The sequence below is a fragment of the Mirounga angustirostris genome, unplaced genomic scaffold (assembly GCF_029215605.1).
Source record: "Mirounga angustirostris isolate CCGP_5_RB_7025 unplaced genomic scaffold, mMirAng1.0.hap1 SCAF_8, whole genome shotgun sequence".
NCBI lineage: Eukaryota > Metazoa > Chordata > Mammalia > Carnivora > Phocidae > Mirounga > Mirounga angustirostris.
Genome location: NW_026991716.1, coordinates 145,065,581 through 145,136,433, shown reverse-complemented (window position 1 = coordinate 145,136,433; position 70,853 = coordinate 145,065,581). Strand labels below are relative to the sequence as shown.

At 52.0% G+C, this 70,853-nt stretch overlaps 1 protein-coding gene across 2 annotated transcripts; it reads left to right on the top strand.

Moving 5' to 3' along the window:
* Window positions 1-40,123: 40,123 nt before the first annotated feature.
* Window positions 40,124-67,197, top strand: THBS2 (thrombospondin 2). 2 transcript variants are annotated; one of them, XM_045865906.3, is made up of 22 exons: window positions 40,124-40,572; window positions 43,198-43,270; window positions 44,702-45,258; window positions 46,443-46,527; window positions 49,200-49,396; window positions 51,006-51,146; window positions 51,699-51,795; window positions 52,784-52,954; window positions 53,179-53,355; window positions 54,050-54,223; window positions 54,578-54,705; window positions 54,776-54,928; window positions 55,346-55,564; window positions 57,442-57,549; window positions 58,155-58,314; window positions 58,984-59,102; window positions 59,678-59,912; window positions 61,000-61,227; window positions 61,640-61,911; window positions 62,445-62,542; window positions 63,820-63,959; window positions 65,188-67,197. In XM_045865906.3, exons 2-22 carry the CDS (start codon window positions 43,219-43,221, stop codon window positions 65,193-65,195), a joined length of 3,519 nt encoding a protein of 1,172 aa, XP_045721862.1. In that variant the 5' UTR covers window positions 40,124-40,572; window positions 43,198-43,218; the 3' UTR covers window positions 65,196-67,197. The 2 variants fall into 2 exon arrangements, with proteins under 2 accessions (XP_045721862.1, XP_045721861.1); XM_045865905.3 differs by having other exon boundaries at window positions 44,699-45,258.
* The last annotated feature ends 3,656 nt before the right edge of the window (window positions 67,198-70,853 follow it).

The following is a 70,853-nucleotide window of genomic DNA, read 5'->3' as shown; positions in this document are numbered from 1 at the left end:
CACAGATGTTAGATTGACCAGAAAGAGACTGTAAAACAGCTTTACAAACACGCTTGTGGATTTAGAGTAAAAGATGCAAATATGGAGGAAACAGAAGAGAACCAAGTGGAGAAATGTTGAAAAAAAGAACATTGAAAGGCTCAAGAGAAGATAGAACCCATAGAATAAAAGATCAGTGAAACTTAAAGGCGAGCCACTGGGAACTCAAAATTGCAGCTGCATGGAAGCTAAGACTCCAGTGGAATCCGAGCTGGCTTCCTGGTGGAGGAAGCATGGATAGAAGCCCGTGGAGGTTGAAGGGCTCCTTATTCTGTGTGTAAACCCACACCTGTCTCAGCCTGAAATCTGACTTAGGCATGCACGGAGTGGACCCAAATCAGCACTCAGAGAATTAAATTTTCATTTGAATCATTGCTCACAACAAGTGAGAGAGAACTTATGGGCTGAATTTAACCAGGTGGTTAGCTCCCTAAAACAAAACTAACCACAGTTTCAAGAAGATGAAGACATAACCAAAAGTCTACACAAGATAACATTCACAGTGTCCAGCATACAATAAAAATTTACTTAATATACAAAGAACAAGAAAATGAGACCCACTGTCAAGAGAAAAGACCATGAAAAGAAGCCAACCTCAAGATGATTCAAATGTTGGAACCAACAGCTATTGTAACTGTGCTCATTGAGATAAAAGGAAAAGAAAAAAAAAAAAACACTTGAAATGAATGGAAATACAGGAATTATCAACAGATAAATGGAACAATAATTAAATAACAGAAATAATTAAATATATATATATCAAATGGAAGTTTTGGAACTAAAGAATACAATGTGGAAAGAGTCACAGATGATCTTAATAACGGAACGAGACTCAGGGCCAGCCATGCACCCGCAAGCGCCCACACTGGGGTGCAGACCCGTCTGTGAGCATGCGCTCCGGCTGGCACACCAGCCCCTGGGCCTCGCGGCTCAGGTGCAACACGACAGCCAATGCCACAGACTGTCCCGCCATTGACCCCCCACTCTCTGTACAGTTTCCCAGGGGTCTGACACCAGAGGGCTTGGTGGGAGCTTGCAAATAGAGTGAGAGGCTGGCGGTGCCCAGTGATGGGAAGATGCACACGGCGCCATTACAGACTGGAGGATGAAGGCTCTCTGCAACAGATTTGTGTAATTTTAGCCTAAAAAACTGACAATCCATTACTCTTGCTTTGGCTCAGCAGCAGCACAGACTGAAGGAGGAGCTCGGTGGCACTGCCTGCAGCCATCGGTGTCTGTGTTCCAGATTCCCGTGGAAGCCTCCCTCAGCAGGCGCGGCAGGTCTCACCGTCCACACAGTGGACCTGTGATCTCGGGGTGTGCAGGGCTGATGCAAGCAGGATCCTAGATAAGCCCTGAGCCCTGCTTCCGGAAACGAAAACACATGCAAGCTGTACATTGGGAATAAGCTTTGTACCCTAATTCACATACATTTAGGGGATTTTAAAAATCAGTGTTTAGATGAACAGACCATCATTATTTTGCTATAAAATTCTAAATTTAACTCATAATAAAGATTGTTAGCCTATTCTAGATTACAAGTCGTGCTTTTGTTGCCCTCAGGACTTAGGGAACAAATGTGAAAGTCTTAAACTGCCAGATGAATATGGAAGAGATTATGTCAAAAACTTGATTTATATTCATGTTAAATATAACCATATTAAAACTTTAAACTTTTACAGAAGAAGATTTAACAAGATAAAGAGGTAGAACCACATTTAGACTTAAGTATGTTGGTTCCTAGCTGCTTCCCAGATCCACTGAGGTTGACCATGAGCTGCTTTGTGGACGGTTCGGGTACACCTGTCAGAGAATAGCAGGGACGTGGCTGTGGGTCCTGGGCACTTGGGTTACGGTGAGGCTCTCCCCTGATGCTGTGGGATGGATTTCATGGAGTGCATGACCGTGAATGCTGTGGGAGATTGTTAAGACTTCAGATTCTCAGTTTTTAAGTTTACATGTTTTGATGGGAATTATGGGCTGTCAGTGTCCCCTGCATTTGTGCAGGGCAAAAACAGATACAAAGATTTCTTAAACTAAAATAAGAATTGTTCAGTTTTGTTTTATGGGCCAACATATGGTGTATTTTGGGGAATGCTCCATGTGAGCTTATTGCATGGAGTATTCCATGAGTGTTAATTAGATCAAGTTGATCAATAGTTCTGGGCAGGCCAGCTCTAAGCTGGCTGGTGCTTTTGTAATTGATCAGGTGTGAAGAGGCGTCGATGCTTCCAGCCTAATAGGGCATTGCTTCTCCTTGCACTTGTGTCTGATTTACTCACGCATCTGGAGGCGTTCTTGTGCGCATACATGTTGGGGGTGCCGTGACTTCTTGGAAATTGACTCCTTTACCATGATTTAACGTCCTTCCTCATTCCCCCAAGTTTTCTTGTGAAGTTTGCTTTCTCTAAAATCAGTGTAGCCAATCCAACAGTCCATTGGTTAGTGTTTCCGTGGTGTATCTTTCTCCATCCTCCTATTTTTAATCTATGAAAGTTCTTACTTTTAAAGTGGATCTCTCATAGACTACATATCATTAGATTTTGTTTTATCATCAATTCTTAGAATTCCTCTTTTAACTGTTGTATTTAGACCGTTCACATTTAAAGTGATTGATGACTGGGGCGCCTGGGTGGCTCAGTTGGTTAAGCATCTGCCTTCAGCTCAGGTCATGATCCTGGGGTCCTGGGTTCGAGTACCGCATCAGGCTCCCCGCTCAGGGGAGAGTCTGCTTCTCTCTGACCCTCCCCCCTCTCGTGCTCTCTCTCTCTCAAATAAATAAGTAAAATCTTAAAAAAATTAAAGTGATTGATTACTAGCATAGTTGGATTAATATCTGCTATGTTTCTAGCTATCTCCTCTTTACTGTACTTGCTCTTTATTTCTATTTTTTTCTACTTTTCTGCCCTCTCTGGTTTTAATTGAGCATTTTATGATTTGATTTTATCTCCTATCTTAATATATTATTTATACTTCTTTTATTTTATCAATTTATTTATTTTAAAGATTTTATTTATTTGAGAGAGAGAGAATGAGAGAGAGCACATGAGAGGGGGGAGGGTCAGAGGGAGAAGCAGGCTCCCTGCCAAGCAGGGAGCCCGATGCGGGACTCGATCCAGGGACTCCAGGATCATGACCTGAGCCGAAGGCAGTCGCTTAACCAACTGAGCCACCCAGGCACCCTATACTTCTTTTATAAAATTTTTTATTTGATGTCTAGAGTTTGCAACATGAATTTTCATTGAATATAAATCTATGAATACCACTGGACCACTTCATGGGTGGTGTGGCCGTCTTGTAACAAAGTATTCCCAGCATCTCCCTGCGCCTGCGCCGTAATTGTGCTATTTATTTCATTCATTATCTATATGCTATCGATGCCTGACAGATTGTTGCTACGAATGTTACAACGTAAACACGTTATCTTTTAGATCACTTAAAAATAAGAAAAATAAAGGATCGCACATTACCTTCATTTACCCTCCTTCTCTGAGGGCACATCCATGAGCCTTCCTTTGGTTTTGGTTTCTCCAAGACATTTTCTATTGCTACTTTACTTTAGAAGGATAATTTTTCTGAACATGGAATTCTAGTTTGGTAGACTTTTTATATTTACACTTCTAATATTTCATTCTACTCTCTTCTTGCTTGTGTGGTTTCTGTGGAAAATTTAGTTATAATTTATACCCTTGTTCCTGTTTAGGTTAAGTTTTTTTTTTTTTTTACCCTCTGATTTATTTAAAGATTTTCTCTTGTCTTTCTATAGTTTAAATATGACTTGCCTTATGCCAAAGTGTGTGTGTATGTATGTGTGTGTATATGTATGTGTGTCTATGTGTGTGCATGTGCGTATGTGTGCATATGCATGTGTGTATACATGTGCATGTGCATATGTATGTGTGTATGTGTGTGCATGTGTGTATATGCATGTGTGTATGTGCATCTGTGTACATGTGCATAAGCATGTGCATATGTATGCATGCATGTGTGTATGTGTGTATGTGCATGTGTGTACGTGTGCATATGCATGTGTATATGTATGCGTGTATGTGCGTGTACGTGCATGTATATGCATGTGTGTATGCACATGTGTGTATACGCGTGCACATGCATGGGTATATGTATGTGTGCATGTGCATGTATATGCATGTGTATATGCATGCATGCATGTGTATGCATGTGTGTATACACGTGCACATGCATGTGTATATGTATGCGTGTATGTGTGCATATGCATGTGTGTGTATGTGCATGTGTGTATACATATGCATATGCATGTGTATATGTATGCATGTATGTATGTGTGTATGTGTGTGTGTGTCTTCAGTGTTTATCCTGTTGGGTATTATTCTGAGTTTCCTGGATCTGTGGTTTGTTTTCTGTTATTAAATTTCAAGAGTTTTTTTTTCCTTTGGGTAAATACCCAGTAATGCGATTACTATATCGTAGGGTAGGTACATGTTTAACTTCTTGAGGAACCTCCACACTGTTTTCCAGAGTGGCTGCACCAGCTTGCATTCCCACCAACAGTGCATGAGAATTCCCCTTTCTCCACCTCCTTGCTAACATTTGTTGTTTCCTGTGTTGTTGATTTTAGCCATTCTGACTGGTGTGAGGTGGTATCTCACTGTGGTTTTGATTTGCATTTCCCTGATAATTAGGGATTCTTGGCTGTAATGACTTCTGAGCTCCATTATTTCTCCTTCTGGTATTATAATGATGTGTTTGTTAAACATTTTAAAGTTGTCCTGCAATTCTTTTTATACACCGTTCTGTTTTTTTTTTTAATTATTTTCTCTGTTTGCATTTCAGTTGGGAAATTTCTGCTGACATACCTTCAAGTCACTGACCCATTCCTCAGCTGTGTCCTGTCCACTGATGGGCCCAGGGGGCTTTCTTTATTTCTGGTATGGCCAGTGTTTTTATTTATAGCAGTACCTTTTGATACATTCTTAGAGTCTCCATCCCTAAGCTTATATGAGCCATTTTTCTTGTATTTTGCATACTTTTATTTAAATTAGAGCCTTAGTGTATGGATCACCGTCATCCTACAGTCCTGGTCTGATAATCCCTAAACTCTAGGCGTATCTGCGTCTGGTTAGTGTGCTGATTATCTTCACGCTGTGCCGTTGCTGGTCTCTTAGCGCTGCTTGTCGTCTGCTGGCTGGTTGGGTTAGAGCGGGCATGACGATTTGTGCGGTGAGCCTTCGGTGGAAGTCGGCTAGGATGTGGGCTTGGCTGCGGCCGTGGTGCCAGGACCTCCCGTTCCTCCATGTCCTCGTGCTCATCTCTCTAAGACCTTCTCCTCAGCTAGAGTCTTCAGGCTGAAATCAACTGTCATATAGGGGCGCCCCACCTGCCCAGTACAGTGTGGGGAGGGGAAGCATTTTATTTTTTTGACTTTCCACATGTACTGGGCTCCTGCCCCTGGGCTCTTCCCTTCATACGAGTCTTGGCTTTTTCCTGCCTTAACTTAGCCAGGGGGCAGGAAGGGGCTGGAGTCTAGTACCGCCTGCCTCCAGGCGGGGCAGGGAAGTCCTTTTCCCTGGACTGCACACTTTTGTTGTGACGGTCTCTCTGTGCACATTGCAAAATCATTTATTTTCCCCTCCTTCTGCCACCACACAAGGGCTCTTTCTTGGCTCTTCATCACAAACAACTGGGGAATCTGGGAGGTAAAACCCATGAACGTGGGAGTCTTCCCGGAGACCATCTCCCAGGGGCTCTCACTTCAGGCCCGTCCACACTCCACTCCTGCAATGCAGTTCGTCCAAACCACCACTTAGGCGTTCCCACCAGCTTGCAGCCTGTGTCTCTGTAAGTCTGGATGCACCTGCATCTTCAGATTTCAGGGTGGAGGTGTTTCCTGTGACTTCCAGTCTCTGATGAATCTAAGCAAAGTTGCTGACTTTCTATTTTTTTCCAGAATTTTACTGTTGTGAGGAGGAGACAGTTATCTAAGCTCTCTGTGTGTCAGTCTGGAACTGGAATTCCTATTATTATGTGTTTCATTTTGGGGGTTCTCCACATCCTCTGATTTTTCCTGCCTTACTGAGGCCTACTCTTGTTTCATGGATGTAGTGCCTTCTCTGAAAATATCAATTATAATTTCTAATTACTTTAAAATCAACTGCTTTTCTAAGGCTAAAAGAATAAAAAGATAAGCCACACACTGGGACAACTTGTTTGTCAACCGCAGCTGATCAAAGACTTGTATCCAAATATAAATAGTACTATCAAAACTCACATTAAGAAAACAGCCCATTTAAAAATGGACAAAATATTTAACTGACCTTTCATCAAACAAGATAGATGATGGGCAACAAATAAACGTATGAAAAAGTGCCCCGCATCATTACATGTGAGGAATCCACAAATTGAAATCACGTGAGGCCCACCCACCTGTTAGAGTGTTTGTGATCTAGAGACGGGCCACAGTACCCATCAATCAAGCTCCTAAAGTTAAGGACAACTGAAAGGTCACGTACTGAACAATTAAACTTCTGGGAATTCTAGAGAAGGAGAAAGCAAGCTGTCGTGACAAGGAGCGAGTCAGTATCTGCCTGGGGCCCAGGTGGCGGGACATGTGGGAATCTTGGTGGTGTGGGCCTGTTCTGCGTCTTGATGGTGGTGGTGGTTTCGGCTCGCTCATTCGTCAGAACTTGTCGAACTGTACACTTGAGGTGTGTGCGGTACCCAGCGTGTAGATTAGACCTCAGTGTATCTTATTAGAAGAGACACCGAGTCTGGTTGCTGCGTTCGGTTCTGTGGGGTTGTGTTGGGGAGGTTGTGGGTTCAAGCAGCCGCCATGAAGAACGCGCTGGGATTCTGCAGGCAATGGATACACAAGTCGTGTGCTGAGCCCACGCAGTGTCTTCAAGGAGCGAACGGCTCATACGTTGGGGTGTTTCTGGGTGACTGTCAAACACATCTGTGTCAGACAAATATTTATAGGATGTTTGCAACAGTGGAACTAGTCTTTTTGTTCTCATGTAAGGAAACTCCACCTTGGGAATGGTGCTGACTCGAGTGCAGAAACTACTTAAAACATCAGAGATTCATGGGAGCAGAGAATACACTTTGTTCTGAGGTTCTGATTCAATGCACCTAATTCTAACTATTATTCTGCAATGAATGAATTAAAACCATCTGATTTAGTCATGTTTGCAAAATGCTCTTATTCGTAACTATTTTGAATGTTTTAATTGTGTCTTTTTATAATCGTTTGGTAATAACCCCTCCCCCTTTTACGTTCACATGTGGAGCTTGGATGTCGGGGGAGTAACGTAAATGACTTTTAGCGTCTACGAAGGTCGTGTGCGACGTCCGGAACTATCTCGTTAGCCTCTCCTCAGTGGGCTCCTGCCCCAGGAGGTTAGGGATGGTGTTAACGATTTGTTGTAGAGCGCAAGCCCATGAAATAGGAAACACGATGAAATGGAAGCTGCAGACAGGACCTTGCCTGGCGAGATGAAAGACACAGCATGAGGTGCCTAGCAGCGGGGCTCCAGGCCCTCTGCCAGTGGGGGTCACGGGGGCCCGGCCGGTTGCACAACCCACAGCATTCCCACCGCGGGGGCCCGCGGGGCCTGGGGGAGGCCGGGTCAAGCCCTCAGGTGGGGTGGCGCCGCAGACGTCCCAGCGTGCAGAGCCGGCCCCCGGAGGGGTCCCCACATGGCGGCACGCTGCCGGAGAACTTCCAGGTCCGCAAATGCGGGGGACGCGTGAATGAGCTCGCGGGGGCAGCTCCACTCCCGGCAGATGGTGCTTTCACAGCATGAAGGGGGGTCCCTGAAGGTCCAGCACATGAATCCCCTGATCCTGATGCTTTCCTTCAGGTTTCTGGGGCCAAATGGATGCGACGGTGATGCAAAGGTCAAGGAGACTTCATCCAGAGGATGTGGTGAGTCCACACCCCCACAGCAAACACAGCAGGGGCAGGAGAACGGTGAGCAATGAGCTCAAGTGGTCATGAGAGGAGATGGAAGAAGCTTGAGCTTTTGGACGACATGCTCAGCGTCAGGGAGGCCCAGGCTGGGAGGGGGGTGAAGCCCCAACAGAAGCACGGCCGTGAACCCAGAGGCAGAAATCGTGAATGCGGACGATGAGGGTGTGAGTGTCAGTCACAAACAAGGGACGTTAGTCATATTTTCATAATGACTGAAAACTGTACTGTTTTCGTGTTCTTTCACTACCTCGTCGAAACACCTGCCCTAACGTCCAAAGAAACGGCTCAGCCCTATGGCGCTACATTCGGTCTGAGCGGCCATCCCAATGCACCGAGGGCTGGCAGTTCCTGGGACAGCATTCCTGCCACCGTCAGAGACCACCAGCCCCAACTTACTACAGTTTAGGTGGTCCCCGTCTAAAAGCAGTGGTCACAGACCCGAATCGTGACGTAAGGAGGGCTCTAAGCGAGGCTGGCGAAGGCTGACATCACCCGAGACCCCACAGCGCTTCTCCAAGTGGGACTGTGAGGCTGCAGGGGGGCCGTGCGGCTGGGAAACAGGGTGAGGGGGCAGGGCGAGCTGCGCAGGATGCTGAGGGTGAAGGGGAAGCAAGGCAGCACTTAGGAGGTCCACGGACGAATAGCCCAGTCCTCAAGCCAGCCACGCAGGCGGACCATGTGCTTGCTGTGGCCTGTATCACTGGACCACAGTGGGGTGCTTACCCTGGTTGCTGGGAACAGGGAGACGCGTCCAGAGGAATTCCCTTCGAGCCGAGTCTTGAATGGGGCCCAGGTGAAGGAGCACGGTGGGGCGGCGGGAGCAGCATTCCAGACTGTAACGGCATCTGCAGGGACCAGACACGGAAGAGCTGGCAGATTCGCACTCGTGGTACCCGAAGATCCGGGCAGGCCTGCTGGCCGCAGTGGGCTGTGGAGGTTCGTACATGTTTCCTGAGAAATCCGAGACTCGTGTGTGGCCAGTGGACCAACAGCTGCCTCCCCTGAATGGGATCCGCTTGGGAATCACGAGAAACTTCTGGTATGAGTGTGGACAGGGATGGACTTGAAGGCAAGCAGGGGTCATGGAGGGTCAGGCCTGGGGTACCCCCCCCAGCTCGGGCGCTCCCGGCCTTCCACGGCGGCTGGCCTGCATGCGCATGAGGCTCTCCGTCCGCCCGGCACGGGGTTCACCCACAGGAGCGCGGGTTTGGCAGCCGGATGGACCTCATTTCAATCACGATGTTGGGCCTCCCTAGCTGCGGGCTTCGGCCAGGTTGGTGAAGCTCTTGGAACTTCAGTTTTCTTATCTACAAAATTTCTTATCTATAAAAATAATAACACTCAGCCCTTCAGATTGTGGTGCATAACTGGGAACTGTTAGCAATGCTAACCACTCCATTGGCACTTTGCCACCGTGTGCAGCTCTGAGGTGACCAGTCCCATCAGGGGCCTCAGGGGACAAGGGGGGGGATCGGGTTGGGACACACTCTGGAGGGTGACCACCCCCATCAGGGTGACTCAGGGGACAAGGACGCGGGATCGGGTTGGGATACACCCTGGAGGGTGACCAGCCCCGTCAGGTGACTCAGGGGACAAGGATGCGGGATCGGGTTGGGACACACTCTGGAGGGGGACCAGCCCCGTCAGGGGCCTCAGGGGACAAGGACATGGGATCAGGTTGGGACACACTCTGGAGGGGGACCAGCCCCGTCAGGGGCCTCAGGGGACAAGGAGGTGGGATCGGGTTGGGAGACACTCTGGAGGGGACCAGCCCCATCAGGTGACTCAGGGGACAAGGACGCGGGATCGGGTTGAGATACACCCTGGAGGGGGACCAGCCCCGTCAGGGGCCTCAGGGGACAAGGAGGTGGGATCGGGTTGGGAGACACTCTGGAGGGGGACCAGCCCTGTCAGGTGACTCAGGGGACAAGGAGGCGGGATCGGGTTGGAACACACCCTGGAGGGTGACCAGCCCCATCAGGGTGACTCAGGGGACAAGGACACGGGATCGGGTTGGCAGACACTCTGGAGTGTGACCATCCCCATCAGGGTGACTCAGGGGACAAGGACACGAGATCAGGTTGGGAGACACTCTGGAGGTGGACCAGCCCCGTTAGGTGACTCAGGGGACAAGGAGGCGGGATCGGGTTGGGACACACCCTGGAGGGTGATCAGCCCCGTCATGGTGACTCAGGGGACAAGGGCAGGGGATCAGGTTGGGACACACCCTGGAGGGTGACCAGCCCCGTCATGGTGACTCAGGGGACAAGGGCAGGGGATCAGGTTGGGACACACTCTGGAGGGGGACCAGTCCCGTCAGGGGCCTCAGGGGACAAGGAGGTGGGATCGGGATGGGAGACACTCTGGAGGGTGACCAGCCCCGTCAGGTGACTCAGGGGACAAGGAGGCGGGATCGGGTTATGACACACTCTGGAGGGTGAACAGCCCTGTCAGGTGACTCAGAGGACAAGGACATGGGATCGGGTTGGGACACACCCTGGAGGGTGACCAGCCCCATCAGGGTGACTCAGGGGACAAGGACACGGGATCGGGTTGGCAGACACTCTGGAGGGTGACCATCCCCATCAGGGTGACTCAGGGGACAAGGACACGAGATCAGGTTGGGAGACACTCTGGAGGGGGACCAGCCCCATCAGGTGACTCAGGGGACAAGGAGGCGGGATCGGGTTGGGACACACCCTGGAGGGGACCAGCCCCGTCATGGTGACTCAGGGGACAAGGACATGGGATCAGGTTGGGACACACTCTGGAGGGGACCAGCCCCGTCAGGTGACTCAGGGGACAAGGAGGCGGGATCGGGTTGGGACATACTCTGGAGGGGGACCCCAGCCCCGTCAGGTGATTCAGGGGACAAGGAGGCGGGATCGGGTTAGGACACACTCTGGAGGGTGACCAGCCCTGTCAGGTGACTCAGGGGACAAGGACACGGGATCAGGTTGGGAGACACCCTGGAGGGTGACCACCCCCATCAGGGTGACTCAGGGGACAAGGACACGGGATCGGGTTGGCAGACACTCTGGAGTGTGACCATCCCCATCAGGGTGACTCAGGGGACAAGGACACGAGATCAGGTTGGGAGACACTCTGGAGGGGGACCAGCCCCATCAGGTGACTCAGGGGACAAGGAGGCGGGATCGGGTTGGGACATACCCTAGAGGGTGACCAGCCCCGTCATGGTGACTCAGGGGACAAGGGCAGGGGATCGGATTGGGAGGCACCCTGGAGGGTGACCAGCCCAGTCAGGTGACTCAGGGGACAAGGACACGGGATCGGGTTGGGAGACACCCTAGAGGTAGGTGTATTGAAGAGAGAAGGAAATCCTTGCTGCCATCGCCTGTCCCCGGAGGTCCAAAGGGAGTTTGGGAGGAGATAGTCACGTGCTCTGTGTCTCAGGTGAATCCAAGGCACCAGGAAACATCTGGTTCAGACCATCAGCCTGCGACCGGAAATGCAGAACTCAGAGTGAGTTTGGGTCTGGATGTGTGAATCTGGAAGTATATAAGGGAGTGCTGAGGTCATGGGAATGGATGAGGTTATGCAGAAGGAACAGGGAGGAGAACAGGAAAAGAGTGAGGACAGAGGCTCAGGATCCACACGAGGGACTCGGGTGGGTGGAGAGGAACCCATGAGGGTCAGCAAGAGCAGAGGGGAGGCTGCCGGTCTCCCCTCTCCTCCACATCAAATGTGATGTGAATCAACTTGTGATTATTTTGGAATTCAGCAGAGTCTATTAGACTGCTTGTTAAAAACCCATCTTTATTTGGCCTGAAAATCCACTGACGATGTAGTTTTGCTCGTGCTTCTTGCTTTAGGTATTTGAGCAAAGAGTGGCGATGATGTGAACTGAGCATCCTAGCCTCCGAGTCGATCCGGTCAGCAGCATTGTCACTTGGCTGCATTTCCAGTTTACTAGCCTGTTCGCACTTACCTTTGCTCTTTTTCTTTTCTTTTTTCCCCGTGTAGCATGGCGGTTTGGGAATCTTGAGCAGGAGAAGCTGATGAAACATGGCACCCTCTCTGTCACAGGGTGGGTGAAATGGACAGTGGTGTCGGGAGGGAGAGGCCCATCGGGGCCGGGCGGTGAAGAGCCCACGGCGTGGCTGCTCGGACGATAGGGCGTGTGCGTCTCTGGTCCCGTGCAGACGGTGCTCTGCGGATGGTCTCGTCTTAGCGGGTCCCTGTGCTCACGTGCGCTGCCCAAGCGGGGTCCATGCGGGGTCCCGCCGAGCACGGCCTGCAGGCCACTGGAACCCCCCGTCCGAGCGTCTTCGCAGCGGCCAGCGGAGTGACCGGCGTGGCGGTATGTGCTGCGTGCGTGCAGAGGCAGGCCTCACGGGCGTGCCGGCCACCGCCGCCGCCCCCGAAATGGTGACCCTTCCCAACACAACACTTAACGGCTTGCATCTCATTCCTCTACGTTTCAAAATGATTTTAAAATGGTTTTTAAAGTTCCTTCTAGTCCTACCCAGAAATGACAGGCAGCTCACATCTCCTGTCCTCGCTCCTGTTCTTGGGTCTCACCGGCAGGCCCCTCGCTCTGGACCCGCTGGTGGGTTAGGGAGGCCGCTGAGGAGGGCGAACCGTGCAGCTCACCCCACGTCAGCTGTCGCCCTGGCTTTGCTCGCACAGTGCGTGACTCCTGCTGGCCCTGAAGATTTTCCCCCTCCTCTGCTCCCCATGGACTGAAGCCTGGCACCCCCTTTCTTGGTGTCACCACGGTGACCCTCCCTGAGGATCGTGCCCACAGCGCCAGCCTCGTGGACCAGACACCGGCTCAGGCTCAGGCTGAACACCCATACGTCCCTCAGAGCAGAACTGTTGAGCATCTCGTGCCGTCCCTCCCAGCTGGCCGGGGTGGGCGTGAAGGGACCTTTACAAACTGTGAACACAAGAAAGGATGATCACGCCTCTGTGGCATCATCTAAATTTAGTTTCCTCACTTTGAATACTTGTTTCAGGCTTTTTTATATTTTAAAAGAAGCCTAAAGTGCTTGCACGACAGGATTTCATTATATGTCTTCTCATTTGGACTCCTGATGATTCTCTTGTGGTCATTGGGAATCAAAGATTTATCTAGAATATCATCCCATTATCTCTATATCACATATTCTTTGTGCAGAAAAAACTGAATTGTAAGTGTGCCAATGGTTACCATTTTCTAGTTCTTTTTACTTTCGAGTAAAAATATTTTCCTCAAAAGTGAAATTACTTAACTTTCTTGGAGCATTCGATCTTTAAAAATCATCCTTTTACTCTTCTGTTTGAATCCAGGCACCAGTTGTCCCCACCTAAAAAAACAAAAAACAAAAAAAGGAAACCCTGCTTTGTCTCACTTTGCTCCTCAGTGTTATTCATTTAGAATGAAAATGATTTGAAATTGTGTTTCATTTGAGTAAAAACACATTTTTAGAGTATAAATCAAACATAAGATGAGAGAAAAGCATTTCTGTTAGGGATACATTTAAAAATCAAGTTGGCTCATTTAACATAGTTTCCTTTGTTATTTATTTATTTATTTATTTATTTATTTATTTATTTATTTATTTTATTAAAACAGTTTCTTTTTTTTTTTTTTTTAAAGATTTTATTTATTTATTTGAGACAGAATGAGAGACAGAGAGCACGAGAGGGAGGAGGGTCAGAGGGAGAAGCAGACTCCCCGCCGAGCAGGGAGCCCGACGCGGGACTCGATCCCGGGACATGGGGATCATGACCTGAGCCGAAGGCAGTCGCCCAACCAACTGAGCCACCCAGGCGCCCTCCTTTGTTATTTATTAATAGCACAGTGCTCTTTGTAAGTGCTTATATTTGACCCGATAAAAATTACCTCCATGTTAATGGTAAGAAATAAAAAAAATAAATAAATTTAGTTTCCTCATTTTTGTTTACCTATTGATACATTCAAGGTAGATATTAGTCATTTTTGAATGACTTGGGCACGGTACACATTGCAAGTGTTCGACGGACACGGACGAGTGGGTCTGTCTGCTCCCGCCGGCTCTGTCCCCGTGAACCTGCTGCTTCCTCTCCCCAGCACTGTCCACATGTGAACAGTTCAGCACATCAGCCTCGAAGAGCGTGGAGTGTGGACCACATCTGAGCCGGGTACCCGAGCCTGGCACGCTCTGGGCTCTGGAGGGGTGCACCGAGCATGAGGGCAAGGAGTGCAGCCCTGAGCGAGTGTCCTGCCAGTTCTGGGTCGTGTACCGAGAACGAGGCCAGTGACTCTCGTAACAGCGTCGGGTCGTAGCTGTGATCAGTAATGGTAACTTTCATCTTCCAGAATAAAATTACGTTTTTGTGTCACGTACATGAATATCAACTCACTACCTCGTTCCCTTTCAATGTCTTGCAGTATTATTTGTCAGTGATGCCTCAGTAAAGCTGATCCCATGCAGGCTTGTGTGGCGAAGCTTCCATCCGACCCGCCCACGGGACTGGCGACCCCGGAGGGTCAGGAGGTGATGACTCTCGTCCCGGAGAGTCGGTAGAATTGCAAACGGTTACCACCTAATCTGCACGTGCTTTCCTCGGCACATGAGCCACCGGGGGACGAGAATCTCACTCTCGGCTGAGGTTGAGCCCTGGACTGACTTGCTCCCTACGTTTTTCCACAAGGAACAGGCGCCCTCGCTGAGGGTCACCTGCGATCTGCCCTGAATGCGCTAACGGAGCACCACTGGGGCGCCAAACTCACGGCGCTTCTGCTCATGACAGGGGAGCCGTCAGGAGCGTTCCTTCTTTGCGGGGAGCCGACCGTCGGCTCCTGCAGGACGTGGCTCTGCTTTGCACAGGGTCCCCAGCATCCTGCCTCCTCTGGAACAAGAGTGACAGGCCTCGGGTCCCTGGTTTCTGGGGCCAGGACTCCCTCAGCCGCAGCCATGTGCCCAGTCGCTCTTCTAGTCCTGGGAGGGATGGGACGGAAGATTTTCGTTTTTCCTGCCAGCAACCCATCTCTCGGGGGCCTGGACTTCTCTCTCTCCACGTGTTGAGGACTCAGAGTGAGGCCCAGGCTGTTGGAGGGGGGCATTGCTTTGAATTCCATGAAACATCAATCTTTGCCACTTGATTTTTCTGAAAAGATGTGGAAAGTGGGGAGAACTCCCCGGTTCCTCCCCTTTTCTTCATGAGCGGCCGTCTCTTCAGCACATGCACCCGCCTTGCCCTTAAGAAAAATCAGTGAATCAGTCAAAGTTGATCTTGGCACGTGCTCACGTCCCTTATGCGACCACGGGTCCTTCTCATGGTCTGCATCCCCCATCGAGGCGGGGTCCCCGTCTCTGTGGAGAAAGCCCCAGACCGCTGTTACTCACTCTCTCCTCCTTCCTCAGGAATACGGTCCCTGAACAATTTTAGCGGATGCAGTCGGCTAACTAACGGCCTGAAGGTGTGCAGCCCCACCCCTAGAACCCGTCCTGCTACTTTACGTGTTGAGGAGATGTTGCAGGTGTGATGGAGTCAGGGTCTCCCGGGGGAGCGGGCCCTGGAAGGTCTGCGTGCCCCTGACACCATCCCAGTGTCCTTGCAGGGGTGGACGGGGGTGTGCGGCAGGGGAGAAGAGAAAGGGGTCTGGCCTCTGAAGGAGGCGCAGGCAGGGCCTGGCGCTGATGAGTCTGAGCGGTTGGGGAGGAGACCGATCTCCGTGCAGGGAAGCAGTGCTGATGCTGGCCGAGCGATGCCGACCGTAGACCTCCCCCCCGAGAGCCGCGGGCGTCCGTGTGCGTCGTGTCGGCCCCCGAGCCCGTGGTAATCCGTGGCAGCAAGAGGCTCACACCGTGGGCAGGTGCTGGGAGCGGAGCCCCCGTGTCCAGCAGCGGGTCCTTGGTAGCGCCCTGACCCGTGAGGCGCATGTGGACACACGGCGCCGACTTCGAGAAAGGGGCGTCCCACGGGCGACGGCCACACGGCCTCTGGGCACGCAGCCACCGCAGCCTGAGATGACCTGGGGATCGGGCCACGTGGTGAGCAGCAAGAGCAAGCCTGCGGACAGACCCAAAGGCCCACCCGCCCAGCTGCCGCCCAGTGTTCTGTGTAATAAACCGGACTGCCCCCGTGGTCTGTTCTGGCCGGCCGTCCACCTAACACAACCATCACCGTGTCTCAGTGTCACTGTGTCCCTGTCCGTCTTCCCCCGGGGCCCCTGATGATGTGTGATTTTATTTCTTTCTCACCGAAACCTTCACCGTCATATTGATCATACACTGGTAAATAGGAAGAACACAATCTAATTAGATTGATTTACAATAGGCTGTATTGACTAAGAGCCTTTCCATGGTTGACACTTGGAAAGAGACTTTCCGTAAACGTCCCTGCTCACAGGGAGAAGTGCAGCGTTGAGAGCTCAGTCACTGGTGACAGACGGCGGCCTCTTCCGTGAGCAGACTTGTTGGGCCGCCACGTCGGACGCCCGAAGGAAGCGCAACACCAGTTTCAACTACGCTCAGAAACGTGTAAAAGTCCCCTCTCCTGGAGGGGGTGCGTCTCGGGCTTTAGGGAGAGGACGGGAGAGAGGCACGGGCCGGCGTGAGCCGCAAGGGCTCTTCCCGTTCAGTTGTGGAGTACGAATGAGCTGTTCGCGTGGTGGAGTACTTCTTGCTCCTTTGTTCACTTAGGGTTGGTAACTGCTGTTTAACTCATGTTCACTCGTGTGGCTTCACTAACTCAATGAAGACTGGACTTCCCATTTAGGCCTGAGTGCCCCACCCTCATGAGGCCAATTCATGAGAATTGGTAAAAGTTATGAGTCACGTCACTAGGTTTTGATTTAGCATCAACTTTGGGGCCACTCAGAAGGTTGCAAAACTAATAAAGTTGGATTAAAAAAATCAAACCATAATTACCTATAGCCTCTTGATTGGGTGGAAGCCAGGAAGGTCTCAAGTGGACCTGGCTGGAGGACCCAGCAAGCGGTCCAGTGTGGAAAGGGGGGCCTGGCATCCGGGCCCTGAAGCTCAGCTCCAGCAACCACACCACGTTCCCAGAAATGATGCCCGGATGACAAGGCAGAATTACCTGGTGCTTGCTGTACCGATAGGCTTTCAGGATTAGCTTTTCCAGAGCACATCACAGAGTGCCATTGGAAAATACACTGGAGCAAAAGCAAAAAGTAAGAGCTCCCTTCCTACTATTTGCTATGGACCTCAGTGGCCCGGGCCACGCACCCTCTCAGGACCCAGAACATTCCTGGGTCTCTGACCACCAGCAATGCTCCCTAAACATGGGACAGATGCTCTCCGAGACTCATCCTCGCTCTGCGAGGGTGGTGATGCTGGGAGAGCGGAGACGCTGGCTTTTGCAGCATTTGGGGTTATATCCAGTGGAATTCACAGCTGTAGCTCCCGGGACCCTCCAGAGTCGGGGAGGTAGTTGCTCGAAGCCGCAGGAAGACGTGAAGGCGGCGGGCGTTTGCTGGGTCTTCCCGTGATCTATGTCAGCACTCTTCCAGGGATGTTTCCACTCCAACCAGCTATCAGAGGTGATGCTCTGATCAGAACAGGAAGGATTCTGTGTCACTCAGCATCGATTTGGCCGAGGGGGTCTGGAGGCATTCCTGCCATCCCTGGCTCTCCTCCACCACCCCTGCTTTGCTTCCTGCTCTCCTGGTTGCTCTTTGCGGGCTTCCTAACCTGGGTCCAGCTCCATTCACCCACTGACTGCTGGTTTCCCTCATTGGTGTCTCCCACCCCCTCTCCTCGTGCTCTCCTCTGTGGGTAAGCTGGCGGCCACCCTGTGGAGCCTGGCACCTTACATCCGTAGCCGCAGGCCTGGTTCTTCTCTGCGGTCCCCCTCACGGGGCTAGCCGCCTGCACCCTCGGGGTGGGGGGGCAGGTGTCGAGCCTGACGTGAGCCTCGTAGCTTCTTGTGTTCCCTCGACCTGCACCCCATCTCTGTTCCCTGCCCTGACTGAATCCTTCGCATTCCATCTGTGGCCCAGGTCAGAGTCTCAGCCCCATCACTTGTGGGACAGGCAGGCAGTCCTATCCTCCCTGTGCCCCTCAGCTGTGCTCCCGCGTAGCAGAGAAGTCTCTAGGGCCCTTGCATGGACTAGGACATTCCCTGGGTCTCACACTGTGGCTGGAACGGTCTTTCTAAATGCAGACCTGGCCGAGGGATACGTCTGGTTAAGAACTATCAGCTGTCTTGATACTTTGCAGGACGAAGGGCAATCTGGGGCACGTTCTGCAGAGGGGAATTTGGCCATACTTTTCAAAATTAAAAACTCACACACCCTTTGATCCTGTATTCTGTGGCAATACTGTCAGAGGCGAGGGACAAGACACAGAAGGGCGCAGACACGGGAGCCCGGAGGCGTCCTGACGCTGGCTTTGCAAGGGCATCGCCCAAACAACGAACAAGGCGTGCTGCCATGGCCGACAGTGCCATGGTCCGTCCTGTGCCCGCGGGGACGTCTCCAGCTGCGCCACGCTCTGCCCAGCCGCTGGGAGCCCTCCAGACCCTGCTGTCCGTTTCTGCACACGCTTGCTTTTGCCAGCTCTGAGGTGCACGCCCGCCTGTTCCTCTAGGATGTGGCCTCTTTTTAAAGGTCTGCATCTGGGCAACCCGACTGGGGACGGTTGTGCCGTGGAGAAAGTAAGCTGCAGAACAGTCCCTAGCATGCTACCGTTCAGGTGACCGTGTTTGTCCATGCGCGTCCTCCGGCAGACACACGAGGAACCGGGAGCCCTGCAGCTCCCTGGCCACGGGGAACGCAGGGCAGAAGTGGGCGTGAACAGGGAGGCTTGCTTTTCATGAAATGGCCTTTTGGATTTGTTTTTAATTTTGTGCCATATGCACTTATTATGCATTGAAAAAAATGAAAGATTATTAAAACAGACAAGCGAAATCCAGAGCCCCAGTGTTGACAGAGTGGCGGCTAAGCTCCTTCTAACACGGCCCTTCAGGGTGTGGGCCTGGCTGCCTTCTGGGGGCCGGGGAGCACTTTCTTCTGCCCAGATGTGCCTCCCACACCCGTGTCCCCTCCTTGCACAGGCAGCGTCCTCCTCTTGGGGTCTCTCCTGCTGTCACCCTGTGCCCTCTCGGGCTCGGTCCCCGTGCGGTGTCTGTGGAACCAACTGTCCTGGCCTCTCCTCCTTCCCTAATTCGTGGCAACTTCCCTCCACAACTCCACTACAACATGTAAAGAAAAAATATCAGATTTTTAATTTCTAACATAGCCTATCATACACATAACGGATGTTCATTAAATAGTAAATGATTCCAACCAGGGTTTTACCTCCAGGGAGTTGAATACATCAACTCGAGACAGCACCTCTCGGCCTGTCTGGTAGATACAGACACTGCTCTGTCATGTGATCTGCAATAGGAAATGTGCACGTGGCGTGTGGATTCCGCCTTGCCCGTTCCCAACGAAGGAAGGCCGCCATGGGCGTCACCGGGAGCGCTCATGAGGAGCGTGGAAGCTCTGTAACTAGTATTACTTTGTGTATCATCATTTAGCTGGTATATAGTTTCTTTTAGAAAAATAACACACTGTCTCCCCACTGGACCTGACTGTGTCCTGAAATTAACTTTAATTTTGGGCAAATTAGTTCAGAATATATAAATGTTAATATAACAAGCTTTCAGTCAAGGGGTGCCTGGGTGGCTCAGTCATTAAGCAGCTGCCTTTGGCTCAGGTCATGATCCCAGCGTCCTGGGATCGAGTCCCACTTCGGGCTCCCTGCTCAGTGGGAAGCCTGCTTCTCCCTCTCTCACTCCCCTGCTTGTGTTCCCTCTCTCTGACAAATAAATAAATAAATAATTTAAAAAAAAGCTTTCAGTTGATGTTGACTCCTAAAATTCTTTTAAAATATGGTCAGAATTAAATATAAAAATATGCACAACAAAACAACCAGAAGGAGATATTCCAGAATCTCTGGCATATTAAGAGACAACAAAGATTATTTTGGAGTGGTGGGCAACCAGTTATTTATTTATTTCTAAATTCTTTTTTTGATTGTCTTGATTTTCTATAGTGCCCCCTTGCAATGGAAAACAAAATTTCAGAAGCCGGGGGCAGACGTTCAGGGGTTTACATACAGTAGCTCTAATCTTTCATGCGTGGTCAGATAGCTTAGCTGAGTTCTTGCAATATCTGGCCAATTGTGCTCATGCTTCTGAAGACTTAATACCCAGCATGTTCCGTTGGTCTGTGTCATTCGGCAGACGATTTGGATCAATAACCTCTACCCCACTCAGCTAGAAACCATCATTGTTGGGCTCCTGGGTGCCTCAGTCGGTTAAGCAACTGCCTTCGGCCCAGGTCATGATCCCAGGGTCCTGGGATCGAGCCCCGCATCGGGCTCGCTGCTCAGCGGGGAGCCTGCTTCTCCCTCTCCCCCTCCCCCTGCTTGTGTTCCCTCTCTCGCTGTGTCTCTCTCTGTCAAATAAATAAATAAAATCTTTAAAAAGAAACCATCATTGTTTACCTGGTTCAGTCCTTCTTAGAAGTCAGTTTCAGGACCACCTGTGACCTTCAGGGAGATCCTCAGGGTCTCATGGCTGACTCCAAACTGCTTATCAGAGAAATCCTTTCTGTGTCCCTTCCCGCCTCTGGAGATACTCGGCCATTTCTTACCAATACAAAACCAAGGCACGTGCTCATCTCTGGAGAAGGCACAGTTCGTAAACATGCTCGGATAATGGCTCCCAGCCTCCGCCAGGTACGTCTCAGTTACTTTTGTAAAACTCCTCAGGTTTCTTTTCTTTTTTTTTTTTTTTAAGATTTTATTTATTTATTTGAGAGAGAGAGAATGAGAGACAGAGCGCATGAGAGGGAGGAGGGTCAGAGGGAGAAGCAGACTCCCTGCCGAGCAGGGAGCCCGATGCGGGACTCGATCCCGGGACTCCAGGATCATGACCTGAGCCGAAGGCAGTCGCTTAACCGACTGAGCCACCCAGGCGCCCAAACTCCTCAGGTTTCTTAAAGGCAGAATATCATGCAATGACCGGAATGGCTGTGAATGTGTTGGCCATGTTTAAGGACATTTGACCGCATTTTAGAGGGGCAGTCCGCCAGCATCATTTTTCTCTGCAGAGTGTCTATCAACATCTCAAAAACCTATTCTTGTGACGCTGACCCCGAACATACTTACCACAGGTTACGGGCAGCACAGTAACGATCCTGCCTAGCTGTAATGATTTTTTAGAGTGAACTTAAACGGGAATGTTAGGAGACAGCACTTTTAGGGTCCGTGGCTCCTCAGGAAGCCACCGCCGAGCCGGGTTCCTGCTCTCAGACCACGTGTCCATGTGGAAAATACGAGAACACAGGACCTGAGGCCGGCTCAGTGGTAGAGTGTGGTTCACACGCCAAAAGTGACTACGCATAAGATGTAGTGAAAATGAAAACTCTTCCAGTTAAGAAACAAATACCACAGGGGAGCCTGGGTGGCTCAGTAGGTGAAGCGTCTGCCTTCGGCTCAGGTCACGATCCCAGGGTCCTGGGATCGAGCCCCGCATCGGGCTCCCTGCTCGGCGGGGAGTCTGCTTCTCCCTCCCCCTCTGTCGCTCCCCCTGCTTGTGCTCTCTCGTGCTGTCTCTCAAATAAATAAGTAAAATCTCCAAATAACAATAAAAAGGAAATAAATATCACAGTCTGTATGAGCTCTGAGAACTGTGCTGAGGTTAACTGCTTCTCACGGTTTCTGTTTAGGGGGTACGTGCTCATCCAGACTGCGCCCTGGGTGAGTCTGCCGGACGACACGGAAGGAGGTGGACAGACACTCACTCCCCGTGCGTTACTACTCACAGAAGTAGCCAGTTACAAGTGGTGCTGATACAGCTGAAGGAAATGTGGGGGTTGCTTCCTTCGCTTGTTTTATTTGATTGAAAAGTTCTGGGTGCGTGCACAGTCTTGGGCTTATTTATACATAGTTGAGCTCTAATAGTGCAGCTCAACTCTCATAGAAACTTGGATCTGGAAGGAGCGTGGAGACAGCTACCACAGGCCTCACTGACGAGAGCACTGAGGGAAGGACTTGCCGGTTTATGCGACTGTCCTGTGACATGCCCGGGACCCCCACCCCAACCTGTGTCTCCCGTGTTGGACCTGGACGCACACACCCTCGTGTCCTCCATGTGTGGGCGGCTGGGCCTCCGAGGGAGCACTGGGTGCCGTGTGCAGACGGGGGTGGGCTCGGGGGCCCTGCTTTTGTCAAAGAGAAGGTTAGAGAACTCGGCCAATGATAACAGCCCTGCTTCCCAGAGGCCGTGACCATATCCTGGGCCTGCATGCTGGGTCACCGCCCCAGTGGGAGCCCGCGAGTGTGAGCGTCAGTCCTCACTGCCCTTCCCACCACCCTCACCGGGCGTTGGTCTCTCCCTCCAGGATTTTGGCGACAAGTCCCGTGAAAGCCCCTACAAAGGGGGGATGTCTTTAAAAACGGATTTGTGTGTCTAACAGTTGACACAGAGATAGCGTTTGGGGTAACTGTATCTGAGAGGCGTTGTAAATTCCAAGCCAGCTCAGCTGCGCTGTTTACTTCGACCCTGGAGGAGACGAGGATGCCCACGACGAAGGTGCTGGTGCTCGCTCTTCATCCAGAGTTCAGCGCTCTCCATGCCCTCTCACCAATCCTCAGAATGACCCGAGGCGCTAGCTGCTGCACTTAGGGCTGCTTTAGAGATGAGGTCAGGACTGCACCCCAAACCAGTGAGCAGAACTCACATCTGGGTCTCCCAGCCTTCGCCGCATCACTGAGCTAAACCTCCTCACCAGAGGCAGATTTGAGGCAGATGCTGTAGCTGTATTTCTCCCTCAGTTTAGGAAATGCTTTCAGGCTCAACTTTAGGCAGCCTGGGTTGCCATCATTTGAGCGATACTCTGTGCTCTATTTAAAGCTAAGAAAATACTTTTGGTCATTTAAAATTCTTTTACAAATTAGGCACACAGACTTACTCTTTTGCAATGTACCCAGTGTGTTTTACTGCTGGAAGCTAAGTGCGTTGGGCAGATTTTTCATCACATGAAAATGATCATGAGCCTACTTACAATTACGTTGAAGCAGATGTTTGCATGGACTATGTTATGATCTGAGGGCAAAATGTGTTATATAATGACCCTGAGGGCATTATGCTTGGAGAAATAAGTCAGACGGAGAAAGACAAATACTATATGATCTAATCCAACACCAAAGTCTAGGAAAAGAAATCGGATTTGTGGTTACCAGAGCCAGGGAGTGGGGGAGGGGGGCTGGAGGAAGGGGATCAAAAGGCACCAACTTCTGGTTCTAAGCTAAATGAGTCCTGGGAGTGTCCAGTGCAGTGTGGTGACTTGGCAGACCCTGCAGTGGGGTGCACGGGAGAGCCGCTGAGAGTAGGTCCTGGGGTTGCTCATCACAAGGGAAGAACACTTCTCTTGTATCTGTGTGAGATGATAAACTTACTGTGGTGATCATTTCATAATATATGTAAGTCAAATCAATATGCTGTCCACCTTAAATTTATATAGTGTTGTATGTCAACTATATCTCCATAAAACTGAAAAGAAAAAAAATAATTTTAAGCTTGAAATGTGCATGAGTATCAAGTGAGGATTGACTAATAAAAAGAAATAGAAACATAAACTACAATGTTAAAAGACACACCTACAGAAAATAAGTTGCATTTAAAAATGTGCAGAAATACCATGGAAACAGTGAATCTGATAAAACACTACGGCTGGGCATTTATACATAGTTTATTCTGTTGTTACATGAAAAGGATTCATTTATAGCCATAGGAAATGTGCTTGCTTTTACAAATGCTACTTGGTACATTTAATTATTAATCTGCCATCAGCTTTAGGAAACAGAACAAATGCCACCAATGTTAATGAAAATAAATCATTTTAAACATAAAAATTTTAAAATAGTCCCTTATTATTCATTTTTAAAGAGGAGGGTGCAGGGATGGGCAGAGGAAGAAAGAGAGAGAGAATCCCAAGCAGACTCCATACTCGGTCCTGACTCAGGGCTCGATCTCACCACCCTGAGATCATGACCTGACCTGAAATCAAGAGTCAGATGCTTAACCAACTAAGCCATCCAGGTGCCCCTTAAAATACTTTTTTAAAATCCATCACAAATCCTGTGTACAGAAATAATTATTTACTGATCTCTTATCAAACAAGAACAGAAACTACACTACTATTGGAACATTAAATTTCATCATAAAGTGAGAAAGCTTATTTAGCTAGACAAGAGATAAGAATCTTTTGAGGTCTTTCTATGTAGAAAGATACATTTACATAATTAACATCCAAGTAATGCCTATCATTTAAAACTAAAAATTAGAAATAATTATGTCATCCCTTCCTATAGAACTTAACAGTTGTCAAGGACTTTCGCCCATGTTTTATTTTAAGCCAAGTACACTCTTGGATGAATATTAAGTCATTAATTCAATCACGTATCCATAAAAAAATATGAACTCACTGCAGCATGGCAGGCTCCTGGCCAGATGCTGAGCCTCCGCTGGGAAGAAGTCTGATTTTTACCCTCCTAGAACCAGGCATGGAGTCAGGTAAGCAGAGGGATGGGGACATGGGTACAGATTTCCAGGCAGAGAGAACACTATGTTCAGAAGGAGAACATGGGGTGCTTAAAGATTTAGTGGTTCTGAGTTCCCGGAATGAAAAATGAGAGAAAGCCAAAATGATCATTTCTTTCCCCTTCGTGAGAGGGAGAGAAAAAAAGGCAAGTGCTTCATGACTTTTTCCATCAGTATTTTACCAAATTTAATTTGATAGAGGATTAAAATTCAGTGTTTAAAAATGAATTGTTATTGCCATTTAATTAGTTGATAACATTCAGATATATAAACAAATTTAGTAGTTTATATGTTACCTATGTGTAATTAAAGATCAAAAGGAAAAATATTTTCTACAAGTAAATCCATCCTCTGACCATATTTTTATACTGTCAGTCTACTCAGTGGTGTGCTGGTGAAAGTTTGTCAACCAGCTTTTGAGAAAACAGACGTATAAACAAACATGCTCATTTCCATGATGTAGGTGGTTCCCACGTGGGAATCACAACCCACCAATTTGACTCTAAGTGGCTCACAAAATCCTGAAAATCTAACAATTGGATTTGGTAAAGCAGAACAAGTCTGTTCTAGCATATTGTTATTCAGTCTCTGTTAGTGTTTTGACTTCAGTAAGTTATAATTGTATATAATAAACTTCTTCTATCTAAACTATAAGATTTCATATGTTTTGACATATTTATATGCTCAGGAAGCCATTACCAAACACATACAATATCCCCGGCATGTCCATCGCCACAGAAACTCCCTCCTGCCTCTTTGTGAGCCCTCCCTCCTAGCCCCCCAACCCATCCCCACACTTTAGGCAACTTGTGATCTTCTTTCTGTCACTGCTGATTAATTTGCATTTTCTAGAGTTTACATAGGTAGACTTGTATGTTATGTGCTCTTTTGTCTGGATTTCCTCACTCAGCATAACTATATTGAGATTCACCCACTTATTGTTACGGATGAGCAGTGCTCCATTGACTGGATATGCCACACTGTATTCAGTCAGTCACCTGTTGATGGACATTAGGTTGTTTCCAGTTTTTGGGCTACTACTTAAAGCTAATATAATCATTCTTGGGCAAACTGAGCAGAAATAAGTTCTCATCTATTCTGTGTAAATACCCAAGGATGGAATGGTCAGATCTTATGGCAGGTGTGTGTCTAACATTTGAAGAAGTGGACAGACTATTTTCCAAAGTGATTGTGTTATTTTACCTTTCCTACACTAGTGCATGAAAGTTACAGTTCAGTTCTTGCACATCCTTGCCAATGCTTGGTATGAACAATCTTACTAATTTTAACCATTGTCATAGGTATGGAGTGGAATCTCACTGGGATTTTAATTTTTGTTGACCTGGTGACTGGTGTATTGAGCTTATTTTCAATCTCATATATTCTTTGATGAAGTGCCTGCTCCAGTCTTTTAAAATCTTTCTCTCCCTCTCGAATGAGGATCTTCCTATATTCTGAATGTAAGTTCTTTATCAGAGATAAGGTTTGCAAATTTTCCCCCTGGTCTGAGGGTTATCTTCTCATTCTTCTTTTTTTTTTTTATGTTAGTCACCATACAATACATCATTAGTTTTTGACGTAGTGATCCACGATTCATTATTTTCGTATAATACCCAGTGCTCCATGCAGTACGTGCCCTCCTTAATACCCACCACCAGGCTAACCCATCTCCCCACCCCCTCCCCTCTAAAAACCTCAGTTTGTCTTCTCATTCTTCTAACATTTTTGTTGAAAATCAGCACTATTTAATTTTGATAAAGTCCAATTATCGATGCTTTCTTTTATGGATTATGCTTTTGATGTTGTAGCAAATAAGTCTTTGCCTTAAGCATGGCCACAAAGATATTTTCCTGTGTTTTCTTGCAGACTTTTTAGAGTTTTAGGTTTTACATTTAGATGTAATTTTTTTTTCATTAATCTCTGTATATGGTGCAAGATATGGATCAAAAGTTTAATTTGCTTTTTTTGTTTTGTTTTTGCATATATCCAATTTTTCTAGAATCACTTGTTGGAACAACTATCTTTCTATCCTGAACTTTGTAACTTTGTCAGAAGTCAGTTGTTCATACATGTATGTGTCTATTTCATAACTCTCTGTTCTATTGATCTTTCTATTTTTTTCAACAATACTATCTGTCTTGATTGGTTTTATGAGACTTTAAATCAGGTAGTCTTCTAAACTTGTTCTATTGTTTCAAGGTAATTTTGTCTATTTTAGTCCTTTGCATTTCCACGTGGATTTTGTAATCTGTCAATGTCTATAAAAATTTATGCCCATAATTTGATTGAGAATGTATTGAATCTACAAGTCAATTAGGGCATAATTAGCATCTTAAAAATATTGAGTCTTCTGACACATGAACATGGTATATATCTCTTCATTTACTTAGGACTTCTTCAATTACTCTCAATGTTTTAAAGTTGTAAGTGGACAGGAATTGCACTCATTTTGTCTGACTAAATTCTGAGTATTTTGTGTTTTTGTTATTGTACATGGTATCTTAAATTTCAATTTCTGATGGTTCATTGCTAAGTGCATAAGTAAAATTGGTTTTCGTATATTGATTTTATATTCTGCAACCTTACTAAACTCATTACTTGTAGTAATTTTTTATAGGTTCCACTGGATTTTTTACATAGATGATCATGTAGTTTGTAAATAAAGGGACAGATTTATTTCTACTTTTCCAGCCTCAATACTCTCTTTCTTGCCTTGTTGCACTGGCTAGAATTTCCAATACAATGCTGAGTAGGAGCAATAAGAGAAGACATCTGTGTCTCATTCTGCATCTTAGGGGAAAACAGTCAGTCTTTATCATTAAGTGTGTTGTTAGCTGTAGGATTTTTATAGATGCCCTTTATCAGGTTGAGGAAGTTCCCCTGTGTTCTTATTTCCCACTTGTATTTTTATTTTCTTTCTGTCTGATAGACTTCCTTTATCATTTTGTCTATTGCAGGCCCATTGGTGACCAATTCTTTCCAATTTATATGTCTGATAAAGTATTTCTTGTACTTTTGTTTTTGAAAGATATTTTTTTGCTGGGTATAGAATTCTAAACTGGTAGTTTTTTTCACTTCAGTATGGTAAATACGGGGCTCCATTGTCTGTTCATTTATTTCGATTGTTTCTTACAAGAAATTGACTGCCATTATCAGTTTTGTTCCTCTAAATGTAATGTGTTTTTTTTATTTCTGGCTGTATTTACAATTTTCTCTTTATCACAATTTAGACAATTTGACTATGATGGACCTTGGTGTGGTTTTCATTTTACTTATGAGTGGGGTTCATTGGGCTTCATCAATACGTTGCTTCATAGTGCTCTACACATTTGGAAATTTTTGGCATTATTATGTTCTGCCCCCTCTTTTGGGGACTACCAGTACAAGTATATATATTTCCTTGAGGTTGCCTTATAACTCACTAGTGCTTTATTTTTAAAAATCCTTTGCTCTCTCTGTATTTTCTCAGAGAAAGTGGCTCTTGTTAGGTCTTTAAGTTCACTGATATCTTTTTCTTCAATGTATAATCAGCACACATGTATTTTCCATCTTACACATTATAGTTTTTCTCTCTGAAGTTCTCTTTGGATGTGTTTTATATCTTCAATGTCTCTACTTAACTTTTAGAACATATGGAATACAGTTATAAGAAATGTTTTAATGCCATTTTCTGCTATTTCTAACACCCACATTGGTTCTGGGCAGTTTTACTGGATTCTTCTCTTTGTAGGTTCTACTTTCCTTCATCAGTGCATATGCAGTAATCCTTCATTATATACCAGCCATTGAGCATTTTACTCTGTGCCATACTGAATATTTTTTATATCCCTATAAATATTCTTATATTCAATTTTGGGATTCAATTAAACTAGCTGGGGGCAGTTTAACCCTTTCAGGTCCTGCTTTTGAGATTCACAAGGTGGGATGAAAGCAGCACATAATTTAGGGCTAATTATTTCTCACTTCCCAAGGCAAGAACTTTCTGAGCACTATACTCAATGTACCATGAAATGCAAATCACACTACAATGGCTACCACATCACATTCATTAGGATGACTAGTACAAACAAAATTAACCAGTATTGGTAAGGATGTGGAGAAACTGAAAGCCTTGAGCACTCTTGGCGGGAATGGACAATGGTACACCCATTATGTAAAACAGTACGATGGTTCCTCAAAAATTAAACATAGACTTACTATATGATCAGCAATTCCACTTATGGGTATTTACCAAAAAGAACTGAAAGCAGGGTCTCTAGGAGATATTTGTCCACATATGTTCATAACAGTATTATTTATAATAGCTGAAAATGAAAGCAAAGCAAGTGTACATTGATGGATGGATAACCAAAATGTGATATATCCATGCAATAGAATATGATTCAGCCTTATAAAGGAAGGGAATTCTGACACCTGTTACAACATGGATGAACCTTAGGACATTATGCTAAATGAAATAAGCCAGTCACAAAATGATAGCACTATAATATTACACTTATATGAGATATTTAGAGTAGTCAAAATCATGGAGACAGAAAGTAGAATAGTAGTTCCCAGGGGCTGAGGAGAGGGGGAAATGGGGAGTTATTGTTTAATGAGTGTAGAGTTTCAGTTTCGTAAGATGAAAAGATCATATATGTACCACATCTTCTTTATCCATTATCCATTGAAGGGCATCTCGGCTGTTTCCACAGTTTGGCTATTGCGGACATTGCTGCTATGAACATTGGGGTGCATATGGCCCTTCTTTTCACTACATCTGTGTCTTTGGGGTAAAAACCTAGTAGATGTCCTTCAACAGATGAATGGATAAAGAAGATGTGGTTCATATATACAATGGAATATTACTCAGCCATCAGAAAGGTTGAATACCTACCATTTGCATTGACATGGATGGAATCGGAGGGTATTATGTTAAGTGAAGTAAGTCAAGCAGAGAAAGACAATTATCATATAGTTTCACTCATATGTGGAACATAAGCAATAGCATGGAGGACCATAGGGGAAGGGAGGGAAATCCGAAGGGGGAGAAATCAGAGAGGGAGACAAACCATGAGAGGCTCTTAGACTCTGGGGAACAAACTGAGGGTTACAGAAGGGGGTGGGGTGGGGGGAGGGAGTAACAGGGTGATGGGCATTAAGGAGGGCAAGTGTGGTGATGAGCACTGGGTGTTATACGCAACTAATGAATCACTGAACACTACATCAAAAACTAATGATGTACTCAGCAGTGGCTAACTGCACATAATAGAAAAAAATAAATTAAAAAAAAGAAAGAAAAGATCATAAAAGGTAAGTCCATTTTTTAGGGAGATGGGTGTTGGTGATGGTTACACAAAATTGTGAATGTATTTAACATCACTGAACTGTGCACTGAAAATGAATTCAGATGGTAAATTTTATATGATGTGTATTTTGTACAATAGAAAATTGGAAAAAGAAATGGAGAGATGAAATCTTTCTCAGACAAACGAAAATTGAGGGAGTTCATCACCCCTAGACCTGCCTTAAAGAAGTGCTATGGAGTATCTTCAACACAGAAGTGTATGAAAGAATGAGCCCGTAAGGAAAGATAAAGACCTGACACCTAAGGAATGCTGTGTCACCTCAGGGCAGCATGTAAATCACTTTTACCCCAGTATGAAGTTAAAACACAAAATTATTAAAATAACTGTATAAAAAAGTAGTAGATTTCTTGATTTGGTCATAGACATGTACACTAGATGGTAGGATAAATCCAGAGAAAGGCAAATACCTAAATCTGAGTTAAATTGTAACATGTTTATATAATGCTTGGCTTGGGTCTTGGATAGCCCAAAACTTACTTTGTTTTGCCCAATTTTCCTTTGGCTTTGGATCAGTGGCTTCATTTTTGAATTGACAATTTCAATTTAAAGTATATGTATTACTCCTAGGTTATTTAAAAAATTTTTAAATTTAAATTCTATTTATTTATATATATATATATATATTTATTTATTTTTATTTAAATCCAATTAGTTCAATTAGCCAACATATAGTAAATCATTAATTTCAGATGTAGTGTTCAATAATTTATCAGTTGTTAACATGTTAATATTTTTAGTTTCAGGGGTAGAATTTAGTGATTCATCAGTTGTCCATAACACCCAGTGTTCATTCCATCAAGTGCCCTCTTTAACGCCCATCACCCAATTACCCCATTGCTTTATCAAATAAATTAATAGACCTCTAAAAAATAAATTAATTAATAACATCTCATGTGGATCTTCTCAGTGCTCTTCAGAATGAATACAATAAAACACTTGACCAAACTTTATAACTACAGAAAATTTCTATGATTTTTTCTATTTTTCAATAGCTTCAAAACCAGACTGACAGTGTTTCCTTTTATACCCTTAGTGATATCAGCTCTGTAGACTAACCTGTCGACTGCATAAAACAGTGCCCTCCTTGATGCAGGTGGGCCGCATCGGGTCAGTTGAGGGCCTGAGCAGATCAAAAGGCAGACCATCCCCTGAATAACAGGGCACTCTTCTTGCCCGACCGTACTTGAGCTGGGACTATGGCCTTTTTTCCTCCTTTCAAACTCTAACAAAAACACTGGCTCTTTCTGGGTCTTTAGCCTGCTGATCGTCAGACAGGAGGGACACCGGTCCTCCCAGTCCTCAGGCTGTGTACCAGGCTGGACCTGAACTATCAGCTCTCCCAGCTTCCAGCTGGATGCCCACATATCCTGAGCCTTGCCAGCCTCCTCGCCACATGACCTGCTTCTCTGTGATAAATCTTGCTGTATAAATGGTTCTGTTTCTCTGGAAAGCCCCGGCTAATACATAAGGTCTGCCAAGTGCTTCTGGGGAAAACAATCCAAAATTGAGCAGAGAATAAAATCTCCGAGCCCCTTTTATGAGGTTGTGCATCTTAGGAGTTCTTGCAAAGCTAGGCCTATCACTAATTTGCAATGGTATTGAGAAAGAAAGAAGACACTTCTGGACTCTGTCCTGTGGTTGCACTTTGCAAGGTTAAGCTTGCTCAATACTGGGAGTCCTATTTACATCTGTCTTGCTGGCTGGGGTATTTTATAATTACTGGAATTCTTCTGCTTTTTTTGACTGAATAACGAATTCCATAATAACACGGTGCACACTGCACACGCCGAGTGAGTGGTGAGCACAAAGCCGCTTGGCCCGAGCGCCTCCCCTTTGTCTCTGCGCTCAGATTCCTGCCTAATTACAAAAATATTGTGTAAATGTCAGTCACATGAATCTGTTTGTGAAACCCCATCGCCATGTGTGCATTCTCCCGGGACAGCGCATGGGGTGATTCAGCACCAAGCCAATTCCCTCCCGAAAGACACAAAATGGGGCAAAACCCTCCGAAGTGTAGCGAATGTGGGCGAAACGCTGCAGAAGCCCCTCCCCAACACTAATGCTTCCGATTTAATGGGGTGTTCCGGCTGCGTCTGCAGCGCTCGGGTCTCGCGGGGCTCTGGAGGTTCCGGAAGACCCTGGTGCTCTGTGGGTTGTGCATGAGGGCACGGCCGTCTTTAAGGCGTGAGAAAAATAAAAGTGCCAGTCATCAGTGTCACACGTACGTACAAAAATTCTCCAATGACAGAAACTGAGCAAACACTTTGTTCTCTCAGCTCTACTGAACCCGGCAGTTGTTCTGAAATTTGAGAACGTGCGCGACCCTCCCTGAGAGTGAATTCACAGACAGCTTTTGCTGGAGGCCATGTGTGCGGCCGCGGCTGGGAGGCCTCAGGGGTCTGGGCGTCCTGGGTGAGAGGAGCAGGGATGCTCCAGTTTCCCGCAGTAGACGTCCCAGCTTTCCTCCCTGGTTCCGTCACAGGAGATGCTCCTTTTTATTTCTCTACTTCTGCGTTCTTGTGTCAGCCCAGCTCCCAAGAAGCTTCTGGAGTTGGGGGCTGCCCAAAGCCAGGTCCTCCTGGAGTCTGAGGCCACCCTGACCTGCAGGCCAAGGCGAGCAGCCCCCACGCCACCAGGTCCCGCCCCTGGATCTGCCCTGCTGCAGACCTAGAGCCCCCTTGGCAGGCCCACCTGTCTGTGCAGCATCTCCCAGGGTTCTCTCGCCTCTGCTTTCTCGTGAAGCCCGCACAGATCCCTTCTGTGGGCCTCCCGGGCGGCCTCGTACCCTGCCTGGTTCTGCTCACTCCCTTCCCATGGGGCCAGGCACAGAGTCCGAGCCTCTCCCCGCACATTGCTGCTGTGAACTGCTTGCCTCCAGGCTCCCTGCTGCCCTGCCTCCCTCCGCCACACGTCAGGCCACCCGAATTAACGCCTGGCCCGAGCAGGTGCGCAGGAGGCTGTGTGGCGGGGCTCTACTGGGCCAGCTTCCCCCCAGACAGCTTCCTCCAGCTGCTTCGTCTCCTTCCCACGCCCAGCTCTGTGGAGGCCTCTGGTGTGCCTTCCCTTGAGCCTGCCCGTTATGATGTGACCCGACGATGACCAGCAGGAGGCGGGGTCCTCTGGGAGCAGTGAGGCCCAAGGAGATGGAGGTAGCGGCCAGGCACCCAAGAAGAACTTAATCCTTCCTAAGGGCACCAACTCTGTCCTTCCTTCCAAGAGATGGGCCTGCCTGCACGTGAACCCCGTGGTCCGCACTGTCTCGGGCTCCTTGCTCCCTGCCCGTGGTCAGCCTGTGGCGACTGGCTGTTTCCCACACCACCCAGCATTGCCGTGGACCAAAGCCTCTGTTTGGATCGTAAGACCCTTCCATCAAAGACTTTCAGATCCCACCTGCATCGCATCCCAAAGCCCAGAGAACAGCCCCCACCCCTGGGTGGGGGCCTATTTGTGACTTTGCAGGCATTGGACTCTTGGTTCTGGTTCTGATGGTACCACTTCATGTGAGGGGACTTGAATGTGCTCTCTGTGCTCCAGGCTCTCTCTCGTGGTCTGTAAACTCAGACGGCACGTTTCTATCCGTCTGTCAGTCGGCTATCACAAAGCTTCCCCTTTGTGCTAGCTTCTGGGGGAAGGAGCATTTAAAAGACAAACTCCTGCCCTCAGGGAACTTACACACGTACCTTGGAGGAAACTTACCATTTACTCGCAGCCCGAACATTTCTGCTGAGATGCACTGCTCTGTCTTCCAAGGGATGCTGGACATTCCACCTCGAGGAGTCACTGGTATTTCCAAGAACCCCACCCACCCCTGTAAGCCGGATGCCTTCCCTCGAGACACATTTGGGGAGACGCAGCGGGGCAGGGAGGGCCAAGGTTTTGGTGCAGGCTGACCTAGGTGTGGTCAGCTCTGCGCTGTCAACACGAGCAAGCTGCTGAACGTTTTTGACCCTTAGTTTCTGTGAAATACGGCTGGTAACGCCGACTGCGAGGTTTTGTTGTGAGAACCGAGAGTACACCTCAGGGGCAAGGCAGGGGGCCGGTATACAGTAGGCATTTAATAAACGGAATGTGCGCAGGCTGACTTCCACCTCCCTTCTCTATCACTGACCCGCCAGCACGCACTTGTTCCAAACCAGATGTACTCCTCCCCTCCCCCAGGTCACCTGGGTCCACCTTCGGGGTTCGGGGCTGATCTTTCCTCTGAGCGCAGCGGCGGGGTCCCTCCGTTCCCCCTTCAGAGAGTGGCAGCCCCCCGCTGCTCCTTGAGCCCCGTCTGTCTCCAGCTGGCGGTATGGACTGTGGGTACAGATGCCCCGCTGAGAAAGGGATGCTCACAGACGGTTTCCATCAACAGCAGCCTGAGAAGCGGCCCTTCTGTCGCTCCAGGGTCTCTGGTTCTGGGAGGCGGCACCTCACACCCGCCCGAGCGCTCGCAGCCGATGTCTCCTGGCTTAGTTGGGAGTTCTGCACGCAGTCGCCCTCAGGGAGAAGTCAGGGCTCCTTCTCATTGTCAGCCTCGTGACTACAGTGAATGCATTCAGTGACCAGTGTGGTTTCAGGCCTATGCTGTTCATCATTTGTACCTGATTGAGCAAAAGAACAAGGATATTAATTAAGGAGTGTCAGACATTCTCCTCTGAGAGCCTTTCTCAAGGATAAACCGCATGAAGGGAGGAGGTGACGCCCTCCCTCCGCAGCTTGCCGTGCCCTACACTCAGCAAGAGCCGCTGCATCTGCAGAGACAATTGTCACATCGTCCAGGGTCCACCCGAGCACGTCCCCCGGGCCGGGCTGCATCCCAGCTCAGGCGGACGAGCCCTCGCTCGGATCCTCACTGACCTGCTCATCTGACAAAGGTGGGTGGACAGCCCTCTTGTTCACAGGGTGGGAAGGTGGGGGTATCAGGGCTTCCTTTGTGGACGTGGGTTTACATGATGGCACCCTTGAACTGAGTTGGGGAGATGGGTCTGAGCCACCTCTGGGCTGGTAGGGGTGAGGCTTAACCCCCCTGCAGAACTGGCAGGCATCCGCCCCCAAGCTGAACATCAGCACCCTCCGAGAGAGCCCCCTGACCGTGAGCAGGGTACCCCGTGTTCACTGACTCAATTGGAGAACAAGTGGCCCTGCTGAGGGGGTCCGTTCTTCTCACACATGTCGGAGCGTTCAGAAGAAGCAAGCACCTTGAGCGAGCTGAGGGTCAGTGCTCCCAGGTTTCGTAACCCAGACGGCTGATCTGTCCCTGCTTCCTGAGTGCCCCGAGATGTGTGGGGCCCCCCGAGACGCTGGTGAAGTCGGGCTTGCAGCTGTTACCAGAAGAGCAAAGGGACGACATTCAGGGCAGGGCTTCTCCTTCTGCCGTGTGCACACAGGCCCCCCTGCTCAGGAGCAGGCTCCGACTCTGTGTGTTCCGTGACTGTGCCCATTTTACAGGGGGGAAGTCCAGGGCCCAGAAGGGGACTCAGCAGCATCCCATAGCTGGCTCGGGGCCAGAACCTGGGCTTTCTGCCCACCCCATCTCATTTCATCACCTCTTCCAGGAAAAGGGGTCTCCCCACAGCTACCCTACCTCCTGCATGCCCAGTGGGCCTGTCCATCTGACTCCCAGCTCCCCCTCCACATTTTTGTGTGTGAGTGCTCCGTCATGCCAGGAATTTAAATAACCCATGACCTCATCCTGCCGGGCCTCCATCCACATGAGCTTTTTTTTCAGGAATTTTCTCCTCTGCTACCAGCCCTGGGCACACTCACACAGGACCCACACACTGTTGTTCCTCCTGCTTCCCATAACCGTCTCCCCTAGGGAGGGCAGGAAAGCCCTCTGCTTACTCACAGCCCAAGGAGGGACTAAGAGAAAACACATGCCTGGATCTGTGACATCTCACGATGTGAACAGCCCCCAGCCCCGCGTGTCACAGAGACCTAGCTGCCCTGTGCCCTCCTCACTCCCCCCTGGATCCCCAGAACCAGCACAGGAAGGCCAAGTGGTCCCCCCCAGCCCTCGCCCCCAGACCCCCAGCTTCCCACAGGGACCCAAGGTCCTTTCCTGGCTGGCCTGGAAGCCTACCAGCGCTGGGCCGTCCCCTCCCTCCGATTCCATTAGAACCACGCCCACTCCTACTTTTCGCGTGGAAAGGACACTCGAGGCCACTTTGTTTATCTGTGAGTCCAGTTGTTCAAAGATACTTATTGAGCATCTAACATGCACCAGACCCTGTCCTAAGGTACTGGGCCGACAGCAATGAGCCTGCCAGGACCAGCCCTGCCTTTCATTGAGTCCCACCCCTCCTGCCGCGTGGACCTCAGCCTGCCACATGGACTAACCCCCCACCCAGCCCTGTCAGATGTGGCCGGGGGCCGCCCACTAAGTGGGATATCTGCTGGCTTCTGCTCGCTCCAGGGCAGCTGTGCACCTGTCCGCTGTTCCTGAGAGGTCTGGGCTCTACACTCCCCTGGGTGAGGCTGGCCCTCTGTCAGGTGTCCCTCTCTGGTCTGTGAATCCTCTGACTTGCAACCAGCCCCATCCGCCTCCCAGCCAGCGCCCACCTCACGGGTGAAACTCAGGGCACAGATGGGACTAGAGCTCTTAACCCAGGTGAGGCCACTTCAGTCGGCTGGTTTTCTGCCCTGCGCTGGGGCCTCTGCTCTTGTTCCTTCCTGGGCTCCCGGGCCCGAGGACCTGCGTGGGATTCTGGGCCAGGCTGCTCAGGCCTCACCGGCTCCTCATGGCTCCTTCTGCATCATCTGCTTCTCCAGGTCAGTCTCTGTCTCCAGAGCCTGCCTCTCTTCACCTCCCCTGTGTCTCCTGCCTCATCCGTGTTGATTTCCCACCAAGTTGGGCGTTCTAGAAACTTGGGCCTGGCCCCACCCAGTGTCCACGGAGAACTAGTGAGCTCTCATTCTGACAATTCTGATGGTCAGATTCGACCCATTTTTTAGCCCGTTGAGATCTTTTGCTCCATCATCTGATGCAATAACCATCCTGGCTTCACCACAGTGGGGAGTCTGCTTGCTGCCCCATCTGGGGGTTCATCGGGCACTGGATGGGCATGTTTACAGGCCAGGGCTGGAGGAGGGCCCTGCACGGTCCCCACCACACTGTTCATCAGATGTCAGCCTGCTCCCCTCCACAGACACCAGAAGACCCATCTGTCATAGGATGCCCACTGGACAGGGGGGTCCATGGGACCACACTGACACTTGGAAAATAGTGACTGTCATGATGGAAGATTCTGGAACCTGGCAAGGAATCTGTATTGGTTTCCTAGGGCTGCCTTCATGAAGCACAAGATGCTGGGGGGCTTAATGACCAAAACGTGTTGTCTCACCCTCCAGGGGCCGGAGGTCAGATCCAGGCGGGAAATGGCTGTGCATCCAGCCTCCTGCTGCTTCTGACCCCACAGCAATCCTGGGCACTCTTTGGCCACATTGCTCCATCTCTGCCTTTGTGTTTACATGGTTCTCTTCTGAGTCCCAATGGCCCTTTTTATATAAGGACATGAATCGTTGGCCTAGGGCCCATCCTACTTCAGTAGGGCCTTTTCTCAACTTGGCCAAATCTGCAAAGACCCTATTTCCAATAAGTTCATGCTCACAGCTTCCAGGCAGACATGATTCAGCCTCGTGTGGGCGGCTTTGGTTCTTCCTCTCTACTTCCCTTTGACATACATTTTCCCCATCTTCCCAAACTGATTTTTTACCCATGTCTCTACGGGGCTTCCAAGAACTCTTGGACAGTCCTGCCATGCCACCAACTTTGTTTCATGGCTTCATTAACACAAGTCCTCTTTGTCCTGTGAAAGCTGGCCAGGGTCCTCCCCTCCATGCACAGTGGGGTGATGGAGTCCTGCTTCTTCCTGCCCCAAGCACCTCCCTGGCTTTCATCACCTATGGAAACATCCCCAGGACCTGGAGCTGGATTCTGCTCCGCCTCTGAGCTGCCTCTGCACTAGATGTGCCAACGCATTTTTCTCTTGCACACAGTTAATTCCCCACACTGGTGCCTCTCCTGGGACACCGCCCTACACAATCAGTCCACTCATGTTCTGTCTCTTTAAGAAGTCCTCCCTGATTATCCCCTTTGGAAGATGCCAAGGGAGAAATTTCTTCTCTGTCCCCTGTGGCCAGGGGCTCCTCTGAACACTAAGTGAACAAATAGAAGAAGAAGTGCATTCAAAACACTTTCTGCTGACACAGTGGACTGAAGGGTGTAAACCTGCACTTTCTGGCCACAGATATGACCCATCAGTAAGCAGAGTAGGATCAACCTGTAAATGGCCAATTATCCACTATGGATTCTTTAAGGGAAACTTCTTTGGAATTTCAGATAACATTATTTATGATGTAGTCTAGATATTTTTTATTCAAATGATGACTTCACTATCAACTAGCTGGCCACAGGAAGGTATGTCATCTTAACACATACATGTTCTTTGTACATCAGAAATTAATATTCTCTACCAGGTGATAAATGAAGAGTAGCATTAGGTAAAAAAAACTTTCAAAAAGTGAAGGGCTCCTGGGTGGTTCAGTTGGTTAAGTGTGGGCTTTCAGCTCAGTTTGTGATCCCAGGGTCCTGGGATCGAGTGCCGGGTCAGGCTCCCTGGTCAGTGGGGAGCCTGCTTCTCCCTCTGCCCCTCCCCTTGCTTGTGTTCCCCTCTCTCACTCTGCTCTTTTTCTCAAATAAATAAATAAAATCTTTAAAACAATGCATAGTGAGCAAGGATCATCATCCATACAGTTGCAATCCCCGTCTCTACCTGTCCCGTCTTCAAATACCATGCAGAATCTCCTGGAACTGGGTCACAGCTGTCCTTTGGCCCCTCTATGGCCCCAATCGGACTTCCTTAAACCCAACAGGGACCTAGGTGAAGTGAATATCGGGTCCCTCATGATGTTACCTTGTTAATATATATCCATGGTGGCTTAGAGTTAACTCCATATACTCTCTTTAACATTCTTTAGTGAAAACTTGACCTGTCTATTGCTGTGCACATTGATGCCCTGTTAGTATGAGTGCCCTCAGCCCAGGACCAGCCTGTGCTGCCGACCCCACATCTCTACTTCTGTCCACTGTCCACCTGGCCTCGGGTGCTGCCTCATCTCCTCCCTCTGCCCACCTCCTCCTCCCTCTGTCCACCTCCTCCGTCTGTCTATCTCCTTCTCCCTCTGTCCACACCCTCCTCCCTCTGTCTACCTCCTCCCTCTATCTACCTCCTCCTCCCTCTGTCCACCTCCTCTTCCCTCTGTCCATCTCCTCCTCCCCCTACCTCCTCCCTCTGTCTACCTCCTCCTCCCTCTGTCCACCTCCTCTTCCCTCTGTCCATCTCCTCCTCCCTCTGTCTACCTCCTTCTCCCTCGGTCCACACCCTCCTCCCTCTGTCTACCTCCTCCCTCTATCTACCTCCTCCCTCTATCTACCTCTTCCATCTGTCTACCTCCTCTATCTACCTCCTCCTCCCTCTGTTCACCTCCTCTTCCCTCTGTCCATCTCCTCCTCCCTCTACCTCCTCCCTCTGTCCACCTCCCCCTCCCTCTGTCCACCTCCTCCTCCCTCTGTTCACCTCCTCCTCCCTCTGTCCACCTCCTCCTCCCTCTGTCCACCTCCTCTGTCTGTCTACCTCCTTCTCCCTCTGTCCACACCCTCCTCCCTCTGTCTACCTCCTCCTTCTATCTACCTCTTCCATCTGTCTACCTCCTCCCTCTATCTACCTCCTCCATCCCCTGTCTGTCCCCTCCCTCTGTCCACCTCCTCCCTCTGACCACTGTCCACACTTGCTGTGGGTGATGTTGAGCTCTGGGGAGGGGCAGGGTGTCTGACATTTGCCACTATTATTATACTTGAGTCTTTATTCTGCAGGCTGTCCCGCTAAGTGAGCCCATGGATGCTGATGATGGGTTGTCTGTACCACTGGGGATCAAGTGCCAGAGGGATGTGGCCCCGTCCTGGGTGCCCGCAGGGGAGGCCTCCCATGGGGTCCAGACAGCACCCAGTGCAGGATTTGGATGAAATAAATCCTCCCTCTCCTCTTTCTCAGTCATCTAACTGCAGAAATAAAAGTTTCCGACTTCTTCTTAAGTCAAATATTTATTTTGCACATGATAAATGAGTTCAGCCATATAATAGGCTCATCCATACATCGACTCCTCCCACCAGCAGATTGCTCTGCATCTTAATGATTGTGGACTCATCTGGTTTAGAAAGACCTTCTCAGTCTGGCTGATGTGAAACTTATTCAAAACCCTGGAACTTGCGATCTTTCTCTTCCGCAAAAAGGGGAGTTCCAGACAATCTTGCTGGTTGTATTTATAGCATTTTATTTCCTGAGAGAAGACAGGGAAAGTGAGTGCTTGCTCCCCCTCTTGCGAGGCTCCTCCTCTGCCGTCCCCAGCTGGAGGGCCGGCCGGAGCGGGGCGGTACCAACACCGTGTGCCAGGTGCGCAGAGCGGAGGGGGATTATGTCACTCCTTCGAAGGATGAATTAAACGTGCTTCCTCCCGTGTCTGACTGACAGCACCACCCAGGAGAGCGGAGCATATAAAGCAGCCGCTGCTGCCGGGCGGCCAGTGAGGTGCCGACCCCAGCTCGTCTGCAGGGACGGCTGAGCCTCCTGCACGCCGGAGACCTGGTCCTCTGGACCCGGCCCCCAGCACCGCCTCAGCCCTCGCCTCAGCTGCTTCACGTGCCAGGTAAGAACTTTATACAACTATTCAAAAGTCATTGCATTGTACTTTAATTTTCGGAAACGGCGGTTTGGTTTCTGAGAAGGGAGAAGGAGAAAGTGCCACATAGATTGATAATGTGAGGTGGGGCTCGTCTGAGACCCCGTCTCCCCGCTGCGAGCAGAGCTGACGTGAGCCAGCCCCGGGGAAGCGTTCTGTCTGCAGAGCTTGTGCGGGGAGCTTCCTTGGCAGTCGTCCTGTCTGGCAGTCCTCGTGACGCTCACGCGTGTACCTGCCTGCAAGCCTGGGCACAGGCTCGTGTTTTCAGCTACAGGGTAAGAAGCTCCCACAGTAGTGTTTGTCGTGGACGGGGCACCATGTGGGAGGTGTTCCAGAAAAATCCTCCTGAGAGAGTGAAAACACGATCAGAGAGATTGTAGAGGCTCCGACTCTAAACATCACTAATAGCTCAGAAGTGTCTCTGAGTGTTATTAATGGATAATGGACCAAGTGGGTGAGGACCCTGGAATCCAGCTGTGATTGCAAGTGGGGGCCAGTCTGCACAGGAAGGTCCGGCCCGGGAGTCCCTGCAGGAGGCTTCCGTGTGGCTGGGCGGGGGGCTCAGGGCGGGGGGGCTCCTACGCGATCCTGTCCCTCCTGACAGACGGAACTAGAGTTCACTTAGGAAAGTTATTGCTGCTTTGATTGCTGATATAAAAGAATTGTAAAAGATCTTTATGTGTTGTAATTGCATTCTGCTGCAGAAAGTCTTTGAAAGTCTTTCTTTGGAAAAAATAGAGCCGTAAACACACGGAGAGTGTGTGGAAGTCAAGTGCCCGGTGAGGACAGCGTGCGTCTGTGTGTCTGTACTGTGTGTTGTCTGGGACACAGCATGTAGTAAGTGGGGCGACTCTCCCGGCCAATCCTGGTCTTGCCATGACTCCGTGAGACCAGATGTGACCCCCTCACTCATTTGGCCAGAGTGCCGACACCCGGTGACACTCTTCTTTTGGGGACCAGAGGTTTGGTTTTGTTAGTAACAGAGTTCGAGTTACTCTGGTTAAGTCGACACTCAGGAAGCTGGGCCTCCAGACCTCGAAAAAGTGCATTTTGGAGGGAGCCCACCTTTGCCAGAGCCAGCCGTCACCCCGTGTCTGCAGGAGACGGACAGCACGCATCTGGTCGAGGGGACACGGGGGGCATTCCGGAGGCACTCACCACTGTTGACACTGAGACCACTTACGGGTGCTCACTGAGTGCCGGGTGTCCTTCTGAGTTCCCTAGAGCGCTTCCTCGGGACCTCAGCCCTTCGAGCAGCCGGATAGCGGCATCCCTACTGTGCTGGAAAGTCACGGAGAGAGTGGTCCAGGGGACAGCCGTGCAGGGCGTTCAGCAAACGCCTGCGTCCACCGTGCTGCGCCCACCTTTTACAGTACGGACTCACTTAGCTCAGTTCTCCCCGTGACCCTGTCAGTGGACGCTTCAAACGACCGTTCTTCATTCGGCAGGTGATGAAGCTGAGGTGGGAGGTTGAGTAGGCCCGCGTCGGTGGCACGGCCTGGAGCCCGCTGTGGCCCGCCTCCTCGCAATGCGCGGCTGGAAAACAACCAGGCCCGCGGACGTGTCTGTGGAGAGGTTGCATGCCGCGGAGTCCAGACTCCAGAGGGCCCCGAGGGGCCTGCACAGCCGCCCCTGCTCCTGGGGCACACTCCTCCCTCCCAGGAGCACGGATGCTTCTAGTTCACCAGATCCTTCTGGAGAGGTGCTGCTTGGCTTCCTTCAGCGCTGAGCTGCTCAGGAGCTTTGCTCTCCTCCGAGGGGAGGGGCTGGGGTCTCCGTGCTGGCTTGGATCCAGAGCCCGAAGCATCCTACTGCTGGGAGGGACCTCCGTGTCCCATGTGCCGGCACGCGAGGCTGGTGCTGGAGCACCAAAGCGGAGCAGGGGTTAAGAGCCGAGCGGGCTTCTGTCCAGCTCTCCTGAGTTCTGGCCCAGCGTCTGCTGGTCTGAACCACGCCAACTGAAAATCCTCAAGAATGGAAAAACAGGCCTGCAGGAAAACAGAAGAGCCGAGTAAAAGTGATTGCTCAGTAGAATGCTATGTTTTTTTGTGGTTATGATACACCAATTAAATTTACTTCTCCTGCACACAGTTAATATTTATTCTATTTAAGTCATGCACAACTTTTGTTTTCTTGGCTATTCACTCAAAGATGTCTTTGTAGATGATTTTCTAAATAATGCTGATACTTTCCTAAATTCATGCTTCCTGGGTTTAAGTCTTGGCTGCACTTCACACCAGCAGCGTTGCTCTGGGCAAGCACTTTAACTCTTCTGGTTCTTCATTTACCCATCTGTAAAATGGGATGGTAATAACAGTATTTGCCTCCTAGGTCATTATGCGGATCAAATAATGTGAATACTGAGATCGTGATTAGCACAGTGCTTTGTCAACACATGCTACTCCAATAAAAACTAGCTACAGTCAGGAGAGCCCCCTTTGAAAAGCTAATTTCTTATCTAGCATTTACTTCCCACAAATCCACTTGTTTTTGATTGTGATGCACAAACAGTTCATGTGAGTGAAAATTCCAGCCGACACGGAAAGTTGCTGCTGTGTGTACCTGTGTAACAGGGGTCTGATTCCTCCGTAGGGTTCGGCGGTGGACGGCAGGATGCTCTGGACGCTGGTGCTGCTCGCCCTCTGGGCCTCGTCTGGCATGCAAGGTGAGTGTGGACAGCATCTCTGGTTGTTGGGGCTATCGGACCCCAGCAGGTAACGTGACTGCCATTCCTTAGAACATCCAGAACTTTCTTTTCAATAAATATTTACTTACTTTTGAGTCCACATAATAAAAAATTACTTATTTTTGGAAAATCTAGGTATTAGAGAAAAATACTCTTTCACCTAGAGACACAACATTTGCTGTGCACATTTAGCCTTTTTTTTCCCCCATGCTGCATTTGTAAGACTGCAGGTGGTTGGTGCTTTAGAACTCTTTTATTCCCACTTTTTCCCTACTTGAAAATATATCATAAATATTTTCCCATGTGTTTATTTTCATACAACATGGTCTTTAAGGACTGTATAATGTTCCATCAAAAGATAACCCTGATAATTTTTAGACCAATCTCCATCTACATCATTACTTCATTATCATGAGTATAAATGATGCCACCAGGAATCCAGTTGTGAATAAATCTCTACTAGTATTTGTGTTTATATCCTTAGAAAAAGTTCCAAAAGTAAAATTGCTGAGTCAAAGTTTTGAATTATTTTAAGGATTTTTGATGTATTGCCAAATGGCTCTATTAAAGGTGGTAGAATTCACACTTGGATCAGCAACACTGTGAATATAATGTTTGAACTTGCCACGTAGTAGATGGAAAGCTATGCTTCGTTTAAAATTTCTGTTCAGTAAATTATTTTCAATTATTTAAACTGTTAGATTTTGGGATGGTCCGATCACTTTTCTTTCCAGTCGTTCAGATGGTGACTTAAAACCATTGATTTGCAGACTTGAGACCCACCACTGTCTCAGAGTCTCAGAGCGAGTCAGTAAGTCTAGCAGAATATACTTCTGCAAAATAAAGAGATACAATGTAACGTGTGTAAGTCACATGATCTTTATGGGAAAGCAACATGTAGTGCATCCATAGCAAGGACCGAGGCCCATTTCCTTTGCAGGCTTGTTTTCTGGGCAATCAAATGGTAGAGACAGGGCCCCACCTACGGTTCGGATCTGGGTGGGAGAGCAGGAGACGGATTCTGGAAGGTGTGCGGAACCCACCTTGGGGCAGTGCTTCCTCCCCCGAGAAAATCTGGCTGTGGAGAATGCCAGCTAATCTAGACAATGTGCTCGGTTTACCTTCTGGTGCACGCTCCCTGCACAGTCAAGGATGGAAGCAAGATCTGTGACCAGCAGCTGTCTCGGGGGCCCCCTTTCGGGAAGCAGCCCGGAGAGAGAGGATAATGGTTTTACATGAAAGCTGCCATTAGCACCCTGATAGAAAGGGAGGGGAGCCCGGGGACACCCCAGGCCACACGGACTCAGTCGCACATGAAATCACGGTTTGCTCCCTGCGTGTAAAAATCCCCCCCTGGGTTCCCGCTCGCCCTGCCTGCTGGTAACCTCCCTGTTCTGTCTGCGCCAGCAGCCAGTGGCCAGGACGAGGACACGGGCTTCAACCTTTTCAGCATCAGCAACATAAACAGGAAGACCATTGGGGCCAAGCAGTTCCGGGGGCCTGACCCCAGTGTGCCTGCCTATCGCTTCGTCCGCTTTGACTACATTCCGCCGGTGAACGCAGATTACCTCAGCAGGATCGCCAAGATCATGCAGCAAAAGGAGGGGTTCTTTCTCTTGGCCAGCCTGAAGCAGGACCCCAAGTCCCGCGGCACGCTCCTGGCTCTGGAGGGCCCCGGCACCTCCCAGAGGCAATTCGAAATTGTCTCCAATGGCCCAGCAGACACGCTGGACCTTACCTACTGGATAGATGGCACCCAACACGTCATCTCCCTGGAGGACGTGGGCCTGGCTGACTCCCAGTGGAAGAACGTCACCGTGCAGGTGACCGGGGAGACCTACAGCTTGTACGTGGACTGTGACCTGATTGACAGCTTCACGCTGGATGAGCCTTTCTATGAGCAGCTCCAGACAGAAAAGAGCAGGATGTACGTGGCCAAGGGCTCTTCGCGAGAAAGTCACTTCAGGGTACGTACGGCAGGGTCGCGGCAGACGCGTGAGGCAGGGGAATGGGAGCTGGGAGCGGACCAGCAAGGGCCTGTCTGCTGGAACAGGTCAGGCCCAGCCTGGGAGACACACGCCACCCTGTGCAGATGCGCAGAGACATGCACACAGAAACGTCACGTGTGCATATGCACACGCATGTACACACTCGCACACACAACCACACACGTGTGTTTACCGTATGCATCCACGTGTGGGCACACCAGTACACACACACATATGCCCAGGTGTGTGTGCACGCCTTCCTCAGCCATAGACAAGCAGAGCACGTTGTCCCAGGTGTGCTTTCTTACCTGTGCAAACGGTCACTGGTTTCCAGACTGAAGACAGATTTGATGACCAAGGCATCAATGTCCTGGCAATCCCAGGCTCCGTATGTGGAACCCACTGCCTGCTCCCCGTTTAGCACTGAGATGCTGGGGAAGCAGATTAACAGTCACGCTTTTTAGGAAAAGGGCTGTTGATTTATGAGGGGATAGCTCCATGTGCATCTTAAAATACATTCATGTTGAAGTAGTTTTTGGAAGATCTTTCTACAGCCACAAGCGTTTAGAACCACAGGGGCATCAGGGCATTGCTCTCCTCCAGACCTGCCTTCTTTGGAAATCAGTGTGTCTTTAAATTCAGTTCTTTGAGTAGAAGGCTAGAGTCCTCACCGGTCGTTGAACGAGGCTCTGGTGGCCGTCAGGAAGGTCCTGTGGGCCCTGCCGAATGAGCTGCTGACTGCTCACGGGGTGGAAGGCACTCTCCCCTTTGAGTGACCACGTCTGTGATTAGACCACGGGCACTTCTGAGACCATTAGCCAGAAACCAGGAGTCAGCCGAGTCCCCTGCCGAGGAGGCGCAGCCCAGAGCACCCGACCGGACGTGTTCGGAAGACAGAATTAGCACACGTGTCTTGGGGCCACCCCCCTGTCTTCCTATGTAAGATCCCGGGTCTATGCTGCGCTGAGAGCAAAGCTTCAGCAGTAACGGACGCGGGATAACCCAGGATAAAGAGAGCTTAAGCCTGCAAGCGTAAAAGCACGGAAGGAAATGTTCTTGCTATTTAAAGATCACACCTTATATTTTCAAAATGTCACTTGGCTCAGCCTCAAACATCTGATGTTTGTCCACTGCTCTATTTCTCTCCTCATGTGTATTTCCAGGGTTTGCTGCAGAATGTCTACTTAGTGTTTGAAAATTCAGCGGAAGATGTTCTGAGCAAGAAAGGTTGTCAGCAAAGTCAGGGAGGTAGGTGTGCTTTGGATAACATTTCATGTTTCCTTTCTTGTCTTGGATGGATTTCTACTATGATATGTGTGCGTTGTGTGTGTGTATGTGTGAGTGTGCATGAGTCTTTCTGTGTGTATCTGTGTATATACATGTGTGTACATGTGTGAGTGTGTCTCTGTGTGTGTGCATGGGTGTGTGTACATGGGGGGTGCTAGTGGGGATTTAAGAAAAAGTATTCTAATAAAGTGCCATTATTGTCTTTGAGTGAGTTTGCTGGTCAACTTAGACATGCTGACATCTGCAAATGATAAACTGCTTGAACGATTAATTTTGAATATATTTTAATAATCCAAAATAATCCATTTTACAAGCCCAAAAGCCAATCCCTGCATTTTAACAGGAATACATGCAAATTTTCCAGTCTATTAATGTGTGAAGACCATCTCTATAAGCTAACACCACAGATATTTGCCCCACGAGGTTCATGGGGGTTTTCTCACGCTCCTCACAGCCGTTGACAAGCCCATTGATGAAAACATCTACACTGTTGGAACCATTGACAGATAATCTCACGTCGTGTGTTCATTGCCTTTTGCATTTGCCTCGGGCTGTAATTTGACAACATGTTCTTGAGCATTTACTTTATGAAGCCCAGTCTGCTGGGCTCTTTAAACTCAATGTCAGTGCATCTTCAAAATGCCTCTGGGATGGGCTCGTTTGTTTTTCAGTAAAGAAGCTGGGGCTCCGGGGTCCACGGCTGCTGGGTGTGACTACCCGTGGGCTGGACGCCCACCGGGTCTCCTAGCTCAGGTTCCCGTGGGTTATTGTCATTGAGACCCTTCTTTGTGTCAACTGCACAGTCTGACACATAAATCGTTCTCTTACGATCGATGTGTGGAGAGTGTGGAGGATGTGATGTCTAATGCTCAACGGTGGCTCTGTGACCCGCACTCCCCCGAGCTGGGAGCGGCACTTGGCCTGTGTAGGAGCCAGGACCCTGTGTGTCTGCCCTGCTGGCGCTGGGATCGCCACTCGGCCAGCCGGGGGTCACCTCAGAGGCTGTGCAGCTATCCATCTGCACATTTTCCATGGAGGGTCAGTGAAGTACAGGGCAGGAAAGGAATTCGGAGAGTGATTTTTAGCCAGACAGTGGAGTGGAGAGAGCTTGGTAGTGCTTGCCCCGTTACAAGCTCCTTGTTTGCAGTAGCCGCTGGGGCTCAGACCTCATCCCCTGCGTCTCCAGCCCAGCTAACTTGGCAACTATTGGTCCCTGTGATTTAAGCCATTGCCTTTTTTGGGGGGAATGTGGTCTTTAAAAAGCAAAAAGTTCAGAAAAACCTAGGATAGTAAACGGACATCTGACACTAACCGCGTGGGAAAGTTCCACAGACTCAGAGAAAACAGAGTGGTTCTCGGGGTGCCCTGACTCGAGGGGGCTGCGCTGTGTTTACGGGAAAGCTGAGCACCCTTCCAGGTGCTGAGCCCCGCGGGGTGTGGAGACCCTTCACCCTCGATAGCAGGAGAAGGGGACTCTAGTCTGGGTCCCAGGTCTACCCACAGGCGACCCTGCCGTGCGTCTCGTCAGAGGGACCGGGCTCTGTGACTGTAGGGTGTCCCGTCCTGAGGAGCTGCTCTGGGGTCTGTCTGAAATCAGGCGGTGGTGGGCCACGGGGCACATTCGTGGGTGCTTCACTGTTTTTAATCTGATACCCGTGTGCAGTGAGTGGTATGTTTATGTTTGTGGGGTATGTGCCCCGTCCAGCCAGCAAGGTGGGGGAGCTCCCAAGGTCAGTGTGATTGGGGCAAGGATTTGTGACCGAGTAATAAAACTTCAACAGCGAGAGGCCCAGCAGAATGATCGTGTTCGCAAGGTGTAACTCAGCAGTGAGATGCCGAGAGATGCAGGGCATCTTACTCCCGTGACACTCACGCGGTGGGGGGCACGGCCACGTCTAGGCCGGTCTGGCTTCTGTGGGGGACGGCCCCTCTCTCTGGACTGGCCCAAGTCCGTTTCCAGTTTGTGTCCTAGCCCGTCCCGTGGTGGGGACCCCAGAGTTTGTGCAGCTTACAGGGGCAGCGAGGGGGATCCCCTGGTTGAGTGTCTGAGGGATCTGCCCTTCCCTCCAGGGGACGCCGCAGGGTGGACGGAGAGAGGACGTGAGTGTGAGGGAGGGCTGGTGAGGTCTGACAAGCCGCTGATTAGCGTGAAGACAGCTGAATCCGCCTTGATGCGGAGCAAGTGGACAATGTATAGAGTGTTTGGAATAGAAAAATGGGCAAGCGAGGAGCTTGGGGGTAGGCCGCGGATTTCCCGAGAACACATGGTGGGAAGCAGATCTGATGGGGACGGAAGAACGAGACTGTCACAGGAGATCGCCTCCTCTCGTCAGAGTCCCTTGCGGGCGCAGGTCCACCCCATGTGCGTGGACAGTAGCCAGGCTCCGGGCTTCCGCTCCTGCCCTGTTCCTGAGCGTCACTGCTGCCCGGCTGGTGGCCGTCCGAGGCGCTGTTGGCAGGTGTCACCAAGTGGGCAGAGTCCTGTTTTACCAGCAAGGCCGTGATGGACGCGGTGCCGTCACTCGCTGTTCTTGGGTGGGCCTTGCGCCCGCGCGGCGTGGGCCCGGCCTTCTCCGTGGCACCACCTCCGCGTGGCCAGGCCGCGCTCACCGCCGTCCCTGTGCTTCCCGCAGCTGAAGCCAATGCCATCAGTGAGACCACAGAGACTCTGCACCTGAGCCCGCAGGTGGCCCCCGAGTACGCGGGCCCAGGTGCGCACAGGAGGCCGGAGGTGTGTGAGCGCTCCTGTGAGGAGCTGGGCACCATGATCACCGAGCTGTCGGGGCTGCACGTCATCGTCAATGAGCTGCACGAGAACCTGCGGAAAGTGGTGGGTGCGGGCCGGCCGCTTCCTGGGGCGTTTGGCGGAGCCGCGGGCAGGGATATGGGCAGGTGGGGGGCAGAGAACTCTGAATCACTGAGGCCCACGGGCTCCACGTGCTCAGGACGGTTCTCAAGCAGGGGACGCTCGTGTCCCCAGCAGATTCAACTTCTGAGGGACAAGGAGGTGCTTTTGTGGAAAGTCTGGGTGCGGCGAGGACCAGCTGTGGAGGTCTGGGCCGTAAGGACACGGGCAGGAGGTACCCGCCAGGCGCCCAGCATATCAGGGAGAAAGCAGAGACTCGGGTGACGGGAGCCAGCCCCCCGCGATGTGCTCTCTGCTGGCTCGGGACGGGAACATCGTGGCGCCCACGAGAAGGGAGACAGGCGGCAGAGGGGACGGTCTGGAGGGTCTGCAGGTCTGGGGTCTCCTCCTGCCTGGAGAGCGGCTCAGTGGTGGGGGGGTGCCCGTTCTCACCCTCTGCCCCCCAGGAAAGGGCCCGGAGCCACGTTCCGACCGTGGCCCTGGATGGGGTGGGGCCAGCTCAGTTTCCACTCTGTGGGTGGTAGAGACAACGTGCGTGGCTACGGGGGCTCGTGGCAAAGGCTGGGCGCCTTCTGGAAACTTCCAGCGTGTATGTGGCCCTGGGGTAGGAGGGAGGCAGGAGTGCCAACCACGCCCACCCTGCGTGGGGCAGGAAGCTGGGACTCGGAGGCAGGAGGCCTGCTCTTGTGGGCACTCTCGCCACGCGAAGCGAGAGTCTTCCCTGGGGGCGCTGGAGGCCTCGCTGCGCAGACCCGGGAGCCACCCAGGCAGGAGGAGATGAAAAGGGCTTTGGGACAAGTTTGCTGAGCTTGGATTCGGGGGTGGGGCACGTGTGACCTCCCCGAGACCTCATGGACGGAGTGTTTCTGTGCATTCTGGGGCAAGAGAGGACCCATGCTTCCCCTGCTGGTGTGCGGCCTCGAGGCCGAGGTCACAGGCTGGGGATTCTCAGGGGGCTGTGACCCCACCCAGAAGCCCCTGCGTGCAGAGGGAGCCCACAGTGCATCAGTGGGGGGAGCGGCAGAAACACCTGTCGGATGTTTCACTTTCACTTACTTGATTTTGTTCAAAACCTGATCATTCTTCTAGTCTGTAGCCCCAAGGGAGCAAGAATAAGGTCTGTGCGCATCCTCGCCATTGCATTCTCAGACCGGGCCCGTCATTTCTGGAAGAATGTGTGAATTCACAAATTGGGTGTCAGTTTTCAGTGGCGCTTGGCCGGGAGGGTCCCTTCCCCATCCAGCACCGCCGGCCGCCGGGCCCCGAGGTGCGGTCGGCCCCAGGGCTGGAGCCCCCTGGGCAGGCGTGCAGCGTCCGCGAGCTCCCGACCGTCTGTGAGGTGATGGCTGCAGGCCTGCCTGGCTACGGTCGCTGCCGCGTGACCCTGCTTGGGGGAGGTTTCACGTCAACCAGGCGGCTGTGTTGCCCACGCAGAGCCTCCCGCAGGGCTGGCGGCTCTAGCCCAGACCGCGGGCGCTCTTCGGTCAAGGAGGCGCGTTCTTTCTGGTCTGTGAGCATGGTGAGTGGGTACGTTGTATCCGTCTACGCTGAAACATTCCCCTCAACCTTCCAGTCGAACGATAACCAGTTCCTCTGGGAGCTCATCGGTGGCCTGCCTAAGACGAGGAACATGTCCGCTTGCTGGCAGGACGGCCGGTTCTTCGCGGAAAATGAGACGTGGGTGGTGGACAGCTGCACCAAGTGCACCTGCAAGGTGAGGGGCGGGGACGCTCCTCCTCTCGGGGGCCCTGCGCGGGGTGGCCGCACCCCCAGTCTTCCCTGGTGAGCCCCAGAACGTGTGCAGCTGCCTCAGAAGACCCGGTGTGGGGCCGTGCGGGCGGCGTTGACCGTAAGTAAGGCTCCAGCCAATCCCACCGCCCTGCACAAAGGAAACCGAACTCCACGAGGTGAATGACTGTCCCACGGGGGGCGGAAGGTGGCCGGGGTGGAGCCGGCCAGCGCGTGTAACTCCAGGCGGGCGGCTCCGCAGAGTCCGGAGGTGCAGGTCACTGCCCACATGGTGATAGGTACCTTAGCCTCTTCCCCTTGGTCAGCGGTCCCCGTTTCCACTGATGGCGGCCTCGGGGTCCACGGTGCTCACAGACCTGGCCCTCCTGCCCGTGGTGCGTGGATGGCCCGCCTTTATGTCCCGTGTCTGTGATGCCAGGACGGACACAGCCATCCTCCTGGCCCTTCCCATGCAGCGCTCGCGCCAATGCTTGTTCTTTTAAAGGAGTGTTACACGGACCCCTTTCTCTGCCTGCAGAAATTTAAAACCATTTGCCACCAAATCACCTGCCCCCCGGCCCCCTGCGCCAGCCCATCCTTTGTGGAAGGAGAGTGCTGTCCGTCCTGCTTGCGCTGTAAGTGCACGCGAAGCTTGGGGCGCCACCTGCTCTCCTGCTCTGAGCCTGAGGCTCTACCTGCAGACCCGCCACCGGCCTGGGGCCTCGCACTCGGGAGCAGGAGAGCTGCAATCTGCCCACTACACGGGGTTAGTTTTATGGTTGAAACGGACAATATTAAAGTAGACCGTGTCCGTGTGAGTGCTTGACGCGCCTTAGAGCGCGGCGAGAGACGACAACACGACCCCGAGAGGCAGGGCCCACGTCTGACTAGAGGGAGGCGCTCCACGCTGTGGAGAGTGGGCTCTGTGGCCTTATTCTCGTCTGGTTTCCTGCTTTCTGGGACGTTTAATCCTCGCCAGGCACGACCGCGGGGAAGCAGTGCGTTTTGCACTCACCAGCCAGATCTCTCGAAGGAGGTTACTGTCTTTCTCTTACTTACAGATTGTAATTCACTCGGAAGAGTTTCTTTGCAGGAAATTGCCTTTTCATTTAACTGGTCCCGATTTAAATTATTTGGGGCTAAGTTTGGTGACCTGTAATTTCAAGCAAATTGGAACATTTCCTTATCATATGTAACTCAGCAGTGGAGGTTAAAATGGAAGCAAACTAAATCTTAGTAAGTCCCATAAAGCCCCGTGTAGGCATGATTCTGGACTCTCTCCTGTGAACCATCCTAAGACATGTGTAGGCACCCCCCCTTCCCTGACACGGGTGATGGGTGGGGCTCAGCACGCAGATGGTGGACCCCGTGGTCTCTGTGGTGCTCTGCGGGCATCCCCATGTGCCTCTCCATCCCGCCCGGGAAGGCAGCCCCGAGCGCCGACCCAGGTGTGGACGTCAGGTCACTGGGGTGAGCCCCACCGGGCGCCCGGCTCGGGGGAGGGTGCACTCCGCAAGCCCGCCTTCCCCAGCACACAGCTTCTGCCTCGCGGGCCCTTCCCGGGCCGACCCGGCCCGCGGCCACCCTGGGCGGAGGCTTGACAGGCCTGTGCTTCGCCCGCAGCGCTGGACAGCGAGGAGGGCTGGTCCCCCTGGGCAGAGTGGACCGAGTGCTCCACCAGCTGTGACTCGGGCACCCAGCAGAGAGGGCGGTCCTGTGACGTCACCAGCAACACCTGCCTGGGGCCGTCCATCCAGACGCGGGCGTGCAGCCTGGGCAAGTGTGACAATCGCAGTGAGTGTCGGGCGTGGGGCCGGGGGGCGGGGTCGGCGTCGCCAGCCTTTGGGTCTGGGGGCCTGTGGGGACAGGCTGCGTTTCTGGGGCCCCTCAGGCTTGACCGGGGGCTCCTGCGGGGTGAGGCTCCTTCCCCTGCTAGTGCTCCCCGCCCCCACCGCTGTGCGTGAGCGAACGCCAGGGCAGCGGCCACCCTGACATCCTTGTCCTTGTCCGTGTGCTAGTCCGGCAGGACGGGGGCTGGAGCCACTGGTCGCCTTGGTCGTCCTGCTCAGTGACCTGCGGCATCGGCAACATCACACGCATCCGGCTCTGCAACTCGCCGGTCCCCCAAATGGGGGGCAAGAACTGCAAAGGAAGTGGCCGCGAGACGAAGGGCTGCCAGGGCGCCCCATGTCCAAGTAGGTGGGGTGAGGCAGGGCGGGAGCGGGCGCTCGAGACAGTGGGGACCCGGGCTCCAGGACCAGGCCACCCCTGCCCGGCAGCATCGGGACCGGGATGGAGCCCTCGAGGTGCCACCGAACTCTGGCTGGCTCCTTGCTGGAAGCGGGCTTTGGGGTGAATCTGATCGCTTGCGGGCTCTGACCTTGCCTGAGCTCATCCACGATTCAGGGAACATCAGCCAGAACCGTGGGAGCTGTTTCCGCGTGCCCTTTTCTGGGGGCCCTGTGGATGGCCCGGAACGGTGGGTCTCGGGGACGGCTTGCTGCGCAGCTAGACCGGGGGACAGGTGCCCAGAGACCTTCCAGAAGCCCCATTCATGCCCTGCACGACAGCCCTCGGAAAGGAGAATGCAGGGAGCTTCCTCTCGCTTTTAAGCTGTCCATTAAAATGAACGTGAGCTCTTCCCTGACTAGGTGCCCCTGCACCGCAGGGCCCTGCCGGCGGTCAGCTTCCACTCCCAGCGCCCGTGTGATTTCTCTTCCCGGGGGTGAAAACCACCCTAACCGAAATCCGCCGTCGGCACTACCCCCGAGCTTAGGGCCACGGCACACGCTCTTCCCGAGTTTCCAGCCCTGTGTGGAGCCCCCGCTGCACCGGCTCTTCCCGCGGAGGTCGCCTTCCCCACTGACGCTCTGTGCTCTCTGCTTGCAGTCGACGGCCGGTGGAGCCCCTGGTCCCCGTGGTCAGCCTGCACCGTCACGTGTGCCGGCGGGATCCGGGAGCGGACGCGCGTTTGCAACAGCCCCGCACCGCGGCACAGCGGCAAGGACTGCGTGGGGGACGTCAAGGAGCATCAGATGTGCAATAAGAGGAGCTGCCCCATAGGTGGGTGTGCGGGCGGGGGCAGGCATACCAGCAGAAAAACCAAGGGCGGAAGAGTAGGAAGACAGAAAAGAAAGGTCGGCTCGCGCCCTGACCCTGGCGCTCTGCCGCCGTGCTCGTCAGCGTTCCTATGTGAACACGGGACGCGCACGGTGCAGAGGGAGCGTTTGCGTGATGACAGCCATCGTGCCCATGTTTGTACCGTCCAGGATCTAGTCTTGGAGGTGTGACTCTGCAGGGCGCCCCCGGCCTCCCTGAGTAGCTCAGTTTCCTGCAGCTGAGCCCCTCGGGGCGTCCTTCCGCACGTGGCTCGGGGATCGCGGGCCCCAGCTAACCCGCCTGCGTCCTCCCACGCAGACGGCTGCTTGTCCAACCCCTGCTTTCCCGGGGCCCAGTGCAGCAGCTTCCCCGACGGCTCCTGGTCCTGCGGTGCCTGCCCCGTGGGCTTCCTGGGCAACGGCATGCACTGTGAGGACCTGGATGAGGTGGGTGCCCGCCCCGGGGGAGGGGCGCCCGCGGAGATGGGGACGGGGCTCACGCCTGCCCATCCCGCAGTGCACTGTGGTCACGGACGTCTGCTTCGCCACGAGCAAAGCCCACCGCTGCGTCAACACTAACCCGGGCTTCCACTGCCTGCCATGCCCTCCTCGTTACAAAGGGACCCAGCCCTTCGGCGTCGGCCTGGAGGCGGCCAGGACCGAGAAGCAGGTGAGCAGCCCGGCCCCATGTGTGCTGCGGAAAGGCTGTAAATCTGTCGGCAAGAGCCCAGGGCACTGGGCAGAGGGGGTGTGGAGGAGAACGGGCGGCCTCCCTGGGGCAGGCGGAGGGCCATGGGAGCCTGTCCACCACCCCGACAGGACCAGCGGGGGATGGGGGGAGCGGAGCTTTCCTGCAAGGAGCCCGAGGACAGCCCATGGTCACCTGTGGGTTCAGACGTCTTGCCGCTGGGGAACACCCCCAGAGAGCATCACTCCGAGTCTCTGGGTGCCTGCCCGGCACCTGCTGTCCCTGCAGCACCGAGGGGGGCCCTGCACCCCTGCGCTTGTCCCCGAGCACCCACCTCTGACCCTGCACATGCGGGGTGGAGTCTCCGTGTGTCCTCACCACGTGGCCCTTTTCCCACAGGTGTGTGAGCCTGAAAACCCGTGCAAGGACAAGACCCACGCCTGCCACAGGCACGCGGAATGCATCTACCTGGGGCATTTCAGCGACCCCATGTACAAGTGTGAGTGCCAGACGGGCTACGCGGGTGACGGGCTCATCTGCGGGGAGGACTCGGACCTGGATGGCTGGCCGAACAAGAACCTGGTCTGTGCAACCAACGCCACGTACCACTGCATCAAGGTGAGGGCTGGGGCGCCGGACCCCCAGGTGCTGACCCCCGGGGGCTGACTCTGCAGGTGCTGACCCCGCAGGGGCTGACCCCCAGGGGCTGACTCTGCAGGGGCTGACCCCGCAGGTGCTGACCCTGCAGGTGCTGACCCCCAGGGGCTGACCCCGCAGGGGCTGACCCGCAGGTGCTGACCCACAGGTGCTGAGCCCCAGGTGCTGACCCCCAGGTGCTGACCCCTGGGGGCTGACCCCGCAGGTGCTGAGCCCCAGGTGCTGACCCCCAGGGGCTTACCCCGCAGGTGCTGACCCCCAGGTGCTGACCCCGCAGGTGCTGACCCGCAGGTGCTGAGCCCCAGGTGCTGACCCCCAGGGGCTGACCCCACAGGTGCTGACCCTACAGGTGCTGACCCCACAGGGGCTGACCCCCAGGTGCTGACCCTGCAGATGCTGACCCCCAGGGGCTGACCCCGCAGGTGCTGACCCCCAGGGGCTGACCCTACAGGTGCTGACCCCGCAGGGGCTGACCCCCAGGTGCTGACCCCCGGGTGCTGACTCCCAGGGGCTGACCCCTAGGTGCTGACCCCCGGGGGCTGACCCCCAGGTGCTGACCCCCGGGTGCTGACCCCCAGGGGCTGACCCCTAGGTGCTGACCCCCGGGGGCTGACCCTGCAGGTGCTGACCCCCGGGGGCTGACTCCGCAGGTGCTGACCCCCAGGGGCTGACCCCCAGGGGCTGACCCTACAGGTGCTGACCCCGCAGGGGCTGACCCCCGGGGGCTGACCCCCAGGAGCTGACCCCCAGGGGCTGACCCAGCAGGTGCTGACCCTGCAGGTGCTGACCCCGCAGGTGCTGACCCCTGGGGGCTGACCCTGCAGGTGCTGACCCCCAGGAGCTCTCGCAGGGGCTGACCCTGCAGGTGCTGACCTCCAGGGGCTGACCCCACAGGTGCTGACCCCCAGGTGCTGACCCCCGGGGGCTGACCCTGCAGGTGCTGACCTCCAGGGGCTGACCCCGCAGCTGCTGACCCTGAGAGCCTCCCGCAGGTGCTGACCACCGGGGGCTGACCCCGCAGGTGCTGACCCAGCAGATGCTGACCCCCGGGGCCTGATCCTGCAGGTGTTCATCCTGCAGGTGCCTCCTGCCCCCCACCTATCCAGGCATTCCCATTTGGGGCGGTTGTGGCCGTTTGGACATAACTTATGGGTCTAAACAACTGGGAGCTCTGGGTGGTTCCAGCTGCATCCTCAGCTCCACATGGCTCCCTTTCTTGAGGTGGTGACTTGCTGGAGAGCGCTTGTGTTCCGTCACATTTGTGGGACTGGGGGGGTCTGGGTGTGATGGCACCGGGGAGCCCTTGGCTGGCTCCAGGCGTGGCCCGGGTGGGTCTGGTCTGCTTGGAGGCCACCCGGGGACTTCTGTGGTGCACAGGGGAACAGACCTGAAATGCAGCTCAGGTTTGAATTAGAGCATTGTTGGAGTCAAACAAAATGACTTCTCTAATTAGGTCAGTTATGCACATCTGTGAAGAGCTCACCGGGGAGATGATTTGGACTCTAGCCTCAGTTTCTGAGTGGGTGTCCACACCCGACTCCTGGCGCCTGTGGGCTGGGGAGGGCGCGTGAGTGCGGCTCTGTGAGCCGGGTCGCAGGGAGGAAGGGGCCCGCGGGCTCGGCCCTGCTCCAGGCTTCCCGAGCGGCGGACCCTCCCGCTCCTCGGGTTCCTGCTCTCATGGGGCAGCTTCCCGGGGGTCCTGGGCGAAGGACGCAAGCTTCCCTGTCTGGTGGCAGTGGCAGCAGGACGGCGTCCCTGCTGAGGACGGCTCCCGACCCGGATGGCACCAGTGGTGCCCCCTGAGCGTTCTGTAACTCGTGTGCATCCTGTGCTCGCAGGACAACTGCCCACTGCTGCCTAATTCTGGGCAGGAAGACTTCGACAAGGATGGCACCGGGGACGCCTGTGACGAAGATGATGACAATGACGGTGTGGATGATGAGAAGGTGGGGCCCGCGGGGCCACTCTGGCCTCCGGGGCGGGCGGCCGGGGGGACAGCCCCGCCCCGGGCCCCATACATGTCTGTGGCCCACATTCCCCCCACGCGACGCCGCATGGCAGGGTGCGGGCTGTGGGCGACACGCGGTGACCAGCAGTGCGTCGGGCCGTGGGCGCTCTGCTGGGACGGCTGCAGTAGTCCAGCGTCTTGCTCTGCTCACAGGGCCGGCCCGCTCCTGTGGGGGCCGGGGAGGAGCGCGGCTGGCCCACCAGGCGGCATGCGCTTGCCTTTAACGCAACGCGTACTCACTAGCGCTCTCTGAGGAGGGTGTTGCTGGACGTGCGTGACGTCCCGTGCAGCCCAGCGGGACAGGCCACCGGTTCCTGATCATGGCCGCCCCCACCCGACCCCCGCGCCCCCGGCTGGGTCCTCATGCACCAGCGCACTCACGCTGCGATGTACCTGCTCTCACCACGAAGCACACGGCATGCCGTCCTTGTCACAGGGAGGCAGATGCGCTGGGCTGGCTGACGGGCTCCGTCTGGACGGCGTGACTTGCAGCCCAGCGCAGCTCCCACGCACGTCCCGACTCCTTCCCTTGCGTTTCCGTAGGACAACTGTCAGCTTCTCTTCAACCCCCGCCAATTCGACTACGACAAGGATGAGGTTGGGGACCGCTGTGACAACTGCCCGTATGTGCACAACCCTGCGCAGATCGACACGGACAACAACGGCGAGGGGGACGCGTGCTCCGTGGACATCGACGGGGATGGTCAGTCCTGCTCCTGGCTGTAGACGCGGGTTCGCGACCGGGCATGGCATCGTCCTCCCGTGGGCGTGGTGTGAGCTGGCCGCACGTGCGGCAGGCGCGAGATTAAACGGTGCTTAGCTGTTCCCGCGGGAGCCCAACCTCACCCGACCCGTCCTTCTTGGGGCCCGCGGGGGGTCGCCCGCCTCAGGACCTCCCTTCATAGAGCTGCAGACGTGGCATCTTCCTTCTCGTGACCCAGGGCCCTAGTCCCACGCCCTGTGTCCTTCGCGCTTACCCCTGTCAGAGCCCCAAGAGTGCAGTCCCATCTCCTCACGAGATCGCACCTCTGAGACATGTCTGAAGGCAGCGCCTGCCTCCCTGTCCGAGGATATTCCCCCCATGCCCTTACTTCTAACAACTCATGAGTCGGCCGTGGCAAAGCTGCCCACAGGGTCCCCCAGGTCACGTTCCGCCCGAGAGGCTGGTGCCCTGGAAGGGGGCTCTAGTTTAAGCTCAGGGGATTTGAACTTTAATGGGGAGTCTGACATATGTTCTTCCACGAATCCGATAATATTTACACTTCACCATAATCTTAGGTCCTTTTGTGTGAAATAAAAGTTTGTCTGGAAGTTGCTTAGTGCAGTAGGAAAAGCCCTGTGCCTTTTCCGTTTTCCCCTGGAATACCCACAGATGTCTTCAATGAGCGGGACAACTGTCCCTACGTCTACAACACTGACCAGAGAGACACGGACGGGGACGGTGTGGGCGATCACTGTGACAACTGCCCCCTGGTGCACAACCCCGACCAGGTAACCGACCACGTGCTCATTGGCTGTGTCCACGGGCAGAAGGGGGCCCGGGGACCTTATCAGCCGTAGATAGATGTGTCTTCGTGGCTTATCCGTTAGCTCTGCCAACAAGTGACAGCAGAGACTTTTCAGTAATTTTAATTGAAAACATTCTGAACTCAGCACTTCACTCTCGTATCTCGGTGGCCGAGGGCCAAATGCGTGGGTGCCTTCGCCGCCCTTCCTGAAGAGACTGTGCCTCCTTCCACTTATCTTCCCGTTTCCCTGAAGCAGACATGGGAACGGGCTTCTCCAGGTTTGCCTTCGGAAGACACCGAACGAAATGCATCGCGGTTGTGCCTGGGATATCCCATCGCAGACGACGTCAGAAAGGCACTTGGTTCTGTGGCGTTCATTCTTTCTGGTCTTCTTTTCGTGACGTGAGCCTGTGGAGAGCAGTCGTGGAGGGTGGAGCGTCCCGAAGCCGCCCCTTGACGCCGACAGCCCTCCCCGGGGCTCAGCCGCTCACATGCACGAGGCGGCCCAGGCCTGCACCCTGGGTGAGCACTCAGCATGGGTCCTGCTCTGTCCCCCAGACCGACGTGGACAATGACCTCGTGGGAGACCAGTGTGACAACAACGAGGACATCGATGAGGATGGCCACCAGAACAATCAGGACAACTGCCCCTACATATCCAACGCCAACCAGGCCGACCACGACCACGATGGCCAGGGCGACGCCTGTGACTCGGACGATGACAATGATGGGGTCCCCGACGACAGGGACAACTGCCGGCTGGTGTCCAACCCGGGCCAGGAGGACTCGGATGGTAGGTGCCACGCGGGGAGCCCATGGCCCAAGTCTGGGGGGCAGGGGCCACAGCTACTGGCCGTCTCTACAGAGAGGCTCCCGTTACAGACGGGATGAGGTGGGGACCTGGTGTCATGACAGTGAGGGTTGGGACTTAGTCTTTTGAGGGCAAAGCAAGCAAAAAAAGGTGGGTGTGAACTATCAGGAAAAGGGACTGGTTTTCCAGGCAGCTGACCCCACCCAGGGGGCCGCCACAGGATTGGGGCCCCAGGGAGGGTCTCCAGTAGATAATGAGGAGCAGGCCGTGCTCGGGGCTTCTGGGGGAGCGTGAGAAACTGGCGGCAGGTGCGTGTGGCCCTGCCTGGCCTCCAGGAGCGGAGACGGGGTGTGGGTCCCCCCCGAGCCACGCGGATGTCTTCAGCGGGACACAGGAAGCCTGTCTGGACCCACGGTGCTCCGCTCAGGCTGCCCTGTGGGACGTGTGGGGGGGAGGGGCCGGCTCACCCAGAGCGCGCAGGGCTTTCCCGTGTCCTCATGCATGCGGGTGTGTGCGCCTGCGTCCCCCTTGGTGGACGCATGTTACTGGTTCCCAGAATGTGACAGGAAATTAGCTGAACTTGGTACCTTTTTCTCCTTCTGAAGCAGTCGGCTCCCAAACGAGCTAGTGTAGGAAGCCTCCATCGGCCTGGGGGTGGTCATGCTTACTGCACACGGGCCGCTGTGGGGGCCGCAGTCCCCCACATGCAGCCGGCGGTCTGGGCCTGCCGCGCACCCCCACCCCTTCTACCACCTCACTGACAAGTCGATAGAAGCTTCCAGAAAAAAGAACCTCCCCAGGGCAAGTCATTTATAGAGTAAGAACTCTGCTTTAAATCCGAACATCTGGGGCAGGATGATGAAGAAAGGTCGTGATAGAAGTTCCGAAAACTACCAGAAAGCAAAGCTGCAAGTTCAGCTTGGCATTCTAGCTGACAGCCCCCAGGCCCCACGGACCAGTGTCGAGTGGGGACCCTCGGGGCATCCCAGCGAGCGTGTGAGGACGCTCCAGAAAGGCCGATGCCAAACCATCTACTGTTTCCTCGTTCTCCTGCTTGTCCTGGCGGCAGGGGACGGGCGTGGGGACGCTTGCAAGGACGACTTTGACAATGACAGCATCCCAGACATCGATGACGTGTGTCCCGAAAACAGTGCCATCAGCGAGACTGACTTCAGGAACTTCCAGATGGTCCACCTGGATCCCAAGGGCACCACTCAGATCGACCCCAACTGGGTCATTCGCCACCAAGGCAAGGAGCTGGTGCAGACGGCCAACTCGGACCCTGGCATTGCTGTTGGTGAGCCTTGGAGACCCGCGCCGTCCTCGGTTCCTGGGGACAAGGTGCCCAGGGAGCACGCGGGAGGCTCGTGGGGCGGATTAGGGGGGTCTCTCGGGAGTCCCTGTCCTTCCACATCTGCCTAAACGGTCTCGACGAGGGACTGGGGAGTCACCCATTTGGAATTTCATGTCCGGTACGCCCTTTATTTTATGGATTTGGTCCATGAAATGTTCCATGATACAGTAAAGCTCAGCTAACACTGTATGTGGGGTCTGAACATATCAAATCCCACACTTGTCAGTCACGTCCGGGTCTCAGACCCCGAGGTGAACCGTAATATCTGCACCCACTGACCCCGGGCTAATCCCGGCCTTTCCCTGAAGGCCGTTTCCGACTGAATCCTACCACTGAATGTTTCTCTGGCACCCAGGTTTTGATGAATTTGGGTCTGTCGACTTCAGCGGCACGTTTTACGTGAACACCGACCGGGACGATGACTACGCCGGCTTCGTGTTCGGCTACCAGTCCAGCAGCCGCTTCTATGTGGTGATGTGGAAGCAGGTCACGCAGACCTACTGGGAGGACCAGCCCACCCGGGCCTACGGCTACTCTGGCGTGTCCCTCAAGGTGGTGAACTCCACCACGGGGACCGGCGAGCACCTGAGGAACGCCCTGTGGCATACTGGGAACACCGAGGGTCAGGTGAGGACGCCCAGGCAGCCGGGCGCCGGGCCCTTGGAGTTGGCCCGGCAGCCACCATGGGTTCTCAAGAGAGCAGGCTACGCTCCAACCAAAGATGCCCCCTCCGTGTTGTCATCAATTTTAACTCAAGTTACGCTGGTTTTAACCCTCTTTTATGGAGAATCTACCTGACTAAAGATGCCAGGCCTGGTGCTTTTATAAACGCAATTGATGATTCTCTCGTAGGTTAAACACATTTCTAGAGGTAGGGAGAACTGGGTTTTAAGGTTAGGTGTTTTGCTGAAGGCCCCGTGTTGGGGCAGCAGAGGATGGAGACTCTGAATCCGTGGCTCTTAGCTCGGGACCACACTGCTCCCTGTCAGTGGATTCGAGCCATACGAGGGATTTAGGCCTTGAAACCCATCCGTCAGGCTCAGGGCTGCCAGAGCTGCAGGGACGGATTGCAAAGTAACGTCTTTGTTTCCCATTCGGCGCTGCGAGGCGTGGTCAACACCCAGGCGCCAACTGGACTCAAGACGGATGTGTTTCCGCAGGTGCGTACGTTATGGCACGACCCCAAAAACATCGGCTGGAAAGACTACACTGCTTATAGGTGGCATCTGACCCACAGACCCAAGACGGGCTACATAAGGTGAGAGTAGCTTAGCGCCAGCTCCTTCCCCCAAGTGACTTCCCGCTGCAGGAGTCTTTCCATTGGGAGGCAAGTCTGAACATTAAAGACATATCAGCCAGTGGGAACTCTAACTCATATGCTGTCCTCCGGTCTCTTCCGCTTCACGCTTTCTATCCTGCATCTTCTACTGCACATCACTTATTAAAAAAATCTACGGAAGAGGAGAAAATCAAACTTGTCTTATTCATGTAACTCGGAGGATGATGAACATCTTTCCTCCTAATGAATGTTCTGGGCAAGGGACAGAAAGTATACATTATTTTTTAAAAGATTTTATTTATTTATCTGTTAGAGAGAGACAGTGAGAGAGGGAACACAAGCAGGGGGAGTGGGAGAGGGAGAAGCAGGCTTCCGGCTGAGCAGAGAGCCCGATATGGGACTCGATCCCAGGACCCTGGGACCATGACCTGAGCCGAAGGCAGATGCTTAACCAACTGAGCCACACAGACGTCCCCAGAAAGTGCAAATTAACTGCATCTTTGCAAAATTAACATGTTCTTCGTTCAGAGAACAGATTCATAGTTATTTCTGGTATGTGAATGGCTGAATTTAAAACACATCTTCAAATAAAACTTTCACAGATATCAAGCTAACAGTATTTTGCTCTTTTGGCATGGCAGCTTTTGTAATTGATTTTGATGAAAACAAATGTGAATGATTTAAAATTTTTTTTTTTTTTTTTTTTTTGCAAAGTTAAGCTTGGCTAGAAAGGGCAGGGCTGGGTTGGATTCTTCACGGAGGCCAGGACTGTGTGTCTGCAGCGTGAACGAGCAGACCAGGGCAGGGAAAGCACAGACGCGCTGTCTGGGCGTGGACTTTCCTCGCCCACGTGCCGCCCTCCTGTCGGGGGGGGCGGGGGCTTAGCGCACGTAGTCCTGCTTCGGGCACTAGGGTTGAGCCCGTCCTTGTCACCATGCAGTCCCAGCCTAGGGGGCCGGTGCAGGTGAGTGCGTGGCTTCGACACCATGTGCAGGCCACGGGGAGGGTGGCCCGGGTGGTGGGGACCTGGTGCCCAGGCAGAGGGGCTTGGAAATGATCCTCCCTCCGCCGGGCGGCTGTCTGGCTCTCGGAGCTTGGGACCAAGAGCTCTCTGACTGTGGCTGAGGGGCCAGTTGCAGCGAGTGGGGGGTCGTGGACCCGTGACCTGTTGCTGCTGGCTGGCTATGTGAAGAGAGAGCTGACCTCCCACCCCCGGCATTCACGCCCTCTTTCTTTCTCCTGCGCTCTGTTTTCAGAGTCTTAGTGCATGAAGGAAAGCAGGTCATGGCGGACTCAGGACCAGTCTACGACCAAACCTACGCTGGCGGGCGGCTGGGTCTGTTTGTCTTCTCTCAAGAAATGGTCTATTTCTCCGACCTCAAATATGAATGCAGAGGTGGGTGAGAACACCATTGTGTGGGCGGCACAGAGAATGGGGAAGGGACATGCATTTTAACTTTCCTTTTATAAACACAGCACATTAGGGCAATAAGCAACTGTTTTGTTTGGTCAGCTTTTTTGTTTGTTTGTTTCATTATCTGTTTGTTTTAAATTGAATGTGAATTCCTTTGGTAGAACAAACACTTTCCAATTATTCACAGGCTCTGCCTATTCACATTGTGCTCTATCCTTTAGCTGTGTACATTTTGTATACCTTCTGGACCTCTAATGGCATTTTAGATTGTTACCTTTGCTAAAAAAAGGGAAAGAAGGAGGGGAGGAAGGGAGGAAAGGAGGAAGGAAGGATGGAAGGATGGAAGGAAGGAATGGAGGAAGGAAGGGAGGAAGGAAGAAAGGAAGGAAGGAATGGAGGAAGGAAGGGAGAAAGGAAGGAAGGAAGGAAGGAATGGAGGAAGGAAGGGAGGAAGGAATGGAGGAAGGAAGGGAGGAAGGAAGGGATGGAGGAAGGAAGGGAGGAAGGAAGGAAGGAATGGAGGAAGGAAGGGAGGAAGGAAGGAAGGAAGGAAGGAAAGAAGGAATGGAGGATGGAAGGGAGGAAGGAAGGAAGGAAGGAAGGAAAGAAGGAATGGAGGATGGAAGGGAGGAAGGAAGGAAGGAAGGAATGGAGGAAGGAAGGGAGGAAGGAAGGGATGGAGGATGGAAGGAAGGAAGGAAGGGATGGAGGATGGAAGGAAGGAAGGAAGGAAGAAGGAGGAGGGAGGGGAGGGAGGAAAGAAGCAGGAAGGGGGATCTCTGCAGTTATCTCTGGAGGAATGTATTTGAATCACAATATTGCAGACCTGGAAGGCTGCTCCCATCTGGTCTGGCCCCATACCTTCATGAGTGCGTGAAAATATCCCCTCCTACTCATGAGGTCAGTGAGGCTCCGAGGTACCTCTCAACAATCACACACTGAAAATTACACATAAAGCGAGAAAGGGAACATGAGAACGTTGCTTCTGGTGGTGTGTTTTTTTTTTTCTGTCGGTTGGGTTGTCTTTCAAGACATGACACGTTCCCTTCCTTCTTTCCATGCATGCATCCAACCATTCATCCACCCGTCCATATTGTGGATTTTTAAAAACTTAAGATGATGTTTTAGGTTACAGGCAGAACAAAATAAAAGAAAACGAAACCCACGGTCCAGCCGTCCTAATTCCGCTCATTGTGTTTTCTTTTTGTAGACGTCTAAGCAAGACTTGCTGTACTTCCAGACATGAACTGTAGATGCTGTTACCTAGACCCCACCGTGTGCTGGTGCTTCAGCTTCTCTGTCTTTAGCAGCAGCTCCTGTCCTTGATCTTGACGTCGAGGGTCGTTCACCATCATCGACCCCGAGCCCAAGCGCCTTCAGAGGATCAGTGTTGGTGGACATCCAGCCCGCTACAAGAAGGCAGCCTGATGACGCGCGAGGCTTTCTGTGCAGTGACACTTGAGCATGGCATTACGTCGTTTTTTTCTTGTTTGTTTAAAAAGAATGACGTTTGCATAAAATGTAATTACTTATTGTATTTATGTGTATATGGAGTTGAAGGGAATATTGTGCGCAAGCCATTGTCATAAATTAAGCAGGAAAAATATTGCTCCGTGACGTTCAGTGCTCGAAGCCATTTCCGTTCCTGGGTTAGAGCTGCTCTGCGGTAGCCGGTGGTCCCGTTCGGTTTACCCCGAGACGGGGCCGCTGGAGTATGAAGTGCCGTGGGGGCAGAGAGGGCAGGAGACCGGTCGCACGCGTGGGGAGCCAGCCCTCTAATCGGCACACTAGCACTAATGACGAGAACAAACGGAAGCCCCTCCCCGCACACCCCTGTCCCCCACGGGAAGCCCGCATGCTTGGCAGAGGTGCAGCTGTGCCTGAGAGGGGCCCGCCTGCAAAGCGGGGCTAGCGTGGGTCCCGATGTGGGCCCAGCAAAGCCTCCTGTAGGGCGGCTGACCACTCCCACCCACAGGCTGGAGGGAACGCCGCCGCTGTCCCCTGATTTTGCCTTCTCATCGCCGGCTTCCTGCTCGAGCTGCCTTGCCGATCTCTGCTACCGGAGAGCGGACCAGCGGACGGACACATCCACAAACGCGCCTAACATCTACTGCTTATTCTAGGCTTCGAAACGATGCCAAAGTGGCTTTTACCTAATCTGGCAGCACTTTCCACCAAGGCTCCAGTTAAAACTGTTTTGCTAATATTTATTAAATGACTAGATGCAGCTTCATTCACCAGTAACTTATTTTAAATATGTCAAGTTACACATGTCGCACAATTACTCGGAATAAACATATAATGCATATATGATAATATAAAGATACAGTTATAACAAAATACCTTCCTGTCAAGATACAAGCTTTACAGCAATATGTTGTCATGATAAAGCATGCTGAAAATGGAGGGGAACAGGTCAGTGAGAGTGAAGAGTTCGTAATGGAACCTTAACGGATACTGTTGTCCGCAGCTGTAAGTCGGTCTTCTTTCCCGTTGCCTGTCTGCTGTACGTAGGATTTAAGACTTGGAATGCTGAAGGAAAATCAGCATAAGCCTTGCCAGACACACCCATTAAGCAGTCATACAACAATAGACACAAGTTTGTGTGTGTTTGTTTCCTGCCTTAAATTGCATGATCTTCCTACAGGAAATATTAATCTCACTCCGCATAAGGGGTTTAAGAAGAGAAGTTTGTCTTGTCGGAGGTGGGCAAATCTTTCTCCCCTTTCTGTCGATGGCGATCTCATGTCTATGTAAAGTACAGAGGATCCATAACTTTTGTCTTAACTTGCACATTTCATTCGATAAAGTTATGTTTGTTGCTTCCTTCGAGGGTGATTTTTTGTTTTGCTGCACTTTTCTGTAGAACCGCGTCCCCAGGACAGCAGGGTGTGGGAGACCGGACTAAATGTAACGGTCGTGGAGACCACGGAGGTTTCTGTGTTGGCGTCCCTTAGCCAAGCAGCACAGTTCTGTGGGATAATGATGTGAATATTTAGAATGTACCATAGTTTTTTTGGTAAATTATTTATGTTTTTTTGAACAAACTTCTCTTCCAGATTGATGAAACTTCATTTGTTCTGCCAAAGACTGTAAATATTTATTTATTTGTTCACATGGTCAACATTTCACCGCTGAAACCCTGCATTTAGCTAGAGCCTCATTTTTATACTTTAAGGATTAATAACAGGAAATAAATTGTACAAAGGTTTTCTATAAATGAATCTCTCTCCCTTTTTTAAAAAGAAGTAGCAGGGTTTCTCTTGGGGGGAAGGAAGACAAACCCCAACAGGGGAGCATTGAGCTCGTTTGGTTGCAGGTCGTCCCGCTGCCTTTCTGAGGTGAAGGTGTAGGTTTGGGGTCCTCGTGGAGAAAACAGCTCCGTTTAGGGCCGACCTCACAGGTTCCGTCGGCCGCCAGAGCAGAGCACGACATGGTCATCAGGCGCCCCTTCCTCCTGCGGCTCCTCCAGCAAGCACGGGAGAAGAGGCGCACAGTGGGTTTTGGCTAGCATGACTGAGGTGATTCAGGGGCACGTTACCACATGGGAGACCCCCCACAGATGCAGCTGTATTTCTCTGAGCTGTTCCCGATCCAAACTGAGACAGAGGAGTGCACATCAAATCCGCACACACACACGCCGCGCCCCGTAGCAAGAGGTGTGGGGTTTCCGAGCATTATGGTTGAGTCAAACAGAGGGGGAAAGACGGGGCAACACGCACATTGGAGCAAGAAGGTGCAGGACAGGCCGTCTGGGGAGACGGGACGGGACAAAGCCCTGCTTTGATCTGGGGGGTGAAATGGCGACATAAATGTGGAGGGAGAGACTGGGTCTCTGTACACCAAACAGGAAGCCTTTGAACAATATAGAAAGAAATCAACGAGGGAAGTGATTTTGGTTGTAGGTGATGTTGGAGGGAGCTTAATGCACATTTTACTCGAGAAATAAAAGCGACACGTTTTGTACTGATGCTTAGGAGGCAGGCATGAGGCTGAGATATGTTTCTCCACACGTTAATTTTTTTGTGATTTATGGTAGAAGTCTGTGACGGGCTGGGGGCTCCCTGCCCGTGGTCCCTGGGGCCGGCCCCTCCAGGACTGACTGCGTCTGTGACCGACAGGAATGAGGCATTGCTGGAACGGGACACGTTCCCCAGGCGCAGTGAGCGCTAAGAGCTGGGCACACCGCGAGCACACCCCTGCCGCGGGCCGCCGGTTGATGAGGTAGTCGACATCCTGATTCCCAAGGATCCGGAATGGGCTCCATAATCACCAGGGGGAGTCGGTTCTGGGACAGAGTCCCAGTCCTGAACCATCACCGGCCGCTCCCACCGTGGGTTTAGTGGGGGTCCCTCCCCAGGATTCCTGTGGGTTGTGACATCTCAGGCAGGTTTTGCTCAGTTAGTCTGAGTTCCACAAAGTCGAGTTTTGGCCCTGGTAGCAGGATGGGACCGGGGCCTGCAGAGAAACCCACACCACCGCGGCCCTGGCCCAGTGGCCGACCGTGAAGCAGAAACCCAGTATCTGCCGAGCAGGTTCTGGGAAGGCCGGGGAAACACCCTCCAACCGATCGGACTGGGCCACAGCCTGGAATCCCAGTCGGGGAGGGAAGAACCTGGACTTCTGGGGAAGGCCGAGCCTGGCCGAGCCTCTTCCCAGCGTAGGGACGCAGGGGGCGGGGAGGCAGTGAGGTCCGGGCCGCGTTCAGCCAGTGTCAGCACAGCGAGGGGAAGCCGGTGGGCACTCCTGCCAAGAAGCCTGGGCCCTGAGCTGCCAAGTGTCAGCCCACAGCCCCCAGCTGACCCTCACTGTCCTTGCACTACGTGGGCGGCCCGGCCCTGGGCGCTCAGGGGGCCTGGTAGCTGCAGGCCGGCCTCACGGCCCAGCTTCCACTCACGTCTCCTGACACGAGACCGCCTGAAAACTCTTACCACTTTTCAGACGTTGCTTTCTCCAAGGAACGGCTGTTTCACCCCAAACACACCAAATGCATTGTGAGAAGTGACATTTTGACACCCCAGTCCAGCAGACACCCTGGGCACACCTGGAGCAGTTAGGTCAAGTGCCCGCGTGTGGGTGGACGCGGGACAGTCAGTGTTGGGACCAGCTGCCCAGGAGGAGTGAGGAGGAGGATGGCTCCCCCCAGCCCCAGCCGTGTCTGCCCGCCTGTCCCCACGGCCCCCGGGACACACTGGGACTCAGCCTTCCCTCTGCCCCGGCGAGTTTTCTCTCTGCCGTAACTTTATGTTAAAAGGACAGCCTGACTGCAAGTTAACTGTGAGCATCCAAAGGGTTTTGAAAAAAAAAAAAATTGAGTAAAAAGAAAAATTGTTCACATGAAAAAACTTGGTTACACTTTATTTTCTATGGTATTTATTTACCTTCAGATTGTTGTTTATTATTTATATAAATTAGTTTTGTTGTTTCGTGGATTTATTTTTCTATTTGTGAAAATTGCTTAGTTATTCTGGGTTGGGACAGAATGCATGTAATCTTTCCCACTTAAAAATGGAATTATTTTTCTTTTTAATATGGTTTCAGGAACAAAATACATGGCTAAACAAGACATACATTAAATATGTTACTATATGTTTAATGTGGAATATTTAAAGCCATGTATTTAAGGTTGTACTTAATATTATGCAGCCACTTCACACCACCTCATGAAGACACAGCCTCTCCGTCACGGATGATCTCCTCAGAAGTCGCTACCCTGCAGATAAGAATCACTGCATTCAGGAAGAGAGTTTCAGCTACTCTGGAAGGTGGAGGCAGGAGATTCACATCAGGAGGATTCCATCAGATTCTGGAGTTTCTTTCTGTGTTTGGGGAGACTCCCGCACAAGGGAACAAGGAAGCATGCTCCAGCGGCCTATCCTGGCACCTAGACAGCTGACCGAGTTTGGGCTGTGGCATGTCATTTGTTAAAGGATACGATACCTGCCATCCTGAAATCTATTGCTAGAATGCCACGATATCTCATTTAAAGGACTTCTTAGATAATTTCTTTTGTTTTAGATTCCCAGGATCTTTCTTTTCTAGTGGTATATTTTTCAGAGATTAAAAAAGTGGGAGTACACCTTAAATTTTTATTTATTTGAGAGAGACAGACGGAGCATGAGCAGGGGGGCGGCAGAGGGAGAAGCAGGCTCCCCACTGAGCAGGGAGCCCGATGGGGGACTCGATCCCAGGACCCCGGGATCATGACCTGAGCCGAAGGCAGTTGCTTAACGACTGAGCCACCCAGGCACTCCTGTGATATTTATTGTTTAATTAAAAGATCAGTTGCTGTGGAAAACAGTATGGCGGTTCTTTAAAAAGTTAAACACAGAGTTACCATGTGACCCCACAAGTCCACTCCTAGACACACACCCCAACGACCTAGAAACAGAAACTCAGACAAATACTTATCCCCAGGGGACCCCTGCTCGGCAGGGAGCCTGCTTCTCCCTCTCCCAATGACCCTCCCCTCTGCTCGTGCTTTGTCTCTCTCTCTCTCTCAAATAAATACATAAAATCTTTAAAAAAATACTTGTTTTTCCCAGCACCATTTATTGAAGAGACTGTCTTTTTTCCATTGCATATTTGTTGCTGCTTTGTCGAAGATTATTTGACCAGAGAGTTGAGGGTCCATATCTGGGTTCTCTATTCTGTTCCATTGGTCTGTATGTCTGTTTTTGTGCCAGGACCATGCTGTCTTGGTGATCACTGCTTTGTAATACACCTTGAAATCGGGCAACGTGATGCCCCCAACTTTGTTTTTCTTTTCAACATTTCCTTGGTGATTCAGGGTCTTTTCTGATTCCATACAAATTTTAGGATTGTTTGTTCCAGCACTTTGAAAAAAGTCATTGGAATTTTGAACGGGATGATGTT

Excerpts from the sequence above, each read along its gene's own strand:
- THBS2 (XM_045865905.3), top strand. The coding sequence starts at position 43,219 with ATGCTCTGGACGCTGGTGCTGCTCGCCCTCTGGGCCTCGTCTGGCATG. Across the intron at positions 55,565-57,441 it reads CCACGTACCACTGCATCAAG|GACAACTGCCCACTGCTGCC; the intron begins GTGAGGGCTGGG and ends CTGTGCTCGCAG. Across the intron at positions 61,912-62,444 it reads CTGGGAACACCGAGGGTCAG|GTGCGTACGTTATGGCACGA; the intron begins GTGAGGACGCCC and ends GTGTTTCCGCAG.